The following is a 72,089-nucleotide window of genomic DNA, read 5'->3' as shown; positions in this document are numbered from 1 at the left end:
AAAGAGGAGAACTTTGTGGAATGGTGCAGGGAGGCCTCCATTTTTCCAAACGCCTGTGACACCTACAGCAGCCAGGGGAACGCAGCTGAGTCTTCGATGATGAGAAGGTGAACTAATCCAGGCGCATGAGCAGGGGACACTTCAAGACCCTGGCCCAGGATAGCTGCCTCATCAGTGCCTTCTGTGCTCATACGGGCACAGGATGGATAGGTCCTGTCGTGGGCCTGGAGCACAGCATGTGTGCGATGAAGATCATGTATGGGTGTGGAGAGCGGCCGTACCCATTACTCCTCACAGACAAAAGGAGGATGAGATAGCCGCTGATAAACACCACCACTACTAGTGCCCTTTGGCGTGTAGGAATCATCACACGGTTAGGCTGTCTGTGTAGCCGCAGTGTTCTGATACTGACTCAATATGCTTTCAAGAATAAATTGTTAACTACCGATGCATGCCTCGTGTCTAATTAATTTATCAATCATTTTTGATTTGGTAACAATCAATTTAAGTCAAATTACATTAAGTAAATAAATTAATCTAATAATATATCAAATCATTAAAATAAGTTTTAAGGCCGATTTATTGGCCTCTATTTGTGGGAGGGGCTCTGCCCCGCTATTTAGGCTCATTTCCCCCTCCCCTACATCCTACGTCTGCTCAACACAGATCGTGGCTACATCCGTGTGTGTTTGAACTAGTTGCCTTACTGCTCCTGAGTTTACACCGTGCGCTGAGTATACACCGTGCGCCAACCTTTCAGGTAAAATGCTGTCTCAGTCAGCGGCCCCGTTGCTTAAAGTCCGGTCGGCAGCGCCGGCTCCCCAGGTAAGGTGGAGTCACGCTGCACCGGAGCGATCTGCCTGGATGCATCGGCTCCCGCGCGGCAGTGTAGGCAGGGTGCAGGGGTCAGCGTGGTCCCGAACTCGTTCGCAAATGTCTGGCACAGGCCGCTGTGCCATTAGTGAGGCAGGTTTTGTTTGACTTACTTTCTGGTGTCCTCTCCCTTCTGGTGTCTTTTCCTGTTGCCGCCGGCCGCTCGCTTCAGGTCTCCGGGTGTCTCAGGCTCGTTTCCTGTCCGGGTCCTTGCACCCCCGGTTGCCACAGTTGAGAATGCAGGATGGGGAGCTCACAGGACAGAGTGTGGTAGGGTTAGAGTTCACTACTGCTACTGCAGATGAAAGTGGAAAAAAAAAACACACATGTACACATACTCATCATGTCTGGCAATATTATCTTTATACACACTTCCTAAAACAAAAACAAAAAAGGAAGGGGGTGTGATAAACACAATTACTCATTAAAAAAAAAGGGGAAAATAAAATACAGTGGTACATATGCACGTACTACGGTTTTAGCAAACTCTCCTTGCACATTTCATTAGGTCATGTTCAGCCATTTCAGGTACGGAATTGGTGCGCTAGTTCATTTCATACCTTCGTAGTTTACGCATAAATACGCTTGTATGTTCATTGATCTCGCTCACGTCTCCAGTCATGTATATCCGTTTCCTTGTCTGTTTAAATATGTTCTCTCCGTTTCTCTCTCCAGTGACGTTACTTTTCAGGGTCAACCATCGATTCTGGGTAGCCCAGTTTTGTTTCCAACAGGTAGTATAGGGAAGTTTTTCAGTGGTAGATTTGCTCTCTCATTATGTATTCTAAAAAATCTCACGATTTAACTTAGGTGTTCTCTTCATTCAGCTATTCGTTCCTCCCGTGCTGTGGGTAAGTCAGCTCAGTCTGTTGGTGACAGTAATCATGGATCACAAGGTGACATCATTCACGATGGCATGCGTACGCACACCACATCCTTCGGTGGTAGGGTTGTCACTGGTGTCTGGTCTCGGGTCGTATGATAGAGCCTTATTGTCACATACTGTATCTACAGGGCCATGTCTCATGCCTCTGATGTCATGGAGGCCTCGGTCAACGAAAATGCCACCAGGCTATCCGAAGTGGGTAGCATCCCGTCACTACGGAATTGGACCGTACCGAGGTTGATGGCGGAGCTGTCCAGAAAGGGTATCCCGTTTACAGCCTCGGCCAGAAAGGCAGAATTGTTCCGCCTACTCATGTCCACTGCGAGTCCTCAGCGTCAGGAGGAAGTTTCGATGGCCACAGTCCAGACGTCACTCGCTCAGATTCACCTTATGCCCAACAATCTTACGTCATCAGTCACGGACATTTAATCCACACTGGACACAGTCGAGTCCCGGGGTGCTGTTCTCATTCCTCCGGGTCCAGTGTTGGCCATCCCGTCCACGTCCGCTGCGAGGGGTACCGGTATGGCTGTCTCTGTTCCTAATATAAGTCCGGCTCAATTCATACCGGCCAACACCAAGAAAGATATTCTTGAAGGCAGGGACGTCAACTTGGCTTCCCTGTTGATTGCTACTCGGGATTTCTCAGACAGCAAAGTCATCACGTGCGGTGATGTCTCAGTAGTACTCAGGGGCTGTGATCTCAGGCTAAACAGAAAGCTTACCATCCCTGAGTTCCTTCTAGTTTTCAGCCTGTATAGAGACGTGATTTGCTCCATACTGTCACGCCTGAGGATGGGGAAAACCCTCAGCCGTGTGATGCCAGATGGTGTTAGGCTGCCCGGCCAGGAAGACAGGATTAGAGAGCAGGTCACCTCCTAACGCGTCCCTAACCTGACCCTAACTCCTAGCTGCATGGGCCGACCTTTAAGGTAGGAGGACCCATGCTACGGAACCTCGGATCCCTAACTCACCCTCCGTCCGGTCCCTGGACTAGGAGTCATGGTAAGACAACCTGTTCCTCCAGGACACGGAGGAACAGGGGTCTCAATGGCCAAGCTGCAGGGAAAAGGGGAACACAAACAGACTTACGGAAATGGCAGACGAACTAAGTAGTTCCACCAACCAGCCACAGCCTTGCTGACTGGATCCCTGTGCACACAAGAATCCAGAACCAGAGGCTGCACAAAATAACAAAGGAAGGTCCCAACAGAACATCACATGGACATCTCACACAACATGACATAAACATAATGTGACAATATCTTTATGACCACAGGGGTGGCTCTCACTGGCAGGTAGAAAACACAGGAGGCTGCTCCAGCTAAGCATGGCTGAAGCAACCCTCAGACCTGTGCTAACAGTGAGGCTTTATAGGCCAAGAAGCCACACCCCACAGTCGGACACACCCAGTGACACACACACACACTGGGAAGGGAGTTAACCCTTCCAGCAGCAGGGAAGGGAAAACACAACTTAAAAGAGAAGTGTCCAAAACACAAAACACACTGTGGCTGTTGCCGCCGGCAACGACATGGGTGGCACTCATGTCCTGGGAGTCAGCCCGAAGGCTGGGACACTGCCACCACATGTACACACAACGACCAAACGTTGCCGCGGGCAACCACAGTGAGGGGAAGCTGTAAGTGCACACCACACATAACACAGAGTGCACACAGACATACGAAAGTGCATACAAACACGCACACAACTCCAAGGGAACCACACACATAGCTGTTGTCTGCGGCAACCGCACTTGAGGCTAACCACATTATGCCTCCAGCTGCTGTTGACACTACAACCCAAACCGGGGGCAACTGTATGCGGCTCCCAAGGAGTCACGGCCATAAACATGGTCGTGACACATACGGCCCAACCGCAGGGAGGAATTAGATCTTTATTTGTTCAGGGTAACCAAATTGGGGTACAAATATGGTGGTAGTTCGTTCTACGATTATCACTGTTCATTTTCTGCTAAGGCCACGGCGGCCCTCAGTCAATTTCAATTTCTCACAAACTGGGCTAATATCGACACTGAGATATTTTGTAGACACTTTGCTGGCCTTAGGGCTCCTGATTGTTCTCTGTGTCAGTCCATCTACCACACAGCAGAATGGTGTCACAGGGCTGCCTCTAGTGCCGATAGTAGCCCTCCCGCACAGCCGTCTAGGCACCCTGAACCCCAGAATGCCTCAGGTTTAGTCGACAAATTGGGAAGGCCCATTCAATACCTCGGCCGGTCACAGATCTGCAATAATTTCAAATTTTCCTCCTGCAATTATAGTCAGTGTAGACTGTTACATGTTTGTGTGAATTGTTTTCGAGCCCATCCCAAGTCGGTGCCTGCTGCATTTCCTACGCAACCACCACAACCCTAGTATTGTACAGTTCCTCATGTCAGGGTTTAGATCAGGTTTCCACACTGGCCTAGTTGCCCTACCCGTATCATCTTATAGTTACCGGAATACAAATTGCACAGGATTAGGGTCGTCCTTCACAATTTCACACAGACCAGAGCCATTAAAAAAGTTGAATTACAGTCTCTTTCAGGCATGTTAAATTTTGCTATGCGAGTAAAGGTAAGCCGTTTGTTTTACGACTACTAGCTCTCCTTCCTCCAGCTCCTTCACAAGACAGCCTCATATGCCTTGACGACCAAATAATAACCGGTTTAGCCATGTTCTGGATTCACAGCCATTTTTTGGGCACACATTGGCTAGCAAACTTGTGGCCCAACGAAGTTAAGACTCTGCGGGGGTTTCTTTAGTCTTCAGCTTCCTTTGAGATTTACCCCTTAGTTGCAGCCACTCATGTGTGGGGTCACGAGTGGACCAGTCACACCGTGTTATTCGTTTCTGATAGCGCAGCGGTAATGGATATCCTAAATAGCAGGTCATCGAAATCCCCTCAGGTGTTATCATTCCTCAGAAGCCTAGTGCTTCTTTCATTGCAGCACCAGTTTTGATACATATGCTCACATATATCCAGGCAAAAGAATGTCACAGCTGATGCCCTATCTAGAGCTAATTTTGGCCTTTTCTCGCAGGTATTTCCCGACGGAGACGCCAACGGTGCCACAGTCCCTCCGTTCCCGTCACTGGTCTGGATGTAAACTCTCACTTTGCTACAGCTCGTTCTCTACTTGCCAGGTCCCTTCCACCCAACACGGCCAGGGCTTACCGTACAGGTTGGAGAGCATTTCTTAAATTCCAAGACAAGTTTCCCCAAGGCAGTCTCGATTGTACCAACTACATCCTGGCTTTCATCGGCTATTGTCATGCTGAATTGAATCTGTCATACTCCACAGTGAAGTCTTACATAGCCAGTGTACAGCATTTCCGAGCCTCCAGTCAACCAGAAGCCCCCTCACTATTCTCCATTCATCTAGTCAAAGCTACTCTCAGGAGTCTTGGAGAATGCAATCCCAAATATACGTCCGGGCCACCAGGCCATCACCGGGCAAATATTTAGTCAGTTTTCTGACATGTTAGACCATAGCCCTTTTGGCGCCCAACAGAGTCTAGTGATAAAAGCAGCCATATACCTGGCTTTTTTATGGCTTCCTGAAGGCAGGAGTTTATCTCAGCCCGTAATAGCCGCAGGTATCTGACTGTCGGGCAATTTAAGGCTGACACAGATAATTTCATTCTCTCGCTCACGTCCACCAAAACATCACAGTCAGGCCCTCCTACCCAGATCACGTACTACCCAACCACCCACCGCTGGTGCCCTGTTCAAGTGCTACACCAATTGTTAAAGAGTATTGACAGTACAACACCCCACAGGTCGCTGTTGCCTTTCAATGCAGCGCATCTTACTAGCTCCCAGTTTGTTTCTCATATTCTCTCCCTGGTGGCCAACCTAGGTTTAGACCCGGCATCTGTCTCTGACCACTCCTTTTGGATTAGCGCCCCTTCCGCAGCATCCAAGAACCGAGTTCCTGCTCACATCATCAGGAAATTAGGGCGGTGGCACTCCTCCTGTTATTCCCGATACATACCTCACCCGAACATCGAGATGTCTCTCGCCTTTCAGAACCTTGTACTGTAAGTGCGATTTGTAAACAAAGTTTTCTGTTGGCATATGGTCTCTTTTTGGCCTCCTTCAGTCATCTCTACGACGTTGCGGTTACGGCACAAATCAAACCGTTTAGATAACTACCAGTTAGGATCCCGGTTCAGGTGTAGCCCCGACCACAAGTTTTAAGGCCGATTTATTGGGCTGTATTTGTGGGAGGGGCTCTGCCCCACTATTTAGGCTCATTTCCCCCTCCCCTACATCCTACGTCTGCTCAACACACCCACCCTTCCCACCCTTCATTTCATTCTGACACCAGGGGATGGCCTCCTTCAGTCATCCCTACGACGTTGCGGTTACAGCACAAATCAAACCGTTTAGCTAACTACCAGTTAGGATCCCGGTTCAGGTGTAGCCCCGACCACAAATAATATTAAAATAAAAGCTTTAATTAAAAACTAATATATACAACAATAAGAGATTTAATAATTCATCAATAATTTTATAATTCATAATTCATACACAACAATAAATACAAATTAGACAAATTTCATAATTTAACATTTCTAATATATAAATAAATATTTAATAAATAAATAAAAAACAACGTAGTTTAGGAGGGAGAGACAAGGAGAGGGATGGACAAGGGACCCTTCAACGGCCTGAACGGACAGCGGGGGCCAAGAAGTCACTGCCGATCCAGGACTCGTTCATTTTAATGAATGTAAGTCTGTCCACTGAGTCTGTGGACAGACGGGTCCGCTTGTCCGTGACCACCCCACCTGCCGCGCTAAATGTCCGCTCAGACAGTACACTGGAGGGGGGGCAAGATAGTAACTCAGCAAGCTCAAGGCAGGTGTCCAGATAGTAACTCAGCAAGCTCACGGCAGGTGTCCAGCCTGGCGGCCCAGTACTCCATGGGGTCGTCGGTGCTCAATGCTGTCGGAAGCACCAACGGACCCTATGTAGTCTGCCACCATGCGGGCCAGCCGCTGGTGGTGACTGCTGCTGCTGCTACTGGGTCGCGCAGACTGGTAGAACGATCACATCTCACCCATAATGTCACCTGCTCGGCTGGTGCTATTAGTGCCAGCCACCTGCTGGGTGAGATGGGCGGGGATAACTGGAGCGTGAGGCCGAGGGTTGGCCTGCTCCAGTCGCTTGATCAGACAGGCCCGCAGTTGATCCATCCGGGCCTGTCTACAGCTGGCTGGGATGAACTGCTCCAGTTTCCCCTTGCAGCGAGGGTCTAAAAGGGTGGCCAACCAATAATCTTCCCTCTCCTTGATTCTCTTGATCCGGGGGTCCCTCCGGAGGCATCGCAGCATGTGGGCAGCCATAGGGAAGAGGACAGCCCGCTGTGACTGTTCATGGCTGCCCAGGACCATGACTTCTTGGTCCTCCTGCTGCTGTTGCTGCTGCTCCCGGTCGGAGCTGCCCCACCCCCAGACTAACGGTGCCCCCAACACCGTCTCTCCTTCCTGACCAGACCCAGACTCCTGGACGTCTACAAATTCTTTCTCCTCCTCCTCATCTTGGGCCTTGTCTAGTTGGAGCATTGCTGCCTCCTCTTGCTCCAACAAGGCACTCTCCCCAGCCTAGAGCAGGCGATCTAGTGTCCTGTCCAGCAGGAACACTATGGGGAGCACTTCATTGAGACCGACCTGCTCCCCGCTGACCATCTTGGTCGCCTGCTCAAATGGGGCCAATACGTGGCAGACCTGCTGTATCTGCCCCCACTCCGCATTAGTGATGTATGGGAGTGGGTGTGCTGGCCCTGGAGTGCCTTGGTCCAGCAGGTATTCCCTCACCGCTCTTCGCTGCTCCCACCACCTCTCCAGCATGTGGAGGGTGGAGTTCCACCGCGTCACACTGTCCACAATCAGCCTGTGAGGTGGCAGGCTGTTGTCCTGCTGCAGTTTGGACAGGGACGCGGCAGCAGTTGGGGAGCGTCTAAAGTGGCTGGCAATCCTCCGTACCCTTAGCACAATGTTACTCAACCCTTCGTATGTTCGGAGGAATTTCTGCACATGTGTTAGACTGCCAGCATGGAGGGCGGCGAGTAGGTTGCTGCCGGTGTCACAGACAACCATACCTGCCTGGAGCCTTCGGGGTGTCAGCCACTTCTGGACCTGAGCCTGTAGTGCGGCCAGAACATCAGGTCCAGTGTGTCTCTGTTCCCCTAAGTTCACAAGCTGGAGCACGGTCTGGCAGCGGACGTGCACCACACTTGCGTAGCTACGGGGACGCTTGCTGGGGGGCTCAGCAGCGGTAGAGACAGTGGCTTGTGGGGGGAGAGCAGCAGTTCTCCCCTGGACACCCTGGGGCGGCACCACAAAGTCAGATGCCGGAGGGATGCCTCGGAGGGATACCCAATGGGCATTAAAGCTGATATAGCGTCCCTGCCCATGCCTGCTGGTCCAAATATCCATTGTGAGATGCACCCTGTCGCTGACAGCATGATCCAGCGACAGGGATACATTCTGCACAATGTGCTGGTGTAGGGCAAAGAAATGGTGGCTGGGGACACGCCATCTGGGTTGTGACAGCTCCAACATCTGCCGGAATAGATTGCTGTCCACAAGATTGAAGGGCAGCAGATGTTGGGCGATAACCCTTGCCAGGAGCCCACGTTGGTCCCCGGGGGCATAGGGCGCGGTGTGTTCAAAAAGGTCAGCAACCGTGGGCTGGCGCCGGATGGCAGTGGAGGACATAGAGGAGGGTGCGGTGGAGGCAGAGGTCTGGCTGCCGGTTCCAGTACCTCTTGGAGAGGGAGCGGGGGAGTGGGAACGCCTTGTTGGAAGTGGTTGGGGTGGCTGCAGAACAGTGGCAGGAGCTGCTGTCCCCTGCGCACTGCTGGTGGCACCACTGCTGTGACCACCCTGCATCTGTTCCCACTCCCGCCAGTGGTTGACTCGTATGTGCTGGGTGAGGGCAGTGGTACCCAGCCGAGCCGCGGACCTCCCTCTCCTCACCCTGGCATGGCACAGATTACAAATGCCAATTGTGGCATTATCTGGTGCAAGGGTGAGGAAGTAAGCCCAAACAGGTGACTTACGCACCACCCTCCTGTCAGATGGGGCGGTGCTGACTTGTTCGGGCTCGGTGCACACAGGTGGAGCTGGCTGCTGCTGCCTCCTCCTACTGCCATTACCAGTGGAGCCCCTGACGCTGGGCTCCCTGGCAACCTGACGCAACATTTGCCTCTGGTGCCTACCTTCCTCCTCATCAGTGCTGCTGATGCCTGACAAGGGAGGTGGCACCCATTCTCTGTCACCCTCCTCTTCGTCCCCCGATATGTCAGACACAGGGCCAACCAGTGGTGGACTGATGGGAACAGCAGACGTGGGGCCCCTGACCTGGCTCATCTGTCCCCTCGCTGATGCCTGGGTCTGACTAGGTGTGGGGTTTCGCTGGCTGAAACCGCCCGCACCTGTTGGAAGGGATGTCACTGGGGTACATACAGGTGGTACCCCCTCCATCTCCGCCTCGATCCCTTCCATAAAGTCCTGACCCTCAGGACTGAAGTGCAAGTCAGCCTCCTGCATTACCTCCCCCAAGGTGTCCCTCTCACTGTCGCTGTCAAACAGGAGCAGGGATGATTCTTGGGGGCTGGGGGTTGGTCCTACAGGAGACGAACTGCAGCTGCTGCTCGGAGCCGGGGCAGAGGACTCCATTGCACTGGCTTGTGCCACGAGAGACACAACTTCCTCGGCATCCTTAGAGGTAATTCGCCCGCTGCCAGTGCCCAAAAAATTGCAAATAAGGCGAACGCCCCTGACACCTGTGTCCGCACCTCAGTGGGTAGAGGAGCAGCCCTGTGCTGGCAGCTGTCCAGCACTGGGACCAACTACTCTCCTACCCCTGCTGCTTGATTGTGAAGACCTTATTTTTTTTAGATTTTAGACAAAAATTTAATTATATAACGTGAATTAGGGAAAAAGTTTATTGGGATGGGGACTGTGGTACAATAAATAAAACAAAAATTATATATAATAAATCAAAGAAAACACTTTTTTTTTTAAACTAACAAAGGTAACAAAAGACGTAGACACTGACAATACACCGAATAACCAGTAAAAGAAAAAACACTAAAACTAATAAACTTTTTTTTAACTACTTTTTTAACTAGTAGAAAGTAGATGTAGCAGGGTTAGCACTCCCGCTGTTAACTCAAATTTCTTAACTCATTTTATTATCTTGAGACAAAAGCCATTGAAAAGCAATTGAAGGTGTTTTCTTAGATTAGATAACCAAACTCAGAAATCTCAGAAAAAAGGAGTGCTAACCATGCTACATCCGTAACAAAGGTAACAAAGGACGTAGACACTGACGCTGGCAATATACCTAATAACCAGTAAAAGAAAAAACACTAAAACTAATAAACTTTATTTTTATTTTTTTAACTTAATAACTAAGGACGTAGATACTGACGCTGACACTACACCTAATAACCATTAAAAGAAAAAACACTAAAACTAATAAACTTTTTTTTTGTTGACTAACAAAGGATGTAGACACTGACACGAAAACAGTAATAAACGAAAACTAATCAACTTATTTTTTTTATTACAGACACTAAACTAGAAAACTAAAGAAAGAAACAACTAAAGCCTACACTATAAATAACCTACACCCTTCACTAGAAACTATCAGCTACACTATTCACTAACCTAAATAAGTTATTTCTCCTAACTATACCCTACACTACACCCTGCACTAGAAACTATCAGCTAACTAATCTATTCCCTAACCTAAATAAATGATTATATTTCACCTAACACTGTAACCTAATCTTTAACCTATCAGCTACACTAAACTACCCTAACTAACACTATCAGATTCACTAATAAAATCGTTTGTAATTTGCGTTAAACAAAGAACAGCCCTGCACAGTTTCAAGCTCCTCTCTCAATAACCACCACATGAAACTGCACAAAATGGCTGCCATGACAAAATCTTATATAGTAAGGGGTGGGAAACTTTCTGATTGGTTGCTAGGGATGTTGTTAACCTGTTTGAGTCCTTCTCATTGGCCCACAATCTAAAATAAGGGAGGGATTAGTGTCCTCACGAAGAGCCGATATTCGCATGTGCGCTAATATAATCGCATTACGAAAATTTGCGCCTCAATCACTTACTCGGCAATGTGAGTAAGTTCTGCGCTTTTGGACTTTTGGGAAACAATCGAGATACATTGGGGGTGATGACAGTAGTTTACAGAGTACAGATCAATGTAATCTGTACGGTGGAAACTAAAATAAAATAAAAATGAATATTCGTAAATCAAATTTTTCGAAGTTCTACATATTCGCGAATATGGTGCTATACTATATGAATGCAAAGCCCTTTGCCTCTCTGTTCTGGTACAAGTGCCGATATTCGCCTGTGCGCTAATCTAATCGCATTACGAAGATTCGCGCCTCAATCACTTTCTCGGCAATGTGAGTAAGATCTGAGCTTTTGGACTTTTGGGAAACAATCGAGATACAGTGGGGGATGATGACAGTAGTTTACAGAGTACAGATCAATGTAATCTGTACATTGGAAACTAATATAAAAAATACGAATATTCGTAAAATCGAATTTTTCGAAGTTCTACATATTTGCGAATATGGTGCTATACTATATGAATGCAAAGCCCTTTGCCTCTCTGTTCTGGGACAAGTGCCGATATTCGCATGTGCGCTAATATAATCGCATTACGAAGATTCTCGCCTCAATCAGTAATATATGAATGCAAAGCCCTTTGCCTCTCTGTTCTGGTACAAGTGCCGATATTCGCCTGTGCACTAATATAATTGCATTACGAAGATTCGCGCCTCAATCACTTTCTCGGCAATGTGAGTAAGAACTGAGCTTTTGGACTTTTGGGAAACAATCAATTATATGTGTACTGTAATTTTGTGGGGAAAAAAAAAGAATATTCGTTTTTGCGAATATACAGCACGATATTCGAAATATTCGCGGAATCGCGAAGTGACGATATTCGCAATAAAAATTTGCTTTTCGAATATTCGCGCTCAACACAAGATATAACGTCCCTGACCGTGCTTACTGGTCCACGTATCTGTAGTTAGGTGGACCTTGCCACAGATGGCATTTCACAGTGCACACCTGATTTTGTCCCCCACTTGGTTGTGCAGGGAAGGGATGGCTTGCCTGGAAAAGTAGTGGCAGCTGGGAACTACGTACTGTGGGACAGCCACCGCCATAAGGCTTTTAAAACTCTCCATCTCCACCAGACGGAATGACAGCATTTCAAAGGCCAGGAATTTTGAAATGTTGGCATTCAGGGCCAGGGATCGTGGGTGGTTAGGGATGAAGAGACCGAGACTGCAGCAAGAGGAAGCAGGAGGATCCAGAGACCTTTCTTGGTTTTTTAGGTGTCTACTCCACTGCAGCTCGTGCTTTGCACTTAGATGCCTTGTCTTAGATGCAGGTTGTGCTCAGGTTTAGAATGTTTATGCCTTACGTCAGGCTCTGATTGCACAGCGTGCAAACCACTTGTGTCTTGTCATCAGCACATTGTCTGAAAAACTGCCACGCCAGGGAACTCCTTGAAGTTGGCTTTGGTGTGCTCGGTCCCTTGGTGCGGTGGGCAGTAGCAGGCATACTGTCTAGGGGACGGCCGCTCTGCTTTTGCACCCTGCTCCCTCTTTTACTGTGCTGTTGGCTCTGTCCGACCACCGCCTCTTCCTCTGAACTACACAGGTCACTCGCATGATCTTGATTCCATGTGGGGTCGAAGACCTCATCGTCCTCCACATCATCTTCCACTCAGTCTTCACCCCTACCCTCCTTGTTGGTCTGCACACTGCAGAAAGCCACAGCAGTTTGCACCTGTGTTTCGTTATCATCCGAGACGTGCTGCGGTGGTCCTCCCATGTACTTATCCTGAAACATAAGTGGTTGGGCATCAGTACACTCAATCTCTTCCACTTCTGGGGCAGGGCTATGTGGATGGCCCTGGGAAACCCTGCTAGAAAAGTCATCAAAAAGCAGAAGAGACTGCTGCATGACTTGGGGCTCAGACTGCTTGGCTGATTTGCAAGGGGGTGAGGTGAAAGACTAATGGCCATGTGCTGCAGGTGCCAACTCTGATCTTTCAGAAGGGGACTGGGTGGGAGACAATGTGAAGGAACTGGAGGCACTGTCAGCCACCCAATCTACTATGGCTTGTATTTGTTCTGGCCTCACCATTCGTAGAGCCCTGCCAAATAACGCTGAAGGTTCTGTCGCCTACTCACACCTGAGACAGGTGTTTCACTTGTGCGTGTAGCTGGCACAGATCAATCACATCCTCTCCCTGCAACAGGAGCTCCTCCAACACCAGCAGCACCACGACCAGGGCCACGTCCCTTATTTGACACTTTCCTCATTCTTTGCGTTCACCCACCAAACTAACAGATGGTTTATGTCAGGCGACAATGAAACCGCCAATAGTCAACAATTAGGTTCACTGAGAGTAAGGCTGTGCCGGTGTCATAAAGAGAAAAAATTTCTTGAGGTCAATCAACAGTGTGACAGGCAAATTTAATACAATTACTTCATGGTCACAAAAAATGTGAATTTTTCAACCAACAATGTAACAGCAGTCTTGACTGGTTGTATTTCACTATCAGATTTGCAGTGCAGGCTGCAAAGGTACTTTATGGGAAAAAAATTATATTATTTTTTTCACCCACAATTAAACAGATGGATTTAAAAAATATTATTATTTTTTTTCACTAACACAAATGCAGTGCAGGGCGCAATTGTACATTTTGAACAATAGTAAATGTATAGGGGCACACTCAAATGGGGGTACTAAATCCACCAAGTGGATGTGATTTATTAAAACAGACACAATTAAAATACTGTAAAATGACAACATTGTATATAACATAGGTGCCCTACCAAACAAGACCACTATATATCATATACTGGCTATATATCACTATAAAGCAAATGTTCCGTCTCTTTGCCCAGTATAGAGCTGCTCCTCAAATCGTCCAGCATAAGTAAATATCAGCCTAATAGTGAATTCAACCTGCCAATGCACAACTGTTGAGCAAACTCCTGACAGGAGCTGGGTCTTACCCTTCTTCACTGCGTTGTTGCAGCGCCAATTCCAGGCGGCCGCACACCAGCGGCATCCCACGTGGTGTGCTGCACCTCTATGTGGTGTCCCACGTGACCTGGGACCTTGTGTGGTGTCTATTCATATATTCATAAGTATTATGTATATTCATGTGTGCATTTATTTTGCTTTTTAATATGAACATATCAATAATTCATACATAATATTCAATATTGATATATAGTATGACCAAGTATTAAGGTATACTTTATGCCGTGTGTATCTCACTGAATGGATATAGTCTTAGAAGGTATAGAAAACACTAAGGTTTTCTACTAATGGAAGTTTCTCAGAAAAGCTAATGTTATTCCAGGCATCGTTACTCAATAGTTTGGACAGTTAAAGTGTCAAAGAAGCATCCCTCCTCTTTGATATAAGTTGAGAAAGTTCAAATGTATAATATGTAGCAAACATCTGAAGTCTGATTTTACAACAGTGCCATCTGGAGGCAGATGGACAATATTATATTATTTTACCATTTGTTTTATACCATGTCAAGGGTTAATATGACATCATTGTGTTATTAGCATACAAATACACCCACCTTACCTGATTGGAAATCCCTAATCCAGAAGGGGTGATTCTTAGATAAGGTGGGGAATAATAACTCGTGTGCAGAGCATCAAGAGATAACTCACACACCAAAAAGAAAAACTCTAAAAGGAAACTGAATACAAGAAAGATATACCAAAAGAAATTTGGAATATTTTTGACTACTAGGAACGTTCTTGAGAACTGGTCCCATCTGAAACTCTGCCTACCTCTGACCCGGTAACGTATACTGTATTTATTGCTCGTGATATTAACCACCTCCCGACCGCCTAACGCGCTGATGCGTCCGGGAGGTGGTTGATTTGTTCCTCCTGGACGCATCGGCACGTCATCTCGCGATACCCGAGATTTCCTGTGAACGCGCGCACGCAGGCGCGCGCGCTCACAGGAACAGAAGGTAAGCGAGTGGATCTCCAGCCTGCCAGCGGCGATCGCTCGCTGGCAGGCTGGAGATGTGATTTTTTTTAACCCCTAAAGGTATATTAGACGCTGTTTTGATAACAGCGTCTAATATACCTACTACCTGGTCCTCTGGTGGTCCCTTTTGTTAGGATCGACCACCAGAGGACACAGGTAGGTCAGTGAAGTCGCACCAAACACTACACTCCACCCCCCACCCCCCCTGTCACTTAGTAACCCCTTATAAACCCCTGATCACCCCATAAAAACTCCCTGATCACCCCCCTGTCATTGATCACCCCCCTGTCATTGATCACCCCCCTGTCAGGCTCCGTTCAGACGTCCGTATGATTTTTACGGATCCATGGATACATGGATCGGATCCGCAAAACACATGCGGACGTCTGAATGGAGCCTTACAGGGGGGTGATCAATGACAGGCGGGTGATCACCCATATAGATTCCGTGATCACCCCCTGTCATTGATCACCCCCCTGCCATTGATCACCCCCCTGCAAGGCTCCATTCAGACGTCCGTATGATTTTTACGGATCCATGGATACATGGATCGGATCCGCAAAACACATGCGGACGTCTGAATGGAGCCTTACAGGGGGGTGATCATCCCATATACACTCCCTGATCACCCCCTGTCATTGATCACCCCCCTGTAAGGCTCCATTCAGACGTCCGCATGTGTTTTGCGGATCCGATCCATGTATCCATGGATCCGTAAAAATCATGCGGACGTCTGAATAAAGCCTTACAGGGGGTGATCAATGACAGGGGGTGATCACCAATATACACTCCCTGATCTCCCCCTGTCAATGATCACCCCCCTGTAAGGCTCCATTCAGACGTCCGCATGTGTTTTGCGGATCCGATCCATGTATCCATGGATCCGTAAAAATCATGCGGACGTCTGAATGGAGCCTTACAGGGGGTGATCAATGACAGAGGGTGATCACCCATATACACTCCCTGATCACCCCCTGTCATTGATCACCCCCCTGTAAGGCTCCATTCAGACGTCCGCTTGTGTTTTGCGGATCCGATCCATGTATCCATGGATCCGTAAAAATCATGCGGACGTCTGAATGGAGCCTTACAGGGGGTGATCAATGACAGGGGGTGATCACCCATATACACTCCCTGATCACCCCCTGTCATTGATCACCCCCCTGTAAGGCTCCATTCAGACGTCCGCATGTGTTTTGCAGATCCGATCCATGTATCCATGGATCCGTAAAAATCATGCGGACATCTGAATGGAGCCTTACAGGGGGTGATCAATGACAGGGGGTGATCACCCATATACACTCCCTGATCACCCCCCTGTCATTGATCACCCCCCTGTAAGGCTCCATTCAGACGCCCGCATGTGTTTTGCGGATCCGATCCATGTATCCATGGATCCGTAAAAATCATGCGGACGTCTGAATGGAGCCTTACCAGGGGGGTGATCAATGACAGGGGGTGATCACCCATATACACTCCCTGATCACCCCCTGTCATTGATCACCCCCCTGTAAGGCTCCATTCAGACGTCCGCATGTGTTTTGCGGATCCGATCCATGTATCCATGGATCCGTAAAAATCATGCGGACGTCTGAATGGAGCCTTACCAGGGGGGTGATCAATGACAGGGGGTGATCACCCATATACACTCCCTGATCACCCCCTGTCATTGATCACCCCCTGTCATTGATCACCCCCCTGTAAGGCTCCATTCAGACGTCCGCATGTGTTTTTGCGGATCCGATCCATGTATCCATGGATCTGTAAAAATCATACGGACGTCTGAATGGAGCCTGACAGGGGGGGTGATCAGTGACAGGGGGGTGATCAATGACAGGGGGGTGATCAGGGAATCTATATGGGTGATCACCCCCCTGTCATTGATCACCCCCCCTGTAAGGCTCCATTCAGACATTTTTTTGGCTCAAGTTAGCGGAAATATATATATTTTTTGTTTGTTTTTTCTTAATAAGTCTCATATTCCACTAACTTGTGTCAAAAAATAAAATCTCACATGCACTCGCCATACCCCTCACGGAATCCAAATGCGTAAACATTTTTAGACATTTATATTCCAGACTTCTTCTCACGCTTTAGGGCCCCTAAAAAGCCAGGGCAGTATAAATACCCCACATGTGACCCCATTTCGGAAAGAAGACACCCCAAGGTATTCCGTGAGGGGCATATTGAGTCCATGAAAGATTGAAATTTTTGTCCTAAGTTAGCGGAAAGTGAGACTTTGTGAGAAAAAAACAAAAAAAATCAATTTCCGCTAACTTATGCAAAAAAATTAAAATTCTATGAACTCGCCAGGCCCCTCATTGAATACCTTGGGGTGTCTTCTTTCCAAAGTGGGGTCACATGTGGGGTATTTATACTGCCCTGGCTTTTTAGGGGCCCTAAAGCGTGAGAAGAAGTCTGGGATCCAAATGTCTAAAAATGCCCTCCTAAAAGGAATTTGGGCCCCTTTGCGCATCTAGGCTGCAAAAAAGTGTCACACATCTGGTATCGCCGTACTCAGGAGAAGTTGGGCAATGTGTTTTGGGGTGTCATTTTACATATACCCATGCTGGGTGAGAGAAATATCTTGGTCAAATGCCAACTTTGTATAAAAAAATGGGAAAAGTTGTCTTTTGCCAAGATATTTCTCTCACCCAGCATGGGTATATGTAAAATGACACCCCAAAACACATTCCCCAACTTCTCCTGAGTACGGCGATACCAGATGTGTGACACTTTTTTGATGCCAAGGTGGGCAAAGGGGCACATATTCCAAAGTGCACCTTTCGGGTTTCGCCGGTCATTTTTTACAAAAATAAATAAATGCTAGGAACTCGCCATGCCCCTCACGGAATACCTTGGGGTGTCTTCTTTCCAAAATGGGGTCACTTGTGGCGTAGTTATACTGCCCTGGCAATTTAGGGGCCCAAATGTGTGAGAAGTACCTTGCAATCAAAATGTGTAAAAAATTACCGGCGAAACCCGAAAGGTGCACTTTGGAATATGTGCCCCTTTGCCCACCTTGGCAGCAAAAAAGTGTGACACATCTGGTATCGCCGTACTCAGGAGAAGTTGGGGAATGTGTTTTGGGGTGTCATTTTACATATACCCATGCTGGGTGAGAAAAATATCTTGGTCAAATGCCAACTTTGTATAAAAAAATGGGAAAAGTTGTCTTTTGCCAAGATATTTCTCTCACCCAGCATGGGTATATGTAAAATGACACCCCAAAACACATTGCCCAACTTCTCCTGAGTACGGCGATACCAGATGTGTCACACTTTTTTGCTGCCAAGGTGGGCAAAGGGGCACATATTCCAAAGTGCACCTTTCGGGTTTCGCCGGTCATTTTTTACACATTTTGATTGCAAAGTACTTCTCACACATATGGGCCCCTAAATTGCCAGGGCAGTATAACTACCCCACAAGTGACCCCATTTTGGAAAGTAGACACCCCAAGGTATTCTGTGAGGGGCATGGTGAGTTCCTAGAATTTTTTATTTTTTGTCGCAAGTTAGTGGAATATGAGACTTTGTAAGAAAAAATAAAAATAAAAAATCATCATCATTTTCCGCTAACTTGTGACAAAAAATAAAAAGTTCTATGAACTCACTATGCCCTTCAGCGAATACCTTAGGGTGTCTACTTTCCGAAATGGGGTCATTTGTGGGGTTTTTCTACTGTTTGGGCATTGTAGAACCTCAGGAATCATGACAGGTGCTCAGAAAATCAGAACTGTTTCAAAAAGCAGAAATTCACATTTTTGTACCATAGTTTGTAAACGCTATAACTTTTACCCAAACCATTTTTTTTTTTTTTGCCCAAACATTTTTTTTTCATCAAAGACATGTAGAACAATAAATTTGGCGAAAAATTTATATATGGATGTCGTTTTTTTTGCAAAATTTTTACAGCTGAAAGTGAAAAATGTCATTTTTTTGCAAAAAAATCGTTACATTTTGATTAATAACAAAAAAAGTAAAAATGTCAGCAGCAATAAAATACCACCAAATGAAAGCTCCATTAGTGAGAAGAAAAGGAGGTAAAATTCATTTGGGTGGTAAGTTGCATGACCGAGCGATAAACGGTGAAAGGAGTGTAGTGCCGAAGTGTAAAAAGTGCTCTGGTCATGAAGGGGGTTTCAGCTAGCGGGGCTGAAGTGGTTAATAAGATGTTTCTCTCGGTATATAGCCAGAAGTCCCCATACTGTGGGAATAAATAATGTTAAGCGCCTCCATAATGCTGATTATTCTCTTAGAAAAGATGCATATTGCTAATGGAAGATCTGACATTATTTGAAAAGAGGACTAAACCTGGGGAAGTTATATTCCGTAGTCTGATTGCGGAGCTGGATATTTTGTCGTAGTAATATCATATATTTTTGATTGGTCATAGGGAAACAGAGTCAAGGGATAACATTTATTTTTCCTACAATACAATGTTTTATTGTTATAGCCTGTTTGGTAAACAGAAGATCCTAAGTTTCTCCTGGTATATAAATCATTGGTCTGCTTGTTAAAAGTATAGCATTGACGTTTTGTGATAAGTAACTAAGTTGTACTGTGCTGGTGAGATAGGGGTGTGTTAGCACCACTGTGTGGCATATTTTGGGTATTATTTTACAGCTTCATTGTTTGTCTTTGCAATCGTATTGATTTTATATTCTTTGTTTTGTATTGTGTATAATAAACTACATGTATATTTTTGCATAGACAATTGTCCCTTTATTCACTTCTTGCTCAAATCAAATTAAGATACTCGATAAAAAGAACTTAGAGGCGATTATGTCCGCCTGAAGGATCATATAATTTTTATCTATATATTATTATTTTTTTATCCTCTCTTTTATATGAAGATTCTTTTTATATAGAAGATATTCCACATAAATGAAGGTCCCACCGATATCGAGATAATTCTTTAATTGATTGTGCAAATAGTGAAGGGTCCCATATTTCTTCTTAGCTAGCCAGATTGTTGCTGACATCTGTGTATTGATTATTGATCAGAAACATGAGTGCAACAGGCTACAGCAGATTGTCCATCTTACCCGGAGCAAATAATCTGTAAGGTTGTTGAGTATATACATTCACGGCTTAAATTGGATAAGGATGAATGTGGGGATATATGGAAGTTAGGTGGCATGGTTGATAGATACCTGACATATATAGATGTGACACAAGATAATACTGTCACCACCAGGTCTGTGAGAAGGTCTGTTAGATGTTCTTCTCTACCTCTTGCATGACGTTCTTTGTTTTAGTTTCACTTTGTCATCTCCTTTCCTTCTCCCATCTGTCACCTATTTACACTAATTGTCTCCCTTTATATTCCCTCCCATACTGCCTCACTTTGCGGTTTATACTTCTTCCTGGATGAGTTTTTCACTGCTGGAGCCTGCTTCTGCTGATTCCTCAGATAAGTCTGTTTCCTTTATTTGTGTTTTCTTGCTGGCTTGATTCTAGGTGACCCTGACTCCATGTTAAGTGCAGGGAGCTGGCAGTCGTGTCCCCTCACTATTATAGAGTTTTCAGGTGTCACATAGTATCAGGTACGTGGGCATGCAATCGTATGCCATAAAGACCTTTGCATGGGCATAGCAGTCAGGGAGAGCTCTAGGGGTTTTATAGGGATCACCCATATGCTCCTTAGTTTGGGATCAAGCCCGTTGGATGTTTATTTATAAGTTCCAGCTTTCTGCAACACCATCGGTGACATTATAAACTGGCATTACCGTCTTAAGCATGGATCCGGTTTCAGCCTTGATTGACCGCATACAAGGTCTTTCGCTAGAGGTAGCAGATCTCCGTAAAACTGTCTCAGTTTCAGGTGACCGGTTCTGCTGGTGTTCATGGAGTTTATTCCGAGCCTAAGATCTCGCTTCCGGATACGTTCTCCGGGGGAAGTGAGAATTTTGTTCGCTTTAGAGAAGCTTGCAAACTCAATTTTCGCCTACTTCCCCATTCCTCTGGTGATGAGGAGCAGAGGGTGGGGATCATCATCTCGCTGCTCAGGGATAATGCTCAGTCTTGGGCCTTTTCGCTGCCGGTCGGGGCACGGCCCCTCCGATCGGTGGATGAATTTTTTGTAGCCCTGGGGCAGATATATGATGACCTGGATCGGATTGCTCTGACTGAATCTAAACTGCGTCTTTTATGCCAAGGTAAACAGTCCGCAGAGATATATTGTTCAGAATTTCGGAGATGGGCAGCTGTAACTGGTTGGAATGATGCTGCACTCCAAAGTCAATTTTGCCATGGTCTCTCGGAAAGATTAAAAGATGCATTTGCTTTTCATGAGAGACCAGCGTTGTTAAAGTCTGCCATGTCTCTAGCTGTTCGTATTGACAGGTGTCTTAGAGAGAGAGAGGCGACTACTCCTTCCTGTCATATTCAGTCCAAGGACAGTGCGCAGGGGTCTCAGTATCTCTCAATCCCCTCTGAGGAGAAGGCCATGCAGCTGGGTTTGCTTGCCTCTGATAGTAGAGGATTCAGCTCTCTGAGGAGGGGTTGTTTCTGTTGTGGGGCTATAAATCATTTGGCTAATGTTTGCCCCTGTAGTATATTCATGGAATTTTCTGAGGGTAATAAAAGAAAAACAAAAAGAAAAAAAACCTCTAAAAACTTTCCATTTGCTACTATTGGCAAGGTTGATGTGGAAATTGAAAGTTTGCCATTTACTTGTAGTTCCCGTTTTGTCCTACCTGCCAGGGTGGCGCTAGACAGCAAGATCATTGTGAGATTTTTGTAGATAGTGGAGCAGCAGTCAATCTCATTGATAATCAATTTGCAATAAGGCATGGTTTCCAGGTATGAACTTTGGAAAAGGATATACCTGTTTTTGCTATCGATTCCACTCCACTTTCTCAAAGATCGTTAAAGGGCATAGTTCACAATATCCGTTTGACTGTGGGTGACGCTCATGTTGAGGATATGTCATGTTTCGTCTTAAGCGGATTACCTACTCTAGTGTTGGGGCTACCCTGGCTCACTAAACATAACCCCACCATTGACTGGCAAGCAAGGCAAATAAATGGTTTGAGTGAGTTTTGCAGAGAGAATTGCCTCACGGCGTCTCTTTCAGAGGTTTCTACCAAGACTGTGCCATCTTTTCTCTCAGAATTTTCGGATATGTGTTTTCCGAGAGTGGTGTCCAGGAGTTGCCCCCGCACCGGGAGTACGACTGCCCTATTAATCTCATCCCAGGCGCCAAACTGCCAAAATCACGTTTATACAATCTCTCCCAACCTGAAAGAGTCGCTATGCGTACCTATATCTCTGAGAGCCTGAGAAAGGGACACATCCAACCCTCGAAGTCACCTGTTGCCGCAGTTTTTTTTTTGTTAAGAAAAAAGATGGTTCTTTAAGACCTGGATTTCAGGGAGCTGAACCGTATCACGATTCGTGACCCATATCCGCTTCCTCTGATCCCGGACCTGTTTAACCAGATTGTTGGGGCTAAGGTTTTTTCTAAGTTGTATTTAAGAGGGGCATGCAACCTAGTCAGGGTCAGGGAAAGGGACGAATGGAAGATGGACTTCAATACCCCTGAGGGTCATTTCGAGAATTTGGTTATGCCCTTTGGCTTGATTAATGCTCCGGCCATCTTCCAACATTTTGTGAACAGCATTTTTCATCATTTAATGGGGAAATTTGTACTGGTGTATCTGGATGACATTTAGATTTTTTTCTCCTGATTTCAAGACTCATCGAGACCACCTACGTCAGGTCTTGCTGATTCTGCGGGATAATAAATTGTACGCTAAACTGGAAAAATGTGTGTTTGCGGTTCCGGAGATTCAATTTCTTGGTTTTCTTCTCTTTGCTTCTGGTTTTCGCATGGACCCTGAGAAGGTCAGCGCTGTGCTTGAGAATCAGAAGGCGCTGATGCGGTTTTTGGGTTTTGCTAATTATTACAGAAAGTTCATTTTGAATAATTCCTCTGTTGTTAAGCCACTCACTGATATGACTAAAAAGGGGTAGATTTTTCTTCGCGGTCGGTAGATGCGCTTAAAGCCTTTTCTAGTATCAAAGAGAGTTATGCTTCCGCTCCCATTTTGGTACAACCTGATGTCTCTCTACCTTTTATTGTTGAGATGGACGCTTCTGAGGTGGGTGTGGGTGTGGTCTTATCTCAGGGTCCCTCTCCTGCCAAATGGCAACAGTGTGCCTTTTTCTCAAGGAAACTCTCCTCTGCAGAGAGAAATTGCGATGTGGGAGATAGGGAGTTGTTGGCCATCAAATTAGCTTTTCAGGAATGGCGCCATTGGTTAGAGGGAGCCAGACACCCTATTACTGTGTTTACAGACCATAAGAATCTGGCCTACTTGGAATCGGCCAAGCGTCTGAACCCGAGACAGGCCAGATGGTCTTTGTTCTTTTCTAGGTTTAATTTTGTTGTTACGTTCCGCCCTGGGGTTAAATAAGTGAAGGCGGATGCCCTGTCACGTTGTTTTCCGGGAGGGGGGAACTTTGAAGACCCGGGTCCCATTTTGGATGAAGGGGTGGTCGTCTCTTCTCTTTATCCTGATTAGGAGGCAGAGGTTCATGCAGCCCAGACAGAGGCTTCTGATTTTTGTCCCCCTGGGAGGTTGTTTGTGTCTCTGGCTTAACGACATAAGGTTTTTAAGGAGCAGCACGATACTGTCCTTGCTGGGCACCCAGGGAGCAGAGCCACAGTGTATCTCATTGCTCGGAGATTGTGGTGGCCGGCTCTTCGTAAGACAGTTGAGGGTTTTGTGGCAGCCTGCGAGACCTGCGCTCGTGCCAAGGTCCCTCATTCACGGCCATCGGGTTCTCTCTTCCCGTTACCCATTCCTTCCCGTCCTTGGACGCATCTGTCCATGGACTTCATTACAGACCTGCCTCGTTCCTCGGGGAAGACTGTGATTCTGGTAGTAGTGGACCATTTTAGCAAAATGGCGCATTTCATTCCCTTTCCTGGGTTACCCAATGCTAAGACGCTGGCACAAGCGTTTGTTGATCACATTGTTAAATTGCATGGCATTCCTTCAGACATCGTTTCTGATAGGGGCACGCAATTTGTTTCCAGATTCTGAAAGGCCTTCTGTTCTTGCTTGGGGGTTCGGTTGTCATTCTCTTCTGCTTTTCACCCGCAGTTTAGTGGTCAGACCGAACACGTCAATCAGAATCTGAAGACATATCTGCGCTGTTTTGTGGCGGAGAATCAGGAGGATTAGTGTTCTTTTTTGTCCCTTGCTGAGTTTGCTTTAAATAACCGTCGCCAGGAGTCCTCTAATAAGTCACCATTTTTTGGTGCATATGGGTTTCATCCGCAGTTTGGGACATTCTCTGGAGAGGGGTCTTCTGGTTTACCTGATGAGGAGAGATTTTCCTCGTCTTTGTCATTTATTTGGCAAAAGATTCAGGGTAATCTGAAGAGGGTGAGTGAGAGATATAAGCATGTGGTGGATAAGAGACGTGTGCCTGGTCCAGACCTGAATGTGGGTGTCTAGCGCCACCCTGGCAGGTAGGACAAAACGGGAACTACAAGTAAATGACAAACCTTCAATTTCAACATCAACCTTGCCAATAGTAGCAAATGGAAAGTTTTTAGAGTTTTTTTTTTCTTTTTGTGGTTGTTTACAAAGAATATCAAACTGAAGGTTCCCTCCTGGAAGTTGGGTCCTAAGTTTATTGGGCCTTACAAGATCTTGTCCGTCATTAATCCCGTTGCCTTCCGTCTTGTTCTTCCTCAGACTTGGAAGATCCATAATGTTTTTCACAGGTCCCTATTAAAACCTTATGTCCAACCCACTGTACCCTCCTCTTTGCCTCCTCCTCCGATTGTTGTTGATGGTAATCTTGAATTTCAGGTCTCTAGGATTGTGGATTCTCGCATTATCCGCGGTTCTCTCCAGTACCTCGTTTATTGGTAGGGTTATGGTCCTGAGGAGAGGATGTGGGTCCCAGTGGCGAACATTAAGTCCACTCGTCTTATCAGGGCTTTCCATAGGTCTCATCCTGAGAAAGTGGGCTCTGAGTGTTTGGCGTGCACCCATAGAGGGAGGGGTACTGTCACCGCCAGGTCTGTGAGAAGGTCTGTTAGACGTTCTTCTCTACCTTTTGCATGACGTTCTTTGTTTTGGTTTCACTTTGTCATCTCCTTTACTTCTCCCAGCAGTCACCTATTTACACTAATTGTCTCCCTTTAAATTCCCTCCCATACGGCCTCACTTTGCGGTTTATACTTCTTCCTGGATGAGTTGTTCACTGCTGTAGCCTGCTTCTGCTGATTCCTCAGATAAGTCTGTTTTCTTTATTTGTGTTTCCTTGCTGGCTTGATCCTAGGTGACCCTGACTCTGTCCGTATTAAGTGCAGGGAGTCGGTGGTCGTGTCCCCTCACTATTATAGGGTTTTCAGGTGTCACATAGTATTAGGTACGTGGGCATGCAATCGTCTACCATAAAGACCTTTAAATGGGCATTGCAGTCAGGGAGAGCTCTAGGGCTTTTGTAGGTATCATCGATATGCTCCTTAGTTTGGGATCAAGCCAGTCGGATGTTTATTTATAAGTTCCAGCTTTCTGCAACATCATCCGTGACAAATACCAAGAGAGACCAACACCTTTTATGCACATTGCCACCTGTTTTGTATGCATTGTTGGCGGTCAGTACTTTTTCACAAAAGACACATGAGTCTGTGAAGGGAATGGAGATCTATGTATCCCAGCTAGAAGCAAATCTCAGAGTCACAGAGGCCATGATTAAGGACTTAAAATACAACCATGATCAATGCCATGATGCATACCAAAAGGCAAAAAGTGACTTAGAGGAGTTACATCTCCGATATTCCAATTCAGCAGACAGGCAAATCAAGCCATACTGTAATTAATGCTGATAGAGATCCGGCTAATACTGCGGGATCTCCAGATCCCCCAAATCTTACGCATCAACATCCACACATGTTATCACATGCTCCTAAAGCAGACTCCATCCCAGACCATAAGCCACCTGAAAGTGATGGCATGATTACGCAGGAGGCGCTGACCCAATTCCAAACTTTAACCGCCTTACTAGGCGCATGGAAGCCCGTAGAAGTGTCTCTCCACATATTCCCCTGGAGAGAGATGTAAGGGTTAAATCCCATGTGCTATATGTGTCTCATGGAAGTGATCAAAGTGCATGTGATTCTGACAGTAATGTGGGAAAATGTGTGTCTTATTTCCTACCACGCAGGCATGAGTTTGCCCATAAGGGGGATCAGGGTCCCAGACGACCATCATATGCTGAAGTGGTCTCTAGGAGGAAAAATCCTCAGTATTCGCAAAAGGATCAGAGTTCCTCAAGCATCATTAAGTTTCTGAATGCCACTGTGCCCAAGTTCTCTAAGAAAGGTTCTTCTCAAATAGCAAACCACTTAGAACGGTATGAGTCCACTATGGATTCTTTAAAGCTGTACTCTGTTGATAGGATCAGATTCCTGCCATGGGCATTAGAAGACAGGTACTGTCACTATTTTACTTCCTTTAGGGATAAAGGAATTCAAGATTGGCATGATGTCTTGCCTGAAATTAAACTGGAATTCGGACCTTACCGAACCATTACTGCTGCAAAATGGGACATACAGGGAGTGCAGAATTATTAGGCAAGTTGTATTTTTGTGGATTAATTTTATTATTTAACAACAACCATGTTCTCAATGAACCCAAAAAACTCATTAATATCAAAGCTGAATATTTTTGGAAGTAGTTTTTAGTTTGTTTTTAGTTTTAGCTATTTTAGGGGGATATCTGTGTGTGCAGGTGACTATTACTGTACATAATTATTAGGCAACTTAACAAAAAACTAATATATACCCATTTCAATTATTTATTTTTACCAGTGAAACCAATATAACATCTCAACATTCACAAATATACATTTCTGACATTCAAAAACAAAACAAAAACAAATCAGTGACCAATATAGCCACCTTTCTTTGCAAGGACACTCAAAAGCCTGCCATCCATGGATTCTGTCAGTGTTTTGATCTGTTCACCATCAACATTGCGTGCAGCAGCAACCACAGCCTCCCAGACACTGTTCAGAGAGGTGTACTGTTTTCCCTCCTTGTAAATCTCACATTTGATGATGGACCACAGGTTCTCAATGGGGTTCATATCAGGTGAACAAGGAGGCCATGTCATTAGATTTTCTTCTTTTATACCCTTTCTTGCCAGCCACGTTGTGGAGTACTTGGACGCGTGTGATGGAGCATTGTCCTGCATGAAAATCATGTTTTTCTTACCTTGCAGACTTCTTCCTGTACCACTGCTTGAAGAAAGTGTCTTCCAGAAACTGGCAGTAGGACTGGGAGTTGAGCTTGACTCCATCCTCAACCCAAAAAGGCCCCACAAGCTCATCTTTGATGATACCAGCCCAAACCAGTACTCCACCTCCACCTTGCTGGCGTCTGAGTCGGACTGGAGCTCTCTGCCCTTTACCAATCCAGCCATCTGGCCTATCAAGACTCACTCTCATTTCATCAGTCCATAAAGAGATATTTGAGATATTTCTTGGCCCAGTCTTGACGTTTCAGCTTGTGTGTCTTGTTCAGTGGTGGTCGTCTTTCAGCCTTTCTTACCTTGGCCATGTCTCTGAGTATTGCACACCTTGTGCTTTTGGGCACTCCAGTGATGTTGCAGCTCTGAAATATGGCCAAACTGGTGGCAAGTGGCATCTTGGCAGCTGCACGCTTGACTTTTCTCAGTTCATGGGCAGTTATTTTGCACCTTGGTTTTTCCACACGCTTCTTGCGACCCTGTTGACTATTTTGAATGAAACGCTTGATTGTTCGATGATCACGCTTCAGAAGCTTTGCAATTTTAAGAGTGCTGCATCCCTCTGCAAGATATCTCACTATTTTTGACTTTTCTGAGCCTGTCAAGTCCTTCTTTTGACCCATTTTGCCAAAGGAAAGGAAGTTGCCTAATAATTATGCACACCTGATATAGGGTGTTGATGTCATTAGACCACACCCCTTCTCATTACAGAGATGCACATCACCTAATATGCTTAATTGGTAGTAGGCTTTCGAGCCTATACAGCTTGGAGTAAGACAACATGCATAAAGAGGATGATGTGGTCAAAATAGTCATTTGCCTAATAATTCTGCACGTAGTGTATATAAGCTAACATGTAGACCCAATCAGAGTCCCCGTAAATTCCTATCTGTCCTTAAAAATGCCTATGGGTTGGCATATAGATCCCCAAATTGGGAATCTGAAGAGTTTAAGCAGCTGTTCTGTGATGCAATGCCAACCCAAATCAAACTTAGCCTAGCTAGAGATCTTGATATTGAAGCTCCCTTGGATAGGTTGGTGACGGCTGCCACCTCACTGTATAATATCAGTGAGTGCCAAGCTACAGGTGAAAGGAGGTTCAAAAAGTCCCCAGAGCAAAATGTATCTGAAGCTAAGGTAAACTCTAGCTTGGGATTTGAAACACAGCCACGTAAGTACCCTCAATCTACAGTACCTGTCCAACAAGCCCAGCGACAACAGGTAGGACCCAAACAGATAAAACCCCCAAACCTCAATGGGTCAGAGAGGGGTAATTCTGGTGCTAGGAGGTCTAACTACAGTCCCTATTACAATAGGGATCCCAAGGGATATAGGCCTTCTAACAATAGGGGTTCCCAGGGATACAGGCGCTGGAATAACAGGCCCACAGAACAAAGGGAAGCTAGGCAAGAACCCTCAAATTCACCTAAGAGTAGGTCACCCACCAATAACCAGGGTGCCCCACAAAATCAAAATATGCACAAACCAAACAGGCTTGATCAACTGGCAGAACAAGTGGCCCAGCTGAGTGACATTGTAAGTAAGTTGTCCCAGGGGTTCCCAGGAAACCAACCTGAACCTTTTTTACGGGCAACTCCAGGTCCCAGCTTAGCCCCATAAAGCAAATAGGGCAGGGTCAGAGCCAATGCAAGGTTATCAAGGTGGTTGAGGAAGAATCTAAATTAATTTCTAATCATATTTTGCCTTGCAGCATTCCTGACCCTAAAATTGGGGCCAGGGGAGGAGGTGTCTAATATGTTATCTATCTTGCAGGCTAATCATGTTGATCCCTGCAATCTGGTGTCTTCTCCACGATGTGATCCTATCGTATCAGCGTCAGGCTGTGAACCGTCTATAAACTGTGACATAGTCCAGTATTCCCCAAAGGTGGGGGCTACTACTCCTGCTCTGTACAGCAGGAGTGTCAAGGATTCACTGTCACACACACAGGGGGTGGGATAGTTACTACTGAAATCCACCCTCACCCCTGTCCCTGCCTACTTGCCTCGCAAGTCCTAGCGGAAAGGGACAACTGGTCGACAAACCCTTAGCTAGGATAGTGCAGGGAAGACAAACAACACATAAACAGAAAGGTCAAACAAGCCGTGTCAAAACCAAGAGAGCAGAAAAGGTACCAGAGGAGCAAGCAGAGAATCGGCAGGACAAGACGAAGTCAAACTAGGAGAGCACGCCAAGACCAGAGGATAAGAAGGACGGGAAATCGGAAGCCAAGCAGGAACAAACAAAACCAGGTGAGTATCATGCAGGAAGGACCTCAATAGCAGGCAATCTGTGGCCAGATGACTCCTGAGTTCCAATGCAGCCCATACAGCTGAGCGCCGAGTGATCAGCTCGGCACTCAGTCCCAGTGTGGTTCCCTTGGGAACGGGCAACGCTGGGTGCGCTGATGACGCGAGCACGCCTCGGCCAGCCCCGCCTCCTGGAGTGCATCGTGACATTCACCAGAGGTCGATATTTTGTGGATTCTTATCTTCAAGATGAACATATTGGGCCGATCAGGAATTTAATTGATACAGGATCACAGGCCACTATCTTATCATATAATTATTTCCAACAGGTTCTGGATTTAACAGCAAAGAGACCAAGATTGAAATCCTTCGACGGCTCTTTGATAAGTGTAGGTAGAGACACTTTGCAGGTAAAAGGTACAGCATGGTTGAAATTTAAAATTGGCAAGAAGACAATTAGACACCCCACACTGATTGTGGACCTTCCATATGATCGGCTGATCATAGGAATTGACCTTCTGAAAAGCCTAGAACTCTTAAAACAGGTCACCAATCCTAAAATAATTAAAAGATCCTCTCCACGGGACCAATGGGTTCATGATCTGGATGGAGATTCCCAGAGTCATATTGTGGTTGCAAGATGTCTTTTTTCTATCTCCATAGGAAGTAAGACTACAGAACACCTTTTCGTCGTGTTGAATGAACCACGGCATCAGATGTATATACCGTATTTTTCGCCCTATAAGACACACTTTTCCCCCCACAAAAGTGGGGGGAAAATAGTGCGTCTTATGGGGCGAATGCTGCATTTTGCCGAACTGTCAATGATACGCCGCGATGCCGCACGGCGGGTGTATCAGCTGAGAGGGAGGAGGGGCTGGGGGCCGGCATCTGCTTTTATAATAACAGCGGGGCCCGTGCAGTGAGGCGCTGGCAGCGTGAGTCACTACGTCATGCGCCTGCGCCGCCCACTTTATGAATGAAGCAGGCGGCGTGGGCGCATGATGTAGTGACTCACGCTGCCAGCGCCAGTCCTCCCGGCCTGCCTCCTCCCTCCTCTCTTCTACCGAGCACTTGTTGTAAGTAATACAGGTGCTGATAACCCTGAATTTGTATATATTAACAATGCACACAATTATAGATAAGATTACGGTATATACAGTGAGCGGGGCCCCTGTACAGTCACTGGGCCACACTGTCATTATAAACTCAGATGCGACCCCCACCCCCTGTATTGGGGGTCATTCACACTACAGGGACACTGTTATGGAGGGGATCTGTGGATGACACATATATGTGTCATACATAGATCCCCCCATAACAGTGCCATCGAGAGACCCCAATAAGATCCATCCAGACTTCCCCATAACAGTGTCACCAACAGATCCCCCATAACAGTGTCACCCACAGATCACCCATAACAGTGTCACCCACAGATCCCCCATAACAGTGTCCTCAACAGATCCCCCATAATAGTGTCATCCACAGACCACTATTAGTTCAAAACCCACCAAAAGCACACCTTTTTGTTCAAAATATTTTTATTCTTATTTTCCTCCTCAAAACCTATGGTGCGTCTTATAGGGCGAAAAATACTGTAGGCAACGACCTTCTACACCGATTTGCAGTGCAAATTGATCTGGTCAATAATATTCTATGATCCAGATTACCGGGAGACCCAGAGAGGTTCCAGGATGTGGGGCAAGCCTTAAGATAGGGACAACAGATGCCCTATGCCGTGAGTATCATGGTTGCTGATGAGGTTAAAAGACCTGAAGGATGCAAACCATTTGTTGAAGAAGGGACAAAATTTGAAGAACGCAAATGCGTTGATCTGTTTGTCCAACCGGATGCAGCAACTCGGCCTAAAGGTAAAGCCCACTCCTATCATTAGTATTCATCAGGATCCATTGCACATGATAATCCATAACATGGCTCCCCATAGCATATCCCTGCAAAAGAAACCCGTAATTGGTCTAGCTATGGATTCGGAATACTATACTTTTGGATTCCAGAATGATGTAATTGGACTTATTCCTGATGAATACCTAACAGAAGAACAGGTAGTGGAACAATGTTTTTCCTCAACACCTGAGGGGTTATTCAACGAGTACGAGTCATGCCAACAAGGAAAGGATAAGGTACGCTACACCAAAAATGATTTAACTAGTGACCTTGAAAAAGCTTACGAGTTAAATCAACCTGAGATCTTTCCAGAATTTCAGGAACGAGTGGAAGAGCAAATATCTATAGCTACGGTCTGTAGGACATACAATCCCTTTAGGGGTCCCTAACTGATATTAATAAAATCTTATCTTTATTTAATTCATCTAAAACGTACACACAACAAGAAACCCCATTGTTAAAATTGTATACCCCACTTCCCCTGACGAAGCCATGCATGTGGCGAAACATGTCGGGAGGGGTGTATTAGTGTAGCGCTATTTTTTAGACAGGGTCAGTGAGTAGATCAAGGAGCAGTACTGGCGGCATAGGCAGTCACAGATAGCATGTAGTGAGGGACAAAGTGATCGGCATATTCTAGACTGACTATATACCAAGCATTGCTGAGGATAATAACAGCAGTTAATATTAGGAGACTGACGCACGCCCCTGTGTCAATCATCAGCCTGCAGGGAAACTAATACAAATCTGAGGAGGTAGCGAGTTGTTGCCAAATCTGGAACCCTCTTCTAGGCATCGATACAAATTGATACAGTAATCACTCTGACAGGTTGATACATATGGTGGACGTGCCTGATTTATAGGACTCCATGTTAGATAGACAGTAATAGAGCAAACAAAGCTGCTAATAACAACCTACGAATAAAGGTTGAATATAATAACCGTACAAGGCTGCCCCACAGAGTGATATAAACTATACACTCACGGCAGCTCCGACTGGAGTATGCCCCTAGTGATGCACCTGATAGGCTTCAATGTATAGATATAGGGTTGCCATTAGCAACCAGTAATAAATAACAAAAACAGCGTAGTTCATACCTCACTGTACCTCCCAAAGGGATTGTTGGTCCTATAGACCGTATCTGAATTGTAAATTATATCCCGAGGGTCTCTAAAAGGGACTTAGATTATTTTAATATCTATAGCTAGTCAGAGCATCAACAGCTAAAGGAGCTCTTCACAGAATTCCAGGACATGTTTGCCAAGGATTCTTATGACTGTGGAGAAACAGACCTACACGTTGCAAGAATCTAGACAGATCCCGATGCACTGGCGGCTTACGAGTCACTATTTAAAATCATCAAAAACCTGGAGAGGAGAGGCATTATCCGTCCGATACATAGCTCATACAACCATCCTTTACTTGGAGTCCTCAAACCCAACGTTCAATTTAGTCTCTGCTCAGACGAAAGAGATCAGTACAAACTGGCCTTCACATTTGGAAAGCAACAATATGCATGGACCCGACTACCCTTCGGGTACATAAATGCGGGCCATGAATTTGCTGTGTTCATGCATAAGACAAAGCCTGATGCCACTGAATGAGGTACCTTATCCTATGTGGATGACATCCTAATCAAAAGCACGACTTTTGAGGAACACATTGCAGAACTGAGGCATGTATTAACCCAACTGAGAAGAGCTGGTGTGAAACTTTCTTTGCAGAAGGCTCAATGGTGTTGTGCCAAGGTTAATTTCCTAGGTCACAAAATCACTGCTGATGTAATCAACCCACAGAAGAAGAAGGTGGAGTCAGTTATCAACACCAAGTCACCTACAAATCTCAAGGAGTTGAGATATTTCTTGGGCATGATGAACTATTCCCGTAAGTTCATATATAAATATGCCAAAATTACAAAACCTCTTTTGCAGTTGCTAAAGAAAGAAGTGAAATTGGAATGGATGGAGTTAGCATCATGAGCAAGCTGTGAATGAACCCAAGGCCAAGCTTGTCTAGGCCTTATGCCTTGCCTATTCAGAGGGTGGAAAATATTTCTTCGTGGAAACAGGTTTCACCGACAAAAGCATGAGTGCAGTCCTTTTCCAGAAAAAGGAAACAACGTTCTTCTAACTGCTCCAAATCTAAGGAAACAGCCTTGTAGGAGTGTTGATACAGTTTAGGAAGGAACCCATTGCAGTGACCGCTGACATCCAGCAGATGTTCCACTGCTTTATAGTCAAAGAAGACCACAGAAATTATCTCAGATTCTTGTGGTACCATAACAATGACATTAATGATCGGGTGATAGATTATTGCATGAGAGTCCATGTCTTTGGCAATAGTCCATCTCCTGCCATGGCAACTTATGGACTGAGAAGAACACCACAGAAAGGTGAAAGGGAATTCGGATCTGACACCAGGCAATTAATTGAGAGAGATTTCTATGTAGATAATGGCCTTAAATCCTTCTCAATACCTGAAGAAGCAGTCAATCTGATAAAAAGAACTCAACAGCTCCTGTTGACTGCTAAATTAAGGCTTCATAAGATCGCATCTAATAGCAGTGCAGTAATGAGGGCTTTCAATCCAGAAGATCATGCTAAGGATTTGAAGGATTTGGACATGGGAGTAGATGCCCTACCCACACAAAGGAGTCTCGGTCTTCTCTGGAATGTAACTTCAGACACATTCACCTTTCAGGTCTCTGACGCCAAGAAGCCATTCACCAGACGAGGATTCCTGTCAACTGTTAATAGCCTTTACGATCCCCCAGTTACCGTCCAAGGGAGATCCATACTTTGCCAGCTTACTGAGAGAGTGACAGATTGGGATGCCCCTCTGCCAGTAGACCTACTGTCTAAATGGGAGAAATTGAGAAACTCCATGAAGGTACTGGAAGAACTTAATATCCCACACTGCTATTCATCCACTTCAATTTCAAGAAGTCTGAGGAAAGAGATTCATATCTTTTGTGATGCATCTACCGAGGCGATAGTGGCTGTGGCTTATCTCAAGATCATAGATCCCATGTCAGTTTTCTACTAGGAAGGGCTAAGATAGCTCCAAAATCTGCTCACACTATTCCAAGATTAGAATTGTGTGGCGCAACCCTAGCTGTCGAAGTCACAGAATTCCTGCAAAATGAAATGGACAGTGAAATTGATCAGGTTAGGTACTACACTGACAGCAAGGTCGTACTTGGCTACATATGCAACAGTGTAAGGAGGTTCTATGTGTATGTGGCTAACAGGGTAGAACGAATAAGGAAAATCAGTAGACCTGAACAATGGAACTATGTCCCGACTGGTTTGAATCCCGCAGACATTGCTGCGAGGTCAGTGCCAGCAGTGGTCCTCACGCAAACCCAAGTTTTTAACAGACCAGTCTTCTACAAACTCAGAAGAAGATATCGATTTCCACCTGGTGGATCTAGATACTGATCCAGAAATCCGGCCGAAGTAATAACATTGAGTTCCAACATCTGCTCAAGAAGAAACTTGGAGGTGAGACGTTTTGAACGTTTCTCTTCTTGCAAAAGATTGGTGAAGACTATAGCAAGATTGAGTCATATTGCACAGACTTTCCGCAAGTCTAATCAGACATCGTCTTGTCATGGATGGCACACCTGCAAGGAGCCACCCAATGCATTAGAGTATGAGAAAGCAGAGTTATTCATCATACGTCGTGTGCAAGAAGAAGTCTTTGCAGAAGAGATTAAATGCCTGAGAGGCAACAGACCAGCGCCAAGGGGTATCTTTGATGAAAAGGACATATATAAACGTCAGTGGAGATACGCTCAATACCTTGCAGATTGTTTCTGGGACAGGTGGAGGAAGGAATACCTCACACTTCTTCAAGGATGTAAAAAGTGGCAAACCCAGAAGCCTAACTTAAAGGAAGGGGACCTGGTCCTGCTAAAAGACCAGCAAACTCACCGGATCCAGTGGCCAGTTGGACTTATTACAAAGGCCATTGCCAGTGATGATGGAAGAGTTCGAAGTGTGGAAGTCAGGATCGTTAAGGACGGGGATGCAAAAACCTTCCTGAGACCAGTCACCGAGACAGTCCTAATTATGCCTGCTTCCAAAAATTCGGATCCAGCGTTATGTGAGGGAGTCATTCAAGACCTATAATATAGCTAGCTTATAGACTTGAGAAGGCTAGATAGCATTTTACTGTATGCAAGTTAATAGTATGTTAAAAGGAAAATAATTGTGTAGTGGTATCTCACGATACCAGGCGGGGAGTGTGCTGCCACGCAGCTTTTACTGTCTAGCATTTGTTATTACATGTTATGTTACTATATTATTTGGTATAATCCATACACCCCTGCTTTTTCTGGCTAGTTGGTTGCTCCCACCCTCCATTTCCTGCTGTAACTCCATTTTGTCTAGTTGTTATGAAGAGACTGCAGAGTGTGGGAGCTGTGTAACTTCATTGCAAATTTACCTATGAAAAAGCCTCTATGTTTATATCCTTGCTACCTTGAAGCATAAAGAAGCATTGGAAAACACCTCTGGAGTCTTTATTCATTGAGTAAACTATCTGTTAGGGTCCATTCACACGTCCGTTTTTTTCTTTCCTGATCTGTTGCGTTTTTTGCGGAACAGATCTGGACCAGATCTGGACCCATTTATTTTCAATGGGTCCTGAAAAAAAAATCAGACATTGTGCTGTCCGATTTTTTTCAGGACCCATTGAAAATGAATGGGTCCAGATCTGGTCCAGATCTGTTCCGCAAAAAACGGAACAGATCAGGAAAGAAACAACGGACGTGTGAATGGACCCTTAAGGTGATCATTCAACCTGCCGCTAACATCCTTACAGACTGGGTCTACAAGAAGCTTGTGGCAGGTACAACCGATGCTGAGACAGAACATATATAATTTTTTTTTGATCCTCTCTTTTATATGAAGATTATTTTTATATAGAAGATATTCGACAATGCACATGACCGGGTCCCTATTCCTGTCTACAAGCAGCGGATCTGCAAAATATGGATACCTTATGTGTGCATTCCGTGTTTTTTCTCAATCCCATCAATAAAAAGAGCCATTCTCATCTGCAAAATAGACCAAAATTTGCGGAACAAAAAATAAATCAGCAAAAAAACATGCTGAGGACATGGGTTGCTAGATGGCCGCTAGCACATCCGCAATACCCAATCCCCATAGCTCTGTGTGCTTTTATTGTGTAAAAAAACCGATTTGATACATATGCAAATTAACCTGAGATGAGTCAGAGCTTGAAAATATGACTCTTCTCTGGTCACACAAGTAAGGGCTCTTTCACACTTGCGTTATTGTCTTCCGGCATAGAGTTCCGTTGTCGGGGCTCTATGCCGGAAGAATCCTGATCAGGATTATCCTAATGCATTCTGAATGGAGTGAAATCCGTTCAGGATGCATCAGGATGTCTTCAGTTCCGGAACGGAACGTTTTTTGGCCGGAGAAAATACCGCAGCATGCTGGGCTTTTTGCTCCGGCCAAAAAAACTGAAGACTTGCCGCAAGGCCGGATCCGGAATGAATGCCCATTTAAAGGCATTGATCCGGATCCGGCCTTAAGCTAAACGTCATTTCGGTGCATTGCCGGATACGACGTTTAGCTTTTTTAGAGTGGTTACCATGGCTGCCAGGACGCTAAAGTCCCGGCAGCCATGGTAAAGTGTAGCGGGTAGCGGGGGAGCAGCATACTTACCGTCCGTGCGGCTCCCGGGGCGCTCCAGAGTGACCTCAGGGCGCCCCAGGCGCATAGATGACGTGATCGCATGGCACGTCATCCATGCGCCTGGGGTGCTCTGACGTCACACTGGAGCGCCCCGGGAGCCGCACGGATGGTAAGTATACCGCTCCCCCACTCCTACTATGGCAACCAGGACTTTAATAGCATCCTGGGTGCCATAGTAACACTAAAAGCATTTTGAAGACGGATCCGTCTTCAAATGCTTTCAGTACACTTGCGTTTTTCCGGATCCGGCGTGTAATTCCGGCAAGTGGAGTACACGCTGGATCCGGACAACGCAGGTGTGAAAGAGGCCTAAGATATGACTCTTTTATGTTAATTTGCATATGTATCAAATCGTTTTTTTTACACAATAAAAGCACACAGAGCTATGGGGACTGGATATTGCGGATGTGCCAGCGGCCATCTAGCAACCCATGTCCTCAGCTCTATACCCAAAATCCCAGTGACAGGTTCCCTTTAAATAAAACATGATTTAACCTCAGCCAAACTCCCTTCCAGTGTTTATCTTAGGCTGGGGGCTAATGCTTTGTGCAGGCAAATCTCGTCATCATACACCAGTGACAATGGCTGTAGCAAGTCTCCTTCAGTCATCAGGAGGGATATATCAGTCTCACTCCAGCGCAAGAACTCAGCCATTGTAACCCACAGATTCTACAATTGTTAATAGTTTTTTGTCCCCCCCCCCCCTCCCACATTTGTTCTATATCTACACTATAAATTTAACATTTTTCTATTTTAGTCCACTGAGTGTGAAAGGTGCAATTTATAGAGCTTCTATGACCGGGACAACAGAACCCTATACAAAGTGCACAAAGAGAGGTGAGCTAGAGGGTGCAAGTGTCATTCAGGGCTTGCAGAACAGCAAGCAGCACTCTGCTCATAACTCCCATTGATAATGGGCTCGTAAGCATGACGACCCTTCCCATTGATTTCAATGGGAAAGGCAGCTACTTCACAGAGGCAGTCATAGATTCCCCATCATCCTGATATATCAATGTCCTAGGTGTAGCATATGCCATAAATGCCCTCAATGTAAATGCTATACGGATATAGTCTTAGTAGATATGTGGCCTTGTTTATTCATTCCATTTCGACACCAATGAAAACTTAGTATTTGTGGGTTTTACATTCTGGAATTATCAAAAAAATGCCCTGCAAAGTAATTTATGTATGGGGGTTTGCATGTAAACATTGGTCTGTATTTGATAATCCTATAGATAGCGTGAGCTAAGCCCGCATCAGATTTATCTCACGGGCTCAGGATGAATGATTAATCTGGTGCAGGATAGACAATTTTCACAGATCCTTTACCAGCTTTCTCCTGAACTTTGGTTCAAAATTGGACATCTTAGGCACCGCTCCCTTTCCACTGAATCCTTGCTGCCTTGTCATGCATGTTGTAAAAACGGTATAAACCCTAGATACTCCAAATTGGACCATTCTCTGCCACTTTTTTTTAGACAGATTAGTACATCTGGCCAATTGTTTCTACTGAATGACAACAAACAGATCTTGGAAATGATGGATAAATGAAACACAAACTTTATAAGAAACTACTTACGCTATAGAGTGATAATTCTGTTATTTCCTTCTCATTAGGCCTTATACACACATCATTGTTTAGTCACTGACTTCCATCAGTGATTGTGAGCCAAAACCAAGAGAGGAGCCTCCACAGAGAGAAGGCTTAGTGGGAAGATTTGTGATGGCTTCTAAGGGCACACGACTGCAGCCTTTCAAAAAGCGCCATAGATGCTGGGTTCACACCTGAGCGTTTTACAGCGCGTTCAAACGCGCTGTAAAACGCTCAACACATGAAAACCAATGCTTCCCTATGGCCCTGGTTCACACTTGAGCGTTTTACAGTGCGTTTGAAAGCGCTGAAAAACGCCCTACGCTCAAAAAAGTTCTTGAGCTTCTTTGGGGCGTTTTGTCACGCATTCCCGTACATAGACTTTCGGGAACGCGCGACAATGGGCGTTCGCTTGTCTCTGTATGCGCGATTGTAAACGCCGGTACAATCGCGCATACAGAGCGCTCCTTTCAGAACGCTCAGGTGTGAACCCAGTGTAAATCACAGAGCACAGAACGCAAACCCGAACTTTTACAGAAAAATTCGGGTTCGGATCCGGGGTCAAAAAATAGTAAAGTTCGGTACAAACCCAAACTTTACAGTTCGGGTTCGCTCAACCCTACTCATTGATTAATTTTTATTAACTTTTTCTGAAGGAGAATGGAGAGGAAAAAAAACAGCACTCCCGCCATTGACTTTTTACATTTTAAATTTTGCTAGGCTCACATTGTACCATAAATAACAAGATAAAATGTATTCTCTGGGTCAGTACGATTACAGTGACATCAAATATACCATATATCATTTCTTAAGTTTTAGTACTTCTGCACAATAAAACCTCCTTTTTTTGCATTGCCACATCCCAAGATAGCTTCTTTTTTTTTCACAAAGCTGTGTGAGGTCTTGAATTTTGTAGGATAAGGTCTCCTGCAGACAAACTTATTTTTTGTCCGCATCCAATCCGCATTTTTTTAGCGGATTACATGGCGACCCATTCACTTCAGTGAGGCAGCAAAAGATGTGGACAACACACAGTGTTTGCATCCGTATGTCCGTTCCGCGTCACCCGCAAAAAAAATAGAGCATGTCCTATTCTTGTCCATATTACGGGCAAGGATAGAACTTCTTTTATAGACCAGACGTTTCATTCCACAAAATTCGGAACGCACACAGACGGTATCCGTGTTTTGATGATCCGCAATTTGTGGGGAGCAAAAACGTCTACGGCCGTTAAAGTTTTCACTGTTACCATTTTGGGTTACATAAGACATTTTCATCTCTTTTTATTCAGTTTTTTTGTGAGGTGTATAAGTTATAAACAGCTAATCGGGATTTTTTTTTTCATGGCATTCACAGCGTGAGATGCATTATGGATCACTGTACAGGTCATTACAGATGTGGTGAGACCAAATATATGGAGGGGATTCTATTTTTTTCTATTTTTACTCCCTTTTAAAACTTTTTCAGGGAAAAGGGTGGTTTCTGTTTTTTAGTCCAACTTTTTTCATTCTTATTTTTACCCCTTAATAGTCTCACAAAGACTATAATAGACTTTTATATGCGATAGTTTGATTGCTTGCATAATACACTGTACTAGCATGCAAGTGTTCTGAAAAGGGAGAGGGAAATAAGCCGACGCCGGACACCTGGAATATAAAAGGACACTGCAGGCTAGTGACAGGCATCTGTAAATCAGGGGTGTACCACTGAAAGACCTTTTCATATGATAATCAGTATAAACATTTAGGCTACGTGCACACAACAGTGAAAAAAAGGTCATTAAAACAGACAGACTGTCAGGCTTTACTGGCCATTTTCCAACCATTTTTTAATCCATTCTCTGGCCGTCTGGCCATTTTTAGTGGCCTTTTTGCATCAGTTTTGCATCTGTTTTTCATGGCCATTACAAATTAATTTCATAGACTTTTTTTTTGTGTTAATAAAGTCCCAGTCCCCGCAGCATACAACATGTCCCCCATAAGCTGTAATAGTGGCTGCCAGCTGTAATAATGTCCCCCACAGTGGATCCTCAGCTGTAATGATGTTTTTTGGCAGAATAAAAATCACTGACCTCATCCACTTGCATGTGCAGATGCACATGCCTCCTCTCTTGATTGTGAAGCACCTTTGCTAAGGCCTCATGCACATGGCCGTTGGGCGGCCGTGGCCGTATTGCTGGCCGCAAATGGCGCATCGGCACTCCGCGGCCACTGGCCGTGTGCACCACGCATCATGGATGAGGACCCATTTACTTGAATGGGTCCGCAATTCCGGAGATGCGGAATGGAGTCACAGAACAGAACACCGGAAGCACTACGGAGTGCTTCCGTGGTGTTTCTTTCCGTTGTTCCACACCGCAAATAAATATGACATGTCATATTTTTTTGCGGTGCAGACATACCACGGACCCATTCAAGTTGAATGGGTCTGGCCCGCTGCACGGATGTTGCCCGTGCATTGGGGACTGCAATTGCTGTCCCCAATGCACGGAACGGCCGAACAATGTGAATAGCCCCATTACATGAAAGCCCATCACACCACCATTTTTAACGTTCATGTACATGTAGCCTTATTATTTTCCATACTGGATATGTAGATTCAATTCAGACATGTTACCATAGCAATGACTCTCCATAATTACAAGGGCTGTCCAAAAAAATAAAAAGTCTCAGACAACCTCTAAAATGTCTTAAATTTTTTTTAAAAATCATATACCCATCTCTTACCCCGAGCACAATTTTCTGTGGCGGCGCTAGAAAACTCCCGCTGTTACTGGCTGCAGAGGTGAGGTGCTGAATTTTCAATTATTTTCTGAATGTAGATTTTTTTATTTTATTTCCAAAACATGTATGAAAGAGAAATATAATAGGTCACCCGTTTCAATTTCTGGATATAGGTGCACTGCGATCAGACTGCCCCACAGTTTACATATTTTTTTATGTCTGTATTGATTTATTTACATTTGGTATAATAAAATACTGGCTTTCGGTATAGTTCCCGGTGATTGAGTGCCTGTTAACACTTTAAAACACAATTATTTCTAGAACATGATTATGTGGTCGGCCATCTTGTCTGAGCTGTTGTTAATAGCATTTAGAGATATGCTTTACAGCAGTTACCATGGGCCATAGAAACAATGGACAGGAGGAGACCTGACTGACTTCTATGGGATAGTTTTCTGGGCATGCTTTGTGACCTGTGCAGAGGTCAGGAAGGAGTAGATATGCTGTGATATCACCTATTGCGGTGGATCCTGTGTTATCCACAACCTCATTTCCCAAAAATTGGGATGCTGTGCAATATAAAATGCAATGCAATGATTTGCAGATCTCATAGACCCATATTTTATTCACAATGGATCATATAATGCATATCAGATGTTGAAAGCGAGACATTTTACCACTTGATGGCAGCAACACATCTCAAAAAAGTTGGAACAGGGCAACAAAAGACTAGAAAAGTAAGTGGTACTGGAAAAGAGTCTATCAGAAGCAAAGCTGGGCAGAGGTTCACCAATCCGTGAAAAACTACATCTTAGGCCTCATGCACACGACAGTTTTTTTTCACGGTCCGAAAAAACGGGGTCCGTGGGTCAGTGATCCGTGACCGTTTTTTCGTCCGTGGGTCTTCCTTGATTTTTGGAGGATCCACGGACATGAAAAAAAAGTCGTTTTGGCGTCCGCCTGGCCGTGCGGAGCCAAACGGATCCGTCCTGAATTACAATGCAAGTCAATGGGGACGGATCCGTTTGAAAATTGAGCCACAGTGTGTCATCTTCAAACGGATCCGTCCCCATTGACTTACATTATAAGTCTGGACGGATCCGCTTGCCTCCGCACGGCCAGGCGGACACCCGAACATAACTTGAAGCGTCCCCATCACCATGGGAACGCCTCTACGTTAGAATATACTGTCGGATATGAGCTACTTCGTGAAACTCATTTCCGACAGTATATTCTAACACAGAGGCGTTCCCATGGTGATGGGGACGCTTCAGGTTAGAATACACTGCAAACTTGGTACAAGACTGCCCCCTGCTGCCTGGCACCACCCGATCTCTTACAGGGGGATATGATAGCACAATTAACCTCTTCAGGTGCGGCACCTAAAGGGGTTAATTGTACTATCATATTCTCCTGTAAGAGATCAGGGCTGCCAGGCAGCAGGGGGCAGTCTTGTACCAAGTTTGCAGTGTATTCTAACCTGAAGCGTCCCCATCACCATGGGAACGCCTCTGTGTTAGAATCGCAGCAGCAAGCAGGTAAGTATGAATCTTCTACTATTGTACTATTGCTAAGTAACCATGACAACCAGGGCTGCAGTAGCTTCCTGGTTGCCATGGTTACCGATCGGAGCCCCAGCGATTAAACTGGGACTCCGATCGGAACTCCGCTGCCACCAATGATGGGGGGGGGGGAGATGGAGGGGGGCGATGGTGGGCGCACACTGTGCCACCAACGATTTTTAACTATAGAGGGAGGAAGGGGGGGGCGATGGGCACACACTGTGCCACCAACGATTTTTAACTATAGAGGGAGGAAGGGGGGGGCGATGGGCACACACTGTGCCACCAACGATTTTTAACTATAGAGGGAGGAAGGGGGGGGCCATGGGCACACACTGTGCCACCAACGATATTCAAACTGGGGAGGGGGGGGTCTGCCCCCTGCTGCCTGGCAGCCCTGATCTCTTACAGGAGAATATGATAGTACAATTAACCCCTTTAGGTGCCGCACCTAAAGAGGTTAATTGTGCTATCATATCCCCCTGTAAGAGATCGGGTGGTGCCAAGCAGCAGGGGGCAGTCTTGTACCAAGTTTGCAGTGTATTCTAACTAGAAGCGTCCCCATCACCATGGGAACGCTTCTGTGTTAGAATATACTGTCGGAAATGAGTTTTCACGAAGTGAAAACTTAGATCAGAAAAAGCTTTTATGCAGACGGATCTTCGGATCCGTCTGTATGAAAGCAACCTACGGCCACGGATCACGGACACGGATGCCAATCTTGTGTGCATCCGTGTTCTTTCACGGACCCATTGACTTGAATGGGTCCGTGAACCGTTGTCCGTCAAAAAAATAGGACAGGTCCTATTTTTTTGACGGACAGGATACACGGATCACGGCCTCGGCTGCAAAACGGTGCATTTTCCGATTTTTCAACGGACCCATTGAAAGTCAATGGGTCCGCGAAAAAAAAACGGAAAACGGCACAACGGCCACGGATGCACACAACGGTCGTGTGAATGAGGCCTAAAAATTACTGAACAACTTGAGAAAAATGTCCTTCCTTCCTTCCTTGTAAAATTGCAAAGACTTTGAATATTCCACCATCTACAGTACATAATCTCATTAAAAGAGTCAGAGAATCTGGAGGAAGTCATGTGCGTAAGGGGCAAGGCCGGAGGTCAGTATTGAATGTTTGTGATCCACGGGCCCTCAGGAAGCACTGCATTAAAACAAGGCATGATTCTGGAATGGAAATTACTGCATGGGCCCAGTTCACCATTCAATCCACAAATTCAAGTTAAAGGGTTTCTACCACTTGCATATCACATATTTGGTGTTCAGACACTAGCGATCCGCTAGTGTCTGATGTAGCTTACAAGCTAATTATTACATTAATCCGTTCGGCCGATACCTCAAAAAAAGCACTTATATCTTTATGCAAATGAGCCTCTAGGTGCTATGCAGGCGTTTTTCCAGCACCTAGAGGCTCCGTCTACCTTGCAGTTTGCCGCCCAGCGCCTCGCTCCAGCAGGCCCATCTCTTACTGTATTCGATCCTCCCCCTGCTTCACCCTTCAGAAATCCCGCGCCTGCGCCGTTCGTCGCGGCATTCGGAGGCATTCGGCGCAGGCGCAGTCAATGTCTGACCGCTCCCCGCTCAGACATTTCCACTGCGCCTGCGCCGATGACGTCATCGGCGCAGGCGCAGTGGAAATGTCTGAGCACGGAGCGGTCAGACATTGACTGCGCCTGCGCCGAATGCCTCCGAATGCCGCGACGAACGGCGCAGGCGCGGGATTTCTGAAGGCTGAAGCAGGGGGAGGATCGAATACAGTAAGAGATGGGCCTGCTGGAGCGAGGCGCTGGGCGGCAAACTGCAAGGTAGACGGAGCCTCTAGGTGCTGGAAAAACGCCTGCATAGCACCTAGAGGCTCATTTGCATAAAGATATAAGTGCTTTTTTTGAGGTATCGGCCGAACGGATTAATGTAATAATTAGCTTGTATGCTACATCAGACACTAGCGGATCGCTAGTGTCTGAACACCAAATATGTGATATGCAAGTGGTAGAAACCCTTTAAAGATGCATCATGTGAAGAAGAAGCCACATGTCAGCACGATCCACAGTCTTCTCTGGGCCAAAACTATTTTAAAATGGACTGAGGAAAAATGTAAAACTATTCTGTGGTCAGATAAATCAAAATTTGAAATTCTTTTTGGAAACCATGGTTGCCAAGTCCTGTGCACAAGAGTAGAAGGACCACCCAGCTTGTTATAAGAGTACAGTTCATAAGCCGGCATCTCTGATTGTACAGGTTTGCATTAGTGCCTATGGTGTGGGCAGCTTACACATCAGGAAAGGCACTATCAATGCTGAACAGTATATGCTCCCATCCAGACGTCTCTTTCAGGGAAGGCCTTGCATATTTGAGCATGACAATGCTAAACCACACTGCATCCATCACAGGATGGCTTCACAGAGTAGTCCGGGTGTGGAACTGACCTGCCTGCTGTCCAGACCTTTCCCCGATAGAAAATGAATGATGTATTTGATGGCAAAGAAGACCCAGAATCCTACATCAGGCAAGAATGGGACAACTTTCTTCTACCAAATTCCAGCAATTGGTCTTGCAAGACATTCACAGACTGTTAAAATAAGTTTGTATTCTACACAATGGTATACAGTACATGGCGCTGTCCCAACTTTTTTGAGATGCGCTGCTGTCATCAAGTTCTAAATGAGTTTTTTTGTGTGAAATGGTAAAATATCTCACTTTCGGCATCTGATATCTATTCTATGGTCTACTGTGGATAAAACATGGGTTCTTGTGATTTGCAAATCATTGTATCCTGTTTCTATTTACAGTTATTTACAGTGTACACAGCGTCCCAACTGTTTTGGAATTAAGGTTGTATATATAGGTAATATCTATCATTCTAATCCTGCCAGTAATGATAATAAGATGACTGCAGTAAAGTGATCCGTACCGACCAAGAAGTGGCATCTATTAGTAGGCTTAGTGGTCAGTGCGAAAACTGCAGAATTGTTCAAACATTGGCAGGTTGCCCTAGCAACTGAATTGCTTCTGCAATCTCATTGTATGGGGGCTTTCAGTCACCAAGAACGCACTCTCAGTTCCACAATCAGTTCAAAAATGACCATGGCATCTGAGGGGCTAAAAGGGCGTGAGGCAATCACGGTCTGCCACTGAAAAACAGCGGGCACCTTTCTTTGGAAACCTGACATCTGCCGAACAGTTTTCTGCCTCTGGAACTATGTAAGGGCATTTTTGGGGGCGATCTGTAGGTATTATTAATACCAAACTGGCAATTTAGCTATTTTTTTTTTTCTGTTATGGCATTAACCTAAAAATTATGGGGCACATTTATTAAGACTGGCATTTTAGACACCGCCAGCCTCTACATAAAGTGTTAACATTCAACAATTAATTGAATTTGTGACAATACATCTGTGCTCAACGATGTACGTGTGACTTCTTTAAGTACGATATGCGACATTTAATCGCTAAAGTTTGACTTTTTAAATAAAAGTGGCATCTATTTGATCTGCCGTGCGCCTTTTTAATGATTGATACTACTACAGAAGCAAGCTAAATATACTGCTACATTTTGCTTCTTTTAAGCCGACGTAATATATGCCAGTTTGGTAGCCCCGCCCCTTTTGACATACAGAAAACAGCAATATTTTTGGCTTATTTTAAACCATAATTTTGGCGCAATATGATTAGTGAATGTCCCATCGACTTTGGTCTACACAAAAGCTGTGGGATTCACAGAATTCCGCTAGTTAAGAACCCCATAAAGAATTTCATCAAATTATTTTGGCAAATATCAACTGATCAAAAAACATCAAATATTCAATTATATATTATTTATAAGTGATACGTGTGACTGATCGGCCCAAATGTTTAATTCACATTGGTGACTCATTTTTCTCCATAAAAAGTTCATGTTTTGTATAGCAATATTCTGTGGGAACAACATGCTATACCCATATAACTTCGTCAGATTCGTAGCTGAAAAAAAATCCACCTTGATGGATACATTTTGTATCAGGACTTATGTTTGGGCAATTATCTAAAGTGTATAGTGAGCATTAGGGACCTGCTGGTGGGATCCCCAGTGTTCCTAAGGATAAATGGGTCCTGGCCTGCAAAGAGAGTAGGACATCTATTTTAACATGAGTACATAAAATGCCATTCTTTCCACCTTTGATTCTGCTGAATAAAGTTATCTAATGCCCCAAAACCAGTTTGCTTGGTTGCAGTGTTCGCTGGGTAGTACCCTAAACACAAGCAACAATGGCACTGAGTTTCACAGTGACCTACATAATTATCATGTCTATAGTCCTGAATAGGCCAATCAAAAAGAATCAGATGAACAAAGGGTGACCCAAGGTTATTATGTCTACAGCTAACCTGCCAATAAACTATAGATGTTGAGCTACCAATCAGGTACCTGCAAACTACACTGCAGCAGATACTACTAAACATATAAAGCTCAACTGGAGTTAAAACTTTTATGACCGACACTTCAAGCATGCTCAGTAATGTGCTCCATAGGTAAAGAGGAACTGAAGGTTCTCATTTCATCATTGACCAGGACAACTGAGCAGAGCGGAAAAAGGAACATTCAACTGATAAAGGTATATTGAGCATTCTTGATCTAAATCAAAGGCTGGAGACCAATGTCTTGTGCATGATTCAACGTTTGTGGGTTGTGTTGATCTGCCTCTTAGTTTACTGTAGGATCTTGTAAGGTAGTATCATTTGGGGTTTTAATGCTCACTTATGATTTTCATGTTTTTTGAATATATGTGCCCATAAGGGAAGGAAGTCCTGCAGGGGGGTGTATTATTGAGTAGAACCCTCAATAATATGGGAATATAGTGTCTTCTCCCATTTTGTCTTTGTCGCATATGCAGCACTAATTTTTTTTATTTCCTTTGTCGGGTACACTGCAGATGTTATTGCTATTATTATAGCTTGGCAGGATGTTTCCTTGTAGATTGATAGGATGTGAGTTTGTATAATTGCCACAGATGTTTACTGGTGTAATTCGTACATTTATACTGTATATTTATAAATATCATTCATTGTAATTGGATGACTTTTAATCTCATTTCTTTTCTTTGTGTATAAGCTAAAGAAAAGTCTAATCAAAAATGATCTGATTCAATTGTAATTGGATTACAAAGGGGATAAGATGGAATAAAAAGAGGAGCAGGGAGGCTACTGGTAGAGAGTTGTAGCGACTTACTGTGACTAGTGTGGTGGAAGCTGTGATTCCTGGGGAAGCAGGTATGAGCTGCTGTGACTGCTGGGGGAGTTGTGAAAGCTGTTGTGACTATCAAGAACATTGGGGTGGGGCGTGCTGTGACTACTGATGAAGCTGAGGAGAAGACGTGCTGTGACTACTGTGAGGTGGATAGAGAAAGAGAGGAGGTAGCGTCTCATGTATAGTAGGGCATAAACATTGTAGTCACAATTTTATTTGGGTTGTGGATCTCACAACCACGTAATAGCAGGCTGTTTTTTCGTTGCACAGTAGGTGGCTGTGCTGCTGGAACCATCAGCTGGAACTTCAGAAGCTGCTAAGGTGGGGTTGCTGTGACTCCTAGTAACAGGAGCTAGGGACAGCTACTGTTACAACTGGGAAAGTTGGGGAAGAAACCTACTGTGTATTAATGGGAGTTATGGGGAGGGGAGCAGGGGTCGAGTGGAGGGGGAACGCATGGGAACGGCGTTCCTGCACTTTTTTCATGGCAGGAACGCCGTTCCCTTTCAGCCTCAAGCCAGGAGAACGCGGCTGAATCAGAATCAGATGGAGACGGAGCGCACTGTGCAGGGCAGGCTAAGGGAGGAGGGGCAGCTTCAGTTGAGAGGAAGCTGTCTGTGCGGTGCTGCTGCCTGCAACTGCCTCACTGTGACTCCTCTCATGATGTGTAGAGGTCATGAGTTCGAATCCCAGGACAAACTTTTGTAAAAGTGTTTTTTTTTTTTTTTTATAAGACTTCTACTGATACCTAGTTTACTGATACCTAGTGTACAACCATACACATGACAGCTGCCCACTGTGTATGGATGTAGCAGAGCTGGGTGTGTTGGGGCAGCTGTCATGTGTATGGTTGTACACTAGGTATCAGTACACTAGGTATAAGTAGAAGTCTTATTTTTTTTTTTTTTAAGCAACTACCTAGATAGCTTTTATGGCTGTGAGGGTAAATGCCTTGCTTCTGATGTGTAGAGGTCATGAGTTCGAATCCAAGGACAAACTTTTGTAAAAGTGTTTTTTTTTTTTTTTATAAGACTTCTACTGATACCTAGTTTACTGATACCTAGTGTACAACCATACACATGACAGCTGCCCACTGTGTATGGATGTAGCAGAGCTGGGTGTGTTGGGTGCAGCTGTCATGTGTACGGTTGTACACTAGGTATCAGTACACTAGGTATAAGTAGAAGTCTTATATTATTTTTTTTAAGCAACTACCTACATAGCTTTTATGGCTGTGAGGGTAAATGCCATGCTTCTGATGTGTAGAGGTCATGAGTTCGAATCCCAGGACAAACTTTTGTAAAAGTGTTTTTTTTTTTTTTTATAAGACTTCTACTGATACCTAGTTTACTGATACCTAGTGTACAACCATACACATGACAGCTGCCCACTGTGTATGGATGTAGCAGAGCTGGGTGTGTTGGGGCAGCTGTCATGTGTATGGTTGTACACTAGGTATAAGTAGAAGTCTTATTTTTTTTTTTTTAAGCAACTACCTTGACAGCTTTTATGGCTGTGAGGGTAAATGCCTTGCCTCTAATGTGTAGAGGTCATGAGTTCGAATCCTAGAACAAACTTTTCTAAAAGTGTTTTTTTTTTTTTTCTGATACTTCTACTGATACCTAGTTTACTGATACCTAGTGCACAACCATACACATGACAGCTGCCCCAACACACCCAGCTCTGCTACATCCATACACAGTGGGCAAAGTTACCTACAGTAGAAGTCTTATATATTTTTTTTTTAAGTAACTAGCTAGACAGCTTTCATAGCTGTGAGGGCATATGCCTTGCCTCTGATGTGTAGAGGTCATGAGATTGATTCCCAGGATAAACTTTTCTAAGTGTTTTTTTTTTTTTTTTTTTTTTAGTCCGCAGCTACACAAATTACAGCATGCTAGATTTTCTGTGTTTTTTTATTTTTTGGAGGGGGGGGGGGGGTTGCAGTGGATCTTGGGTGAGTTCCCACACTTTTTTTCCCAGGACTTGACCCCTGGAGGGGAGAGTGGGAAACAAAATGTTTCTTAAAACAGGGGTGGGATCTCTATGACTACCAGGGGTGTAAGTGACCCATACTTTAGTCACTGATTTGTATTGCCTACAGATTTTTGTTACTGGCTCCTAGCTCTTTGACCTAGCTAAGGTTTTTCTAGGCCTGCTGTAAATCATCATCTCTGGTCAGTATTGCCCTTCAACATATCAGACACCTGGATTTTTAGGTGTAAACTTGAGTTAGGCTTTTAACTTTTTATGAGCTTGCTGTAATTTCTTTTCTACACTTTTCTAGGAGTAACCATGAAATTATTGTTTCATCTGACCAGATTTTCAACACTCCTTGCAAAAATGTTACACTCTGTTATGCCTAGTGCAGAGCCTCCAAGGCAGTGAATGACACATGGACTGAAAGAACAAAAAGGCACTGCAGTAGGCATAGCACATGGTAAATGTTTTGTCAGGCGTCTTTTCATAAGTGTTGCAACAAAAAGTTGCATTTCTTTCCTTTTTTGGGGGGGGAGGGGGGGTGCATATAATGCTAACACACCAGAAGTAGTATAGCTGTGCAATTTGCTTGATTCCAGCTCAGCTGCATCCAAACATATTGAATCTTTTAATTATGGGCATCTGTCTCACCTCCAGTCTAATCACCAGTCCAGACCTGGATCTCCTGTGTAGACAGAAGGCCAGTCTCTCCTGTGTAGCTGACTTCTTGTAAGTTACAGGATTGCTTAATTACCTAAGAATTCCCTCCTGGAAGCTCTCAGACACTTTAAAATTACACAAAAAAGGTGGCAGGGCAAAGTTGGATGGTGTAGAAAAACAGGAGTAGCACTCCTAAATAAAATGTAAAAGTGCAGCATATTTAACAAAGAGCATGCAACAGTTGATAAATGTGGATTAAAGTAAGCCAATGCAGACTGTTAACTATAGATGAGTGTTGATTAATTATTAAACTTAATTATGTATTTCCCAACAGGTATATGATTGGCCACAATCAAATCCATTGCCGTGGTTGCGTACATGAGGGAATAAAACTTGTCTGAAACTGATCCATAATTCTTGGAGAGCTGTACAAAATCCTGTTAGACTGATATTAACTGATACTGGTGAACAGCTGAAGTCCGTACTATAAAGGAAGAACAAGTCTTATCTTCAGCATTCCTGTTCCTTCCAGTGATATGGATCCACAGAATGTCCACAGTATGCAGGCTAGAAGCAGCTCTTCAGAAAGTGATCATTCTCCTGATGAGCAGCATGACTCTGCTGACAACGGGTATGTTTCCTCACACAGGATTAAAACCTTATAAGTGTGAAGAATGTGGCAGAAGGTTTGCACAAAAATTCCAGCTTTCATTGCATCAAAAAAGTCATACAGGAGAAAGACCCTACAAATGTTCTGAATGTGAAAGGAGATACATTACCAAATCCTCTCTTCAAGCCCACCAAGTCACACACACATCTTTAAATTTATTTCCATGCTCTGAATGTAGTAAAGGGTTCCCTACCAAGACCCAACTCCGTCAGCATCAAGTTGTCCACACAGGAGAGAGAGCCTTTGAGTGCCCTGAATGTGGGAAATGCTTTAAAACAACTTCACAACTTAACTACCATAAGATGACTCACACCGGGGAGAAACCCTTTAAGTGCTTGGAATGTGGCCTATGTTTTGCCAGAAAATCCCATCTTTGTGGTCATCAGAAGATTCATGTTGGTGGAAAGTCATTTGCTTGTAGTGAGTGTAAAAAGTGTTTTTATACTAAATCAGAGCTTGCTCATCATGAAGAAATCCATACTAGGTTGGAAATATTTCAGTGTCCATTATGCCAAGAATGTTACCAGGACAAGTCTGAACTTATCGAGCACAAGAAGACCCATGAAAAATGGTATCAATGTGCAGAATGCAATAAAGTGTTTAACCAGAAAAGTCATCTTTCACAACACAAGAGAATCCACACAGGTGATAAACCATTTGGGTGCAAAACCTGTGGCAAATGTTTTACGCAGAAAATAGGCTTGATCTTGCATGAGCAACGCATACATAGTGGTGGAACCAAACAGTTTAAATGCTCAGAATGTGATAAAAGTTTTGTGATGAAGAGTGATCTTGAGAAACACAAAATGGTCCACACAGGTGAGAAACCATTTTCTTGTTCAGGTACGTCTGCTTGTCCATGAAAGGATCCACACTGGAGCAAAGCCACATGCTTGCCAAGAATGTGGTAAACGTTTCAGAGATAATGATTGTTTGTTTAGACACAAGAAAATTCATGGTGGAGTAAAGAAATGTGTGTGTTCTGAGTGTGGAAAGGCCTTTCTTCGCAACGCACAACTTCTTTCACATCAGAGATCTCACACAGGAGAGAAGCCTTACAATTGTCTTGAGTGTGGAAAGAGATACAAAGATAAAAGTGCTCTGGTGAACCATCAGAAGAATCACACAGGGGAGAGACCCTTTGCTTGCTCTGAATGTGATAAACGGTTTAAAGTGAACTCTGAACTTTCAAGACATAAGAAGATCCATGATGGCAATCTGCCTTTCCAATGCACTGAATGTGGAAAACGTTTTATTTCCAAGAAAAGCCTGAACATACATTATCGAAGCCACACTGGAGAGAAGCCATATGAATGCGTGGAGTGTGGGAAATGCTTTAGCTGTAATTCCAATCTTATAGCTCACAAAAGGATACATACAGGAGAAAAGCCCTATAAAGGCATACTTTGTAGAACATCATTTACTCACGTCTCTGGATTGATCTCACATAAAAAAATACATCATCCCAATGAATAGTGGCTACTGTAAACAATATGCTTTAAAGGAGGATTTAATGGAAAAAAATGTTTTTTTTTATCGAACATAGATTAGAGTTCCTTAACTGAAATCATGCCATTGCCTCCACTAGAAAAACTTAAAGGAAATGTGTCATCGGAAAATAATGACTTTTTTATGCTTCACATATTTTTTTATAATTTTTGATATTTTTAATTTTCCATGTCACTTTTTATATTTAAACTACAACAAACAATCCTGCAGTGTTTGCACTGGCCACTATGTCTAATAATTTACGCTATTTTTCGGTCTGTACAGATCATTTTACTGAAGTTAATTCATTCTAATCCAGCCTGTAATTATATCACCTTAGTGTATAGATAAGACAAGATCCACTATTTACAATATGTGATGGTCAGAGCTTATCTATTCATCCACTTCTGCATAGGTCAGGCCTAGAAAACTCTCCCATAGAAGGCAATAGGGTCCCCTCCTGTCATTGTGTCTATGGCCCATGTGGCTGCTGTAAAGCAATTGTTTTTAATGCTGTGTAAATGTTAAGCACTGCTCAGGCAAGATGGCAGCCCCCATAATAATGTTCAGGAAATAAAAAATCTGTGATCAGAAAAAACCCTGAAAAAAAAAGGAGATGTGTTACTATTTGGTTTTAATTGGCTAATACAATTTTTGGTGACACATTTCCCTTAAGGTATTTTATAATGTGGTTCCTTCCATGTGTTAGCTCTGACCATTACATGTCGCTCATTTGGGGTTAAAGTGTTATTCCCATCTTGGTCTTTCATAGCACTGGCCAGGGATAGGCAGAATTACGCAAATGGCTATGGAAACAGCTTGCTGTGCTACGATGTTTGTGCACCTCCCATTTACTTTTATGGGATATTTCTATAAGTCTGTGCACCCCTATCTGGCACTTTCTGTGTTTATTACCATCTTGGACATGAAAAGCTGAGATGAGAATAATCCTTTAAGACTACCGAATGCTTGTTCACCCACCCTACCACTTATCCTTTGTAGGAGAGAAGGTTGATGGGAAACCCCATTGTCAATTAGATTTTTTTCTATTTCCTTGGCAATCCAACATATTTTTAAAGACAAACTGGAGAGCAAAAATGACATGATAAGGCTACTACCTGCACATATACAATCATACCACCATACAAACCATACCTGCACACTATTACTTAAAGGTTTTTTTAAACCGATCACCTATCCTCTATCAGTATCTGATTAGTGGACATACGACACACGGGACCCTGCCGATCAGCTGTTTGAGAAGGCACCGATGCTTTGATTACTGCTGCGGCCTTCTCCGTGCTTACCAAACACAGCTGTCACATAGTGATGTGGGAGGGAACGCCACACGGACAAAAGGAGGGAAGGGAAAAGGAACTAGGCCTCAAAGCTAGGGTAAGGGAAACGGACACCACCTATGGAAACCCTAATCCTAGCCCTGAATCCTATCCGTATGAACGGACTTTGAGGGTAGGAATGTTAATACAATGGAAACTGAGACCCTGTAAACCCTGTATTTCCCTGGAGTAGTGTCTGGGCTTGAGACAACCTGTTCCTTCCAATATGAAACAACAAGCGTCTCCCTGAGGCCTAGTAACAAAAGACAGAACAAAATAAAAAAGGGAAGTAGCATTTAACTTCTGAAGTAAATGGATGAGCAGGAACTCAGAAGAGGACCATACACCAGCTCTTTCAATACCAAACTGAAGCTATCAACCGCATAGCATGATGGCTGAAGCCAAACTCAATAGGGGAATTGGAATGACCACTAAGCTACACCTGAGACAAGAGATGTGGTCTTTACCAGCAACCACACTTAAACCAGTGAAACCAAATAAGCTGTCAGATCACTTCACGTTCAGCCAGTCTCTTAGATCTTCTGACACCTGTCACGTTAGAAACCGTGACAACAGCGCAGTAAATTGCATAGTAGCTGTGCTTGGTATTAAGCTCAGCCTCATAAAAGTGAGGACTCCCACTGATTAGATACTGATGACCTATCCTGACGATAGGTTATCAGTATCAAAATCCCAGAAAACCCCTTTAATTTTACCTCTGCATAATGACTGAATCCCACGACACCATGAGCACATACTAACGACACATCAGTGATCAATTCCATCATCCGCAGTAATCAATTCCATCATACTATGAGTACGTATTATAACTATTTAATAATACTAATGGTTGTAATTAAATAAAACAATTATATTCAGTGATGGTAGACAAAAAGTTTACTGGGTGACCCTTAGTGCTTTAGAGAGATCCAGAGGCAGTTCCATCAGGTGCCATCCTGTAGGGCCCTGCAGAACAACACTGGAAAGTAGACAGTAAGACACTTTAGAGTACTTGGGTTGTGATAGGCTAAGCCGATAATGTGAAAGGTTGTTGCTGAAGCGGCTAGGTTTACAGTGGCCCCCCTCCTGAGTATAATGAAGTGACATCTGTGGCTTGAGGCCTTGTTAAAATGCTTGTAATTGAAAGACTATTGGGAGTGGGTTCCAAAGAGCAGTGTGCAGTTAATACAGTCCCAGAGGTGTCACGTCAACACTGACCTGAGGACAAAGTAACCATTGTATCCTAAAGAATGTTCTGTTAACTCTCAAGCATATGGCACCACCTAGAGTGAACTGCAACCATTAAACAGATTGTGCCCTATTAAAGAGGCAGTAACTATCACAAGTTGTTTTCCACTGTTGCGTGAAAACTAAAAGTAAAATCTTATGTTCAACTATTGCTGTCTGTGATCTTTTTTTTTTTTTTTTTTTTTTTTAAAGGGACCTCAACACTACTCATCCACCCTTTTAAAAGCAGATACATATTATTTGATATTGCTTCAAGTTAAAGGACCATTAAACCAGGAAAACAAGATTAACCTACTAAGGAAAGCTTGTCATTAGCTCTTTCTGCATATACATCTGCAAGCTGCACCAGAAGGCAATTGTAGCAGGTATCCTGCAGTCAGAGAAGTGCCTTCTTCCTCCCAGCCCCTCCCTCTCCTACTGAGGACCAACTCTGTGAAACTAGGATGACCTCACAGTGAGATTGGGAAAACTAAGATTGGGAAAAGATCAGGCCTTTACACTATATTCACTTTGATCCCTTCCCAACTTGTGTGGTTCGGCAGGTCAGTAGCTCCCGCAATGTGTGGTGATCGTGCCCACACAGGAGCTGTTTTCGTTCGATCATGGCAGGGGTCAGGCTGTTACTAAAAGACAAGGCTCATGCTGTAACTGCCAGCATTGGAGATAACTTTGATGCAGGACTGCTGACTGCTGCATCTAAGGGGTTCACCACATCGGCTCCCTGCAATGCGACAGTGGGGTGTCGATGGTTGCTATATCAGATTATATTACCTTTCGTTGGCTGTTCTTTTCTTTTTTGTTGGATTCTGGGTTTAGAATCCTGGTTAGGCTACAAAAACCCCAAAGCATATGTACTGAATCCCCCCCCCCCCAAAAAATAAATAAATAAGATTATATAAATTTTAGAATGGAACACTAGAACCCATAATTGTAGTGTGGAGTTGATGCTCTGGCTTGAGATCGTTAAGACACCAATTTCAAATATCTGTCCAATCCCTGACCCTATTTTCTGATTTAACCACCTGTTTTTAATAATTTTAAATATCTTTAATTTCTATGGGGAATTGCAGATAATTGAGATCAACGCGGTTTAAGCAAGTTTTTAAAAATGTACAGCAATAATATGAAGAACTTTTTGAAGAATGAACATGGAAAAGAAAAACAGTACGCCACAAGGACATAAAGCAAATGTTAACGTCTTTCATCAGTCTGTACAATGTTTTAGAAATTATTTGAAAAAACCCCACAAATTTTGGTAAGCCACAAACCTCAACTAATTATCAATCCGTAAGGTGTATGTCCAAAAACATGACTCAGATGTGCTGCCCCTTATTTGTTCTTTTGGATTTATCAGTCTGTTAATTTTTGTAGGTGAAAAAGTAACCCCAGGCATAGGCCTACAGGTCTAGCTTCAACAATAGACATAGCTTATTGGATTGCTCTTGTTTAGAAGTTTTGTTCCATCTTGTGGTGTGTGGTTTTTGTATCTGAACTATGCTCAGCATAAACACAGAGACTTATGGGGGACTCAGATACACCATGTTGGAAATGGAGCAGGCAAAGTCCCTATTCTGTTTAGTTCACCGCTAAAGCCTATGATAACTGGAATGACATCAGTTAGTAAAACTCAGCACTTTTTATTGCAGCATAGATCAATATAATTTTTTTTGTCTCCGCAATATTTTTAAGCTGTGTTTTTTTCTAGGGTAAATTGCAGATGATTGAGAACAACACTCTTTAAACAAGTTTGTGGAAGTGTACAGCAATGGTCAACCATATCCTTCTCCGAAATACCAGTCTGTAAGCTATATGTTTACCACATGACTCCTATGTGTTGCCCATTGTTTTTCTTTTGGATTTACAAAGCTGTTCATTTTCATAAGGTATAAGGCAACCTCAGCTAATTCTGGGTACTGTGGTGCGTGCCTTTAATCCTAGCTATCATGAGAGGCTTAGGCTATTGGATCATTTGAGGTTGGCAGTTCCAATCCATATTGTGTTGTGTGGATTTGGTGTCTGTGCTATGCTCAGCATCAATGATGTGACTCGGTAGGATCTCTGAGGCACCAGGTTGACTTAACAGGGGTGCACTTGCCGAGGTTGGAAACAGAGTAGGCATAGCTGAAGTGGAGCAACCTAAATAACACAGTTAAACACAGCCTATATATTGGGACAGAGGTCTATAGTTTTTTGCTCCAATCATTTTAAACAGCATTAACCCATAGGATACCAGCGCTGTACATGTACGGCACTAGAAAGCGGGTCTGAAATCCCAGCACCGTAGATGTATGGAGGGCTGATCAGGTGGTTGCAGGAGCTACGCACAACCGATCAGCGGCAGGGGTTTGGCAGTCACTGATAGCTGGACCCCCTCTGTATGCGCCGGCATCAGTGAAAACATGATGCCGGTGCATTAACCCACGCACTGCCGGGGGCAGCGCTGACCGTGGCACGCGTGGGATACTGCCGGGTGCGGATGGCCATCGGGTTCCCATGCTGCTGTGACAGGGACCCGATGGCAGGGAAGGCAGCACGATGTCTTCCTTAGGCATCAAGGCTGCCTTCCATGACAGCCTGTGAGATCCAGCCCCCTGGATCTCACAGGCAAGCAGGCTGTAAGTGTATTACAGTCTGTAATACACTCACATCCAAAGTATCACAATACAGAAGTATTGTGATGCATTGTAGAGGGTATCAGTTAAAAAGTTGAAGTCCCCCAAACGTTGAAGTCCCAGAGCGGGACAAAAAATAAAGTTAAAAAAAAGTTAAAAAATAAAAAGTTTTGCAAAAAATTTAAAGTTTCAAATAAAAAAAACTTCCTTTTCCCAAAATAAAGTTAAAAAAAATTTGTAAAAAAGACATTACTCTAATTATGGTCACTCTAATCACAATGAAATTATCCCCTTATATTTATTGGGAGGGAAAAAAAAAAACTTTAGCACATTCAGTTCACTGTTTTCAAGGACTTGCAGTTTTACGGCCTGTCTCTGCAATAGCTATTGCTCCAAACTCCTGATGAAGCTGCATCGCGGTGAAACATGTCGGGTGGAGTAGTGTTAGGCGTGCCAGTTTAGGCAGGAATGAAGGTTGAATGTGACCCGTGTATGTGTGTGACCACTGTAAGGAAATTATGTCTGTATCCACACACGTTCACATATATGTATTAATTCAGCCTTATATGCTTGTATTAAAGTATACAGAGTTCTTCTTTAAAGGAAATATTTTATACTCTTATAACAACAAGGTCTAGTAACACAAGTTAACAGGAAGTGGCTGTCTGAAGCTCAAAACCGCATGGCTAGAAAGAGATATGCATGCTTTAGCAAAAGAATGCCACATTTGTGATGAAGGTACCTGAAGAGAGAATTGCCCAATGCATGGCATCATAGCTGCAGAAACATATATTGCATATATACCTTTTACACATATATCTAACATGTGCATTAGACATATATTTTACTGCAATACGGGTTATATAAGCATCTTGTATATTGACGTTCGCCTTTGATTTAGATAAGTGAAGGACGTTTTATCAGGTAAATGTTGGTACGAAATAAACAAAGATAATTCCGCGAAATATTTGAACAAAGCGAAGGTCGACAAAGATGGTGGTTAGATATCTGAATTCTAAGAATTATAAATGCGTCACATATGTACCTTGTTTCTAAGAAATTATCATGACTTTTTTACTTTGTTTGTATAAAGGTGACCATGGTAAATTCGTTACCTGATTGGATTAAGCTAAGGGGAGGTTTATGGTAATTATATGGTAATGTTGTGGTTTGAATCTATAAATTAGCTACGAAGTAAAAATAAAGACGCAACCATTTTAAACCTATCAACGTGTATTGGTCTTCAGTAGTTGTCCGGCCGGTGATTCACCCACAGACAAACCAGGGGCCCTATCAATTGGTAGCAGAGGATGGTTCACTGACTATCCAGGTGAGTAATAATTTCTGCCACTATTTGTGTTGGTTGGAATGTTTCTCTCCTGGATACGGTGGATATCTGATGTATACTGGATGGCAGGTTAGTTTAGTGTTCATAAGACTGTGGGACAGACACGAGGCAGCACTCAGTGTTCTGCGTATCCTGATGGGAGCAGCGTCTCCCATAGGCACAGTGGTTGGCAGGGGATGTTGTTCCAGGAACATACATCATATTGTTGGCAGGGAATTTTCCGAATGTAGAACTAGTCTCTTCGGACGTTGGCAGGGATTTTTCAAGTGGGAATTAGTCTCATTTCACGGTTTATTGAGTTAAAGGATAACTCTGGATTTATGTGAAACAAGGAAACAAGGTACCCGGAATATGTATAAGGAAAAGGAATACATATGATATATAAAAAAAAGGAAAAAACAGTGAGGGAAACGCATACATCTCAATGCAGATGTTGGTTTCTAACTCACTAGGATTGTCTGTGGAGTGAATTGTTTAAAGAACATAACTGTACAGTTAAAACTTGGAAGGTGACATTGATTACTGCAGTCTATTAAATTCATAAATGGTGTTGCCCATATTAGATATTTTACACGTGTTATAAGAATATTGTATGGGACCACCATAATGTGAGTGATATTATATGCTTTATCCTATATGTGTATGTTTTAAGAAACTGAAGTCAAGTATAATCTCATAATCAAAATATATTCTTTCACTATAGAGAATTAGGTAAGGTTTCCAATATAGTCTCTGAGTGTGTAAATCACTTTTGGAGCTAATTACCTCACTGGTAATTACTGGTGTTCGGCCGAGCATGCTCGATCAACACTAGTCTGTAGTCGGTCGGCCATCTTGTCTGAGCTGTTCTTAATAGCATTTAGAGATATGCTTTACAGCAGTTACCATGGGCCATAGACACAATGGACAGGAGGAGACCTAACTGACTTCTACGGGATAGTTTTCTGGGCATGCCTTGTGACCTGTGCAGAGGTCAGGAAGGAGTAGATATGCTGTGATATCACCTATTGCGGTGGATCTTGTGTTATCCACAACCTCAATTCCCAATAATTGGGATGCTGTGCAATATAAAATGCAATGTAATGATTTGCAGATCTCATAGACCCATATTTTATTCACAATGGATCATATAATGCATATCAGATGTTGAAAGCGAGACATTTTACCACTTGATGGCAGCAACACATCTCAAAAAAGTTGGAACAGGGCAACAAAAGACTAGAAAAGTAAGTGGTACTGGAAAAGAGTCTATCAGAAGCAAAGCTGGGCAGAGGTTCACCAATCCGTGAAAAACTACATCTAAGGCCTCATGCACACGACAGTTTTTTTTCACGGTCCGCAAAAACGGGGTCCGTAGGTCCATGATTCGTGACCGTTTTTTCGTCCGTGGGTCTTCCTTGATTTTTGGAGGATCCACGGACCAAAGTCGTTTTGGTGTCCGCCTGGCCGTGCAGAGCCAAACGGATCAGTCCTGAATTACAATGCAAGCCAATGGGGACGGATCCGTTTGACGTTGACACAATATGGTGCCATTTCAAACGGATCCGTCCCCATTGACTTTCAATGTAAAGTCTGGAGCTCTTTTATACCATCGGATTGGAGTTTTCTCCAATCCGATGGTATATTTTAACTTGAAGCGTCCCCATCACCATGGGAACGCCTCTATGTTAGAATATACTGTCTGATATGAGCTACATCATGAAACTCAGATCCGACAGTATATTCTAACACAGAGGCGTTCCCATGGTGATGGGGACGCTTCAGGTTAGAATATACTGAAAAACTGTGTACATGACTGCCCCCTGCTGCCTGGCAGGTGCTGCAAGGCAGCAGGGGGCAGACCCCCCCCCCTGTTTTTAACTCATTGGTGGCCAGTGGGCCCCCCCTCCCTCCCCTGTAGTTAACTCATTGGTGGCCAGCGCGGCCGCCCCCCCCCTCCCTCCCCTGTAGTTAACTCATTGGTGTCCAGTGGGCCCCCCCTCCCTCCCCTGTAGTTAACTCATTGGTGTCCAGTGGACCCCCCCTCCCTCCCCTGTAGTTAACTCGTTGGTGGCCAGTGGGCCCTCTCCCCTCCCTCCCCCTCCTAATTAAAATCGCCCCCCCTATCATTGGTGGCAGTGGAGAGTACCGATCGGAGTCCTAGTTTAATAGCTGGGGCTCCGATCGGTAACCATGGCAACCGGGACGCTACTGCAGTCCCGGTTGCCATGGTTGCTTAGCAATTTGTAGAAGCTTCATACCTACCTGAAGAGCTGCGATGTCTGTGACCGGCCGGGAGCTCCTCCTACTGGTAAGTGACAGGTCTGTGCGGCGCATTGCCTATAGCACAGACCTGTCACTTACCAGTAGGAGGAGCTCCCGGCCGGTCACAGACATCGCTGCTCGCAGGTAAGTATGAAGCTTCTACAAATTGCTAAGTAACCATGGCAACCGGGACTGCAGTAGCGTCCCGGTTGCCATGGTTACCGATCGGAGCCCCAGCGATTACACTGGGACTCCGATCGGTACTCTCCACTGCCACCAATGATAGGGGGGGGGCGATTTTAATTAGGAGGGGGAGGGAGGGGAGAGGGCCCACTGGCCACCAATGAGTTAACTACAGGGGAGGGAGGGGGGGTCCACTGGACACCAATGAGTTAACTACAGGGGAGGGAGGGGGTCCCACTGGACACCAATGAGTTAACTACAGGGGAGGGAGGGGGGGCCCACTGGACACCAATGAGTTAACTACAGGGGAGGGAGGGGGGGGGCGGCCGCACTGGCCACCAATGAGTTAAAAACAGGTGCTGCCAGGAAGCAGGGGGCAGTCATGTACAGTTTTTCAGTATATTCTAACCTGAAGCGTCCCCATCACTATGGGAACGCCTCTGTGTTAGAATATACTGTCGGATCTGAGTTTTCACGAAGTGAAAACTCACCTCTGAAAAAGCTTTTATGCAGACGGATCTTTGGATCCGTCTGTATGAAAGTAACCTACGGCCACGGATCACGGACACGGATGCCAATCTTGTGTGCATCCGTGTTCTTTCACGGTCCCATTGACTTGAATGGGTCCGTGAACCGTTGTCCGTCAAAAAAATAGGACAGGTCATATTTTTTTGACGGACAGGAAACACGGATCACGGTCTCGGCTGCAAAACAGTGCATTTTCCGATTTTTCCACTGACCCATTGAAAGTCAATGGGTCCACGAAAAAAAACGGAAATCGGCACAACGGCCACGGATGCACACAACGGTCGTGTGCATGAGGCCTAAAAATTACTGAACAACTTGAGAAAAATGTCCTTCCTTGTAAAATTGCAAAGACTTTGAATATTCCACCATCTACAGTACATAATCTCATTAAAAGAGTCAGAGAATCTGGAGGAAGTCATGTGCGTAAGGGGCAAGGCCGGAGGTCAGTATTGAATGTTTGTGATCCATGGGCCCTCAGGAAGCACTGCATTAAAACAAGGCATGATTCTGGAATGGAAATTACTGCATGGGCCCAGAAAACACTGTCTGTGAACACAGTTCACCATTCAATCCACAAATTCAAGTTAAAGATGCATCATGTGAAGAAGAAGCCACATGTCAGCACGATCCACAGTCTTCTCTGGGCCAAAGCTATTTTAAAATGGACTGAGGAAAAATGTAAAACTATTCTGTGGTCAGATAAATCAAAATTTGAAATTCTTTTTGGAAACCATGGATGCCAAGTCCTGTGCACAAGAGTAGAAGGACCACCCAGCTTGTTATAAGAGTACAGTTCATAAGCCGGCATCTCTGATTGTACAGGGTTGCATTAGTGCCTATGGTGTGGGCAGCTTACACATCAGGAAAGGCACTATCAATGCTGAACAGTATATGCTCCCATCCAGACGTCTCTTTCAGGGAAGGCCTTGCATATTTGAGCATGACAATGCTAAACCACACTGCATCCATCACAGGATGGCTTCACAGAGTAGTCCGGGTGTGGAACTGACCTGCCTGCTGTCCAGACCTTTCCCCGATAGAAAATGAATGATGTATTTGATGGCAAAGAAGACCCAGAATCAGGCATGGGATCCAGCCGGTTCTCTCCGGTTCTGCCGAACCGTTTGTTAAAATTACAGGCGGTTCGCAGGACCGGTGAGAAGCAGGGATCCCGACCCGGTCCTGCAGCTGCGCCTGCACCAGTGGCGTAGCTATAGGGGTGGGGGCGGAGCGGAAGCCGAGAGGAGAGGGCCGGCCCTGTGTGACGCGCACTGTGCAGGGCAGCTGGGCAGGCGAAGTGAGGAGGGGCCGGGCCGGGGGAGCGGCTTCAGTTGAGGTGCGACGCAGGACTTAGTCACGTACCTCACTGTGACCTCCTGCGGCGGATCTCGCGAGATGACGCGATGACGCGGCGCGGGAAGGCACAGTGAGCGAGGCATTGGTGACCGCCTGTACCAGGATGCCACAAGCTGGAGAGAGGTAAGTATTAATTATTTCTCCTAAGCAGGTGCCTACTCCACCTTCCCCTCATCCTGACCCAATGTTTAGATTCTTTTAGCCAAACAAGAGTTATGGATGGGGTTGATGACAATATTTAAGGTGGCCACACACAGGGAAACACATCTATTTTGCCCACAGAGTAAGAGCAGCTTTTTTAAGCGGTACTCCACTATGTAATGGCCCACTCTTTATTTTTAATGTAATGGCCCCCACTTTATTATTAATATAATGGCCCCCACTTTATTATTAATATAATGGCCCCCTCTTTATTATTAATATAATGGCCCCCTCTTTATTATTAATGTAATGGCTCCCTCTTTGTTATTAATGTAATGGCCCCCTCTTTGTTATTAAAGTTGGGGCCATTATATTAATAATAAAGAGGGGGCCATTATATTAATAATAAAGAGGGGGCCATTATATTAATAATAAAGTGGGGGCCATTATATTAATAATAAAGAGGGGGCCATTATATATATAATAAAGTGGGGGCCATTATATTAATAATAAAGTGGGGGCCATTACATTAAAAATAAAGAGTGGGCCATTATAATAATAATAAAGAGGGGGCCGTTACAGTAATAACAAAGAGGGGGCCGTTACAGTAATAACAAAGAGGGGGCCGTTACAGTAATAACAAAGAGGGGGCCGTTACAGTAATAACAAAGAGGGGGCCATTATATTAATAATAAAGAGGGGGCCATTATATTAATAATAAAGAGGGGGCCATTATATTAATAAAAAAGAGGGGGTATATATGGTGTATGTAAATATGTCGTGACTGTGTTGCATATATATGGTGTATGTAAATATGTGTCATGACTCGTGACGCGCTGCGTATCCACCGCTGAGTAGGGAACCTGTTGTTAAAAATTTAAATCCCACCCCTGCCCAGAATCCTACATCAGGCAAGAATGGGACAACTTTCTTCTACCAAATTCCAGCAATTGGTCTTGCAAGACATTCACAGACTGTTAAAATAAGTTTGTATTCTACACAATGGTATACAGTACATGGCGCTGTCCCAACTTTTTTGAGATGCGCTGCTGTCATCAAGTTCTAAATGAGTTTTTTTGTGTGAAATGGTAAAATATCTCATATTCGGCATCTGATATGTATTCTATGGTCTACTGTGGATAAAACATGGGTTCTTGTGATTTGCAAATCATTGTATCCTGTTTCTATTTACAGTTATTTACAGTGTACACAGCGTCCCAACTGTTTTAGAATTAAGGTTGTATATATAGGTAATATCTATCATTCTAATCCTGCCAGTAATGATAATAAGATGACTGCAGTAAAGTGATCCGTACCGACCAAGAAGTGGCATCTATTAGTAGGCTTAGTGGTCAGTGCGAAAACTGCAGAATTGTTCAAACATTGGCAGGTTGCCCTAGCAACTGAATTGCTTCTGCAATCTCATTGTATGGGGGCTTTCAGTCACCAAGAACGCACTCTCAGTTCCACAATCAGTTCAAAAATGACCATGGCATCTGAGGGGCTAAAAGGCCGTGAGGCAATCACGGTCTGCCACTGAAAAACAGCGGGCACCTTTCTTTGGAAACCTGACATCTGCCGAACAGTTTTCTGCCTCTGGAACTATGTAAGGGCATTTTTGGGGGCGATCTGTAGGTATTATTAATACCAAACTGGCAATTTAGCTATTTTTTTTTTTCTGTTATGGCATTAACCTAAAAATTATGGGGCACATTTATTAAGACTGGCATTTTAGACACCGCCAGCCTCTACATAAAGTGTTAACATTCAACAATTAATTGAATTTGCGACAATACATCTGTGCTCAACGATGTACGTGTGACTTCTTTAAGTACGATATGCAACATTTAATTGCTAAAGTTTGACTTTTTAAATAAAAGTGGCATCTATTTGATCTGCCGTGCGCCTTTTTAATGATTGATACTACTACAGAAGCAAGCTAAATATACTGCTACATTTTGCTTCTTTTAAGCCGACGTAATATATGCCAGTTTGGTAGACCCGCCCCTTTTGACATTCAGAAAACGGCAATATTTTTGGCTTATTTTAAACCATAATTTTGGCGCAATATGATTAGTGAATTTCCCATCGACTTTGGTCTACACAAAAGCTGTGGGATTCACAGAATTCCGCTAGTTAAGAACCCCATAAAGAATTTCATCAAATTATTTTGGCAATTATCACCTGATCGAAAAACATCAAATATTCAATTATATATTATTTATAAGTGATACGTGTGACTGATCGGCCCAAATGTTTAATTCACATTGGTGACTCATTTTTCTCCATAAAAAGTTCATGTTTTGTATAGCAATATTCTGTGGGAACAACATGCTATACCCATATAACTTCGTCAGACTCGTAGCTGAAAAAAAATCCACTTTGATGGATACATTTTGTATCAGGACTTATGTTTGGGCAATTATCTAAAGTGTATAGTGAGCATTAGGGACCTGCTGGTGGGATCCCCAGTGTTCCTAAGGATAAATGGGTCCTGGCCTGCAAAGAGAGTAGGACATCTATTTTAACATGAGTACATAAAATGCCATTCTTTCCACCTTTGATTCTGCTGAATAAAGTTATCTAATGCCCCAAAACCAGTTTGCTTGGTTGCAGTGTTCGCTGGGTAGTACCCTAAACACAAGCAACAATGGCACTGAGTTTCACAGTGACCTACATAATTATCATGTCTATAGTCCTGAATAGGCCAATCAAAAAGAATCAGATGAACAAAGGGTGACCCAAGGTTATTATGTCTACAGCTAACCTGCCAATAAACTATAGATGTTGAGCTACCAATCAGGTACCTGCAAACTACACTGCAGCAGATACTACTAAACATATAAAGCTCAACTGGAGTTAAAACTTTTATGACCGACACTTCAAGCATGCTCAGTAATGTGCTCCATAGGTAAAGAGGAACTGAAGGTTCTCATTTCATCATTGACCAGGACAACTGAGCAGAGCGGAAAAAGGAACATTCAACTGATAAAGGTATATTGAGCATTCTTGATCTAAATCAAAGGCTGGAGACCAATGTCTTGTGCATGATTCAACGTTTGTGGGTTGTGTTGATCTGCCTCTTAGTTTACTGTAGGATCTTGTAAGGTAGTATCATTTGGGGTTTTAATGCTCACTTATGATTTTCATGTTTTTTGAATATATGTGCCCATAAGGGAAGGAAGTCCTACAGGGGGTGTATTTTTGAGCAGAACTCAATAATATGGGAATATAGTGTCTTCTCCCATTTTGTCTTTGTCGCATATGCAGCACTAATTTTTTTTATTTCCTTTGTCGGGTACACTGCAGATGTTATTGCTATTATTATAGCTTGGCAGGATGTTTCCTTGTAGATTGATAGGATGTGAGTTTGTATAATTGCCACAGATGTTTACTGGTGTAATTCGTACATTTATACTGTATATTTATAAATATCATTCATTGTAATTGGATGACTTTTATTCTCATTTCTTTTCTTTGTGTATAAGCTAAAGAAAAGTCTAATCAAAAATGATCTGATTCAATTGTAATTGGATTACAAAGGGGATAAGATGGAATAAAAAGAGGAGCAGGGAGGCTACTGGTAGAGAGTTGTAGCGACTTACTGTGACTAGTGTGGTGGAAGCTGTGATTCCTGGGGAAGCAGGTATGAGCTGCTGTGACTGCTGGGGGAGTTGTGAAAGCTGTTGTGACTATCAAGAACATTGGGGTGGGGCGTGCTGTGACTACTGATGAAGCTGAGGAGAAGACGTGCTGTGACTACTGTGAGGTGGATAGAGAAAGAGAGGAGGTAGCGTCTCATGTATAGTAGGGCATAAACATTGTAGTCACAATTTTATTTGGGTTGTGGATCTCACAACCACGTAATAGCAGGCTGTTTTTTCGTTGCACAGTAGGTGGCTGTTCTGCTGGAACCATCAGCTGGGACTTCAGAAGCTGCTAAGGTGGGGTTGCTGTGACTCCTAGTAACAGGAGCTAGGGACAGCTACTGTTACAACTGGGAAAGTTGGGGAAGAAACCTACTGTGTATTAATGGGAGTTATGGGGAGGGGAGAGTGGGAAACAAAATGTTTCTTAAAACAGGGGTGGGATCTCTATGACTACCAGGGGTGTAAGTGACCCATACTTTAGTCACTGATTTGTATTGCCTACAGATTTTTGTTACTGGCTCCTAGCTCTTTGACCTAGCTAAGGTTTTTCTAGGCCTGCTGTAAATCATCATCTCTGGTCAGTATTGCCCTTCAACATATCAGACACCTGGATTTTTAGGTGTAAACTTGAGTTAGGCTTTTAACTTTTTATGAGCTTGCTGTAATTTCTTTTCTACACTTTTCTAGGAGTAACCATGAAATTATTGTTTCATCTGACCAGATTTTCAACACTCCTTGCAAAAATGTTACACTCTGTTATGCCTAGTGCAGAGCCTCCGAGGCAGTGAATGACACATGGACTGAAAGAACAAAAAGGCACTGCAGTAGGCATAGCACATGGTAAATGTTTTGTCAGGCGTCTTTTTATAAGTATTGCAACAAAAAGTTGCATTTCTTTCTTTTTTTGGGGGGGAGGGGGGGTGCATATAATGCTAACACACCAGAAGTAGTATAGCTGCGCAATTTGCTTGATTCCAGCTCAGCTGCATCCAAACATATTGAATCTTTCAATTATGGGCATCTGTCTCACCTCCAGTCTAATCACCAGTCCAGACCTGGATCTCCTGTGTAGACAGAAGGCCAGTCTCTCCTGTGTAGCTGACTTCTTGTAAGTTACAGGATTGCTTAATTACCTAAGAATTCCCTCCTGGAAGCTCTCAGACACTTTAAAATTACACAAAAAAGGTGGCAGGGCAAAGTTGGATGGTGTAGAAAAACAGGAGTAGCACTCCTAAATAAAATGTAAAAGTGCAGCATAGTCAACAAAGAGCATGCAACAGTTGATAAATGTGGAATAAAGTAAGCCAATGCAGACTGTTAACTATAGATGAGTGTTGATTACATTAATTATTATTTAAACTTAATTATGTATTTCCCAACAGGTATATGATTGGCCACAATCAAATCCATTGCCGTGGTTACGTACATGAGGGAATAAAACTTGTCTGAAACTGATCCATAATTCTTGGAGAGCTGTACAAAATCCTGTTAGACTGATATTAACTGATACTGGTGAACAGCTGAAGTCCGTACTATAAAGGAAGAACAAGTCTTATCTTCAGCATTCCTGTTCCTTCCAGTGATATGGATCCACAGAATGTCCACAGTATGCAGGCTAGAAGCAGCTCTTCAGAAAGTGATCATTCTCCTGATGAGCAGCATGACTCTGCTGACAACGGGTATGTTTCCTGCTTAGAATGTGGAAAGCATTTTACCTCAAAGTCCTATCTAAACATTCATTTTAGGGTGCACACAGGAGAAAAACCTTTTGAATGTTCGGAATGTGGAAAAAAGTTTACTCAGAAGCAACATCTTGCTTCCCATCAGAAAACTCACACAGGATTAAAACCTTATAAGTGTGAAGAATGTGGCAGAAGGTTTGCACAAAAATACCAGCTTTCATTGCATCAAAAAACTCATACAGGAGAAAGACCCTACAAATGTTCTGAATGTGAAAGGAGCTACATTACCAAATCCTCTCTTCAAGCCCACCAAGTCACACACACCTCTTTAAATTTATTTCCATGCTCTGAATGTAGTAAAGGGTTCCCTACCAAGACCCGACTCGGTCAGCATCAAGTTGTCCACACAGGAGAGAGAGCCTTTGAGTGCCCTGAATGTGGGAAATGCTTTAAAACAACTTCACAACTTTACTACCATAAGATGACTCACACTGGGGAGAAACCCTTTAAGTGCTTGGAATGTGGCCTATGTTTTGCCAGAAAATCCCATCTTTGTGGTCATCAGAAGATTCATGTTGGTGGAAAGTCATTTGCTTGTAGTGAGTGTAAAAAGTGTTTTTATACTAAATCAGAGCTTGCTCATCATGAAGAAATCCATACTAGGTTGGAAATATTTCAGTGTCCATTATGCCAAGAATGTTACCAGGACAAGTCTGAACTTATCGAGCACAAGAAGACCCATGAAAAATGGTATCAATGTGCAGAATGCAATAAAGTGTTTAACCAGAAAAGTCATCTTTCACAACACAAGAGAATCCACATAGGTGATAAACCATTTGAGTGCAAAACCTGTGGCAAATGTTTTACGCAGAAAATAGGCTTGATCTTGCATGAGCAACGCATACATAGTGGTGGAACCAAACAGTTTAAATGCTCAGAATGTGATAAAAGTTTTGTGATGAAGAGTGATCTTGAGAAACACAAAATGGTCCACACAGGTGAGAAACCATTTTCTTGTTCAGAATGTGACATGTCTTACAGAACCAAGCTACGTCTGCTTGTCCATGAAAGGATCCACACTGGAGCAAAGCCATATGCTTGCCAAGAATGTGGTAAACGTTTCAGAGATAATGATTGTTTGTTTAGACACAAGAAAATTCATGGTGGAGTAAAGAAATGTGTGTGTTCTGAGTGTGGAAAGGCCTTTCTTCGCAACACACAACTTCTTTCACATCAGAGATCTCACACAGGAGAGAAGCCTTACAATTGTCTTGAGTGTGGAAAGAGATACAAAGATAAAAGCGCTCTGGTGAACCATCAGAAGAATCACACAGGGGAGAGACCCTTTGCTTGCTCTGAATGTGATAAACGGTTTAAAGTGAACTCTGAACTTTCAAGACATAAGAAGATCCATGATGGCAATCTGCCTTTCCAATGCACTGAATGTGGAAAACGTTTTATTTCCAAGAAAAGCCTGAACATACATTATCGAAGCCACACTGGAGAGAAGCCATATGAATGCGTGGAGTGTGGGAAATGCTTTAGCTGTAATTCCAATCTTGTAGCTCACAAAAGGATACATACAGGAGAAAAGCCCTATAAATGCATACTTTGTAGAACATCATTTACTCGCGTCTCTGGATTGATCTCACATAAAAAAATACATCATCCCAATGAATAGTGGCTACTGTAAACAATATGCTTTAACCACCTCTGGACCGCCTAAAGCAGATGTGCGGTCCGGAGGTGGCAGCCCTGCGCAGAGTCACGCATATATGCGTCATCTCGCGAGGGCCGGGATTTCCTGTGAACGCGCGCACACAGGCGCGCGCGCTCACAGGAACGGAAGGCTGGAGATCCGAATTTTTTAACCCCTAACAGGTATATTAGACGCTGTTTTGATAACAGCGTCTAATATACCTCCTACCTGGTCCTCTGGTGGTCCCTTTTGTTAGGATCGACCACCAGAGGACACAGGTAGGTCAATAAAGTCGCACCAAACACTACACTACACCCCCCCCCCCGTCACTTATTAACCCTTTATGAACCCCTGATCACCCATGATCACCCCATATAAACTCCCTGATCACCCCCCTGTCATTGATCACCCCCCTGTCAGGCTCTGTTCAGACGTCCGTATGATTTTTACGGATCCACGGATACATGGATCGGATCCGCAAAACACATGCGGACTTCTGAATGGAGCCTTACAGGGGGGTGATCAATGACAGGCGGGTGATCATCCATATACACTCCCTGATCACCCCCTGTCATTGATCACCCCCCTGTCATTGATCACCCCCCTGTAAGGCTCCATTCAGACGTCCGTATGATTTTTACGGATACATGGATCGGATCCGCAAAACACATGCGGACGTCTGAATGGAGCCTTACAGGGGGGTGATCAATGACAGGCGGGTGATCACCCATATACACTCCCTGATCACCCCCTGTCATTGATCACCCCCCTGTAAGGCTCCATTCAGACGTCCGCATGATTTTTACGGATCCATAGATACATGGATCGGATCCGCAAAACACATGCGGACGTCTGAATGGAGCCTTACAGGGGGGTGATCAATGACAGGCGGGTGATCACCCATATACACTCCCTGATCACCCCCTGTCATTGATCACCCCCCTGTAAGGCTCCATTCAGACGTCCGTATGATTTTTACGGATACATGGATCGGATCCGCAAAACACATGCGGACGTCTGAATGGAGCCTTACAGGGGGGTGATCAATGACAGGCGGGTGATCACCCATATACACTCCCTGATCACCCCCTGTCATTGATCACCCCCCTGTAAGGCT

General features: G+C 44.2%; 1 protein-coding gene across 3 annotated transcripts; it reads left to right on the top strand.

The window, feature by feature from the left end:
- Window positions 1–51,174: 51,174 nt before the first annotated feature.
- On the top strand, window positions 51,175–71,064 carry LOC122939824 (zinc finger protein OZF-like). 3 transcript variants are annotated; one of them, XM_044296000.1, is made up of 2 exons: window positions 51,175–52,299; window positions 70,296–71,064. In XM_044296000.1, exons 1-2 carry the CDS (start codon window positions 51,336–51,338, stop codon window positions 70,952–70,954), a joined length of 1,623 nt encoding a protein of 540 aa, XP_044151935.1. In that variant the 5' UTR covers window positions 51,175–51,335; the 3' UTR covers window positions 70,955–71,064. The 3 variants fall into 3 exon arrangements, with proteins under 3 accessions (XP_044151935.1, XP_044151932.1, XP_044151934.1); XM_044295997.1 differs by lacking the exon at window positions 51,175–52,299 and adding an exon at window positions 59,365–59,471 and having other exon boundaries at window positions 68,974–71,064; XM_044295999.1 differs by lacking the exon at window positions 51,175–52,299 and adding an exon at window positions 66,860–66,935 and having other exon boundaries at window positions 68,974–71,064.
- Window positions 71,065–72,089: the final 1,025 nt, after the last annotated feature.

Source organism: Bufo gargarizans, chromosome 6 (assembly GCF_014858855.1).
Source record: "Bufo gargarizans isolate SCDJY-AF-19 chromosome 6, ASM1485885v1, whole genome shotgun sequence".
Classification (NCBI taxonomy): Eukaryota; Metazoa; Chordata; class Amphibia; order Anura; family Bufonidae; genus Bufo; species Bufo gargarizans.
Note: the sequence above shows the minus strand (reverse complement) of the source record. Positions and strands in the feature narration are given on the sequence as shown.

Excerpts from the sequence above, each read along its gene's own strand:
- LOC122939824 (XM_044295997.1), top strand. The coding sequence starts at position 69,176 with ATGGATCCACAGAATGTCCACAGTATGCAGGCTAGAAGCAGCTCTTCA.